This window comes from Dasypus novemcinctus, chromosome 23 (assembly GCF_030445035.2).
Source record: "Dasypus novemcinctus isolate mDasNov1 chromosome 23, mDasNov1.1.hap2, whole genome shotgun sequence".
Taxonomy (NCBI): Eukaryota; Metazoa; Chordata; class Mammalia; order Cingulata; family Dasypodidae; genus Dasypus; species Dasypus novemcinctus.
The window spans coordinates 7733558-7794505 of NC_080695.1; the positions used below are offsets into that span (position 1 = coordinate 7733558).

At 68.1% G+C, this 60948-nt stretch overlaps 2 protein-coding genes across 5 annotated transcripts; one reads left to right on the forward strand and one right to left on the reverse strand.

Annotated features, from left to right (window-relative positions):
- The first annotated feature begins 9475 nt into the window (after positions 1-9475).
- On the forward strand, positions 9476-21007 carry LFNG (LFNG O-fucosylpeptide 3-beta-N-acetylglucosaminyltransferase). Of its 3 annotated transcripts, none has more exons than XM_058285690.2 (8): positions 9476-9944; positions 13583-13631; positions 13936-14035; positions 14131-14284; positions 14360-14445; positions 14556-14721; positions 14968-15053; positions 20214-21007. In XM_058285690.2, the coding sequence occupies exons 1-8, from the start codon at positions 9522-9524 to the stop codon at positions 20422-20424; spliced, it is 1275 nt and encodes a 424-aa protein (XP_058141673.1). In that variant the 5' UTR covers positions 9476-9521; the 3' UTR covers positions 20425-21007. The 3 variants fall into 3 exon arrangements, with proteins under 3 accessions (XP_058141673.1, XP_058141674.1, XP_058141675.1); XM_058285691.2 differs by lacking the exon at positions 20214-21007 and adding an exon at positions 15215-16436 and having other exon boundaries at positions 9480-9944; XM_058285692.2 differs by lacking the exon at positions 9476-9944 and adding an exon at positions 10708-12246 and having other exon boundaries at positions 20214-21005.
- Positions 21008-25461: 4454 nt separating this feature from the next.
- On the reverse strand, positions 25462-50782 carry TTYH3 (tweety family member 3). Of its 2 annotated transcripts, XM_071211126.1 has the most exons (15): positions 50485-50782; positions 39285-39454; positions 38998-39109; positions 38701-38921; positions 38348-38443; positions 36761-36833; positions 36551-36626; positions 34732-34787; positions 34223-34315; positions 32777-32869; positions 31903-32039; positions 30436-30609; positions 30134-30209; positions 29316-29414; positions 28103-28191 (listed from the first exon to the last, which is right to left on the reverse strand). In XM_071211126.1, exons 1-14 carry the CDS (start codon positions 50605-50607, stop codon positions 29346-29348), a joined length of 1569 nt encoding a protein of 522 aa, XP_071067227.1. In that variant the 5' UTR covers positions 50608-50782; the 3' UTR covers positions 28103-28191; positions 29316-29345. The 2 variants fall into 2 exon arrangements, with proteins under 2 accessions (XP_058141676.1, XP_071067227.1); XM_058285693.1 differs by lacking the exon at positions 29316-29414 and having other exon boundaries at positions 25462-28191; positions 50485-50780.
- Between the last annotated feature and the right edge of the window lie 10166 nt (positions 50783-60948).

Below are 60948 nucleotides of genomic sequence, written 5' to 3' on the forward strand. Positions count from 1 at the left end.
GGAAGGAAGAGAGCCTTTCCTAAGAGCAGCCAGGGCAGGGGGCAGTGGGCAGGGGGCAGGGCAGGGGACAGCAGGCAGTGGGCAGCAGGCAGCAGGCAGGGGGCAGGGGACAGTGGGCAGGGAACAGTGGGCAGCAGACAGGGGCAGCAGGTAGCGGGCAGCAGGCAGTGGGTAGCAAGCAGCGGGCAAGGGCAGAGGGCAGCGGGCAGTGGGTAGCGGGCAGCAGACAGCGTGCAGGGGGCAGCGGGCAGCAGACAGCGGGCAGGGTGCAGGGGGCCGTGGGCAGCAGACAGCAGACAGCAGGCAGGGGGCAGCGAGCAGGGGCAGTGGGCAGCGGGCAATGGGCAGGGGCAGTGGGCAGGGGGAAGGGGCCAGGGGGCGGCGAGCAGAGGCAGCAGGCAGTGGGCAGCGGGCGGGAGCAGCAGGCAGGGCACAGGGGGCAGCGGGCAGGGGCAGCGGGCAGGGGGCAGGGGCCAGGGGCAGCAGGCAGCGGGCAGCAGCCCATCTGCACGGCCCGGGCCCGCTTGGGCGGGGGTCCCTGGCTCCTGCGGGACCCCGGGCTGAGTGTGCACACGTGTGTCTGCGTGGTCCCTTGCGCGCTCCTCCCTGGTGGGTGCCCAAAGCAGGCCTGGGGCTGCTGGGACCCCAGCCCCCAGGCAGGGGCTCCGGTGGGCAGGGAAGTGCATCCGCGACCTGCCAGGGGCGGCGGTTCCCACGGTCACAATGGCCACACAAGGGGCCCCTGGGGACGGAACCTAATCGCGGGCTATTGAACGCCTGAGCGTCGTGGCCGCTGGCCCCGCCCGGGACACCCGATCCACCGCCGCCCCCGCGCCAAGAGGACACTGTCCCCAGGGCCCTTCTGCCTTCCCCGCGCAGACCAGGAGCGGAACTGGGTCGCTGGGATAGAGTGACAGTGACGGCAGGGGGGCGAGACAGGGGGGGCTCCACGGGCACGGCCCGTTGCAGGGTGCTCCGGGCCTGCCCGAGGGACACCCAGCGCCCCGGCAGGGAGGGCAGGGCCCAAGGCGACGGGGCGGCCCGAGAGCCGTGGTGGCCAGGGCAGGGACGATGCTGGACCTCGGGGCTCCCGTCGGCCTCTGCAGTTGGGGGTGTCCCACCCCGGCTCACCCGGCTGGACCCCAGCCGGACCCCCGCCCTTGGCAGGGCTGCGGGCAGTTGTTCTGCCTGGGCCGGGGCTCTCCCCGGGGGGTCCCGCCGGGGCGGCTCCATGGCCACGCACTTGGGGGTGGGACGCCCAGGGGTGGGAGACGGGGCGAGCACGCAGACGCCTGGGCTCAGGGATGCTTGCAGTGGCCCTCGATTTACGGGGGACCCCGGGCAGCACCCTGCATCCATCTTCCTGCCTGCAAAATGAGCCTTCAGCTCAGAGGCTGGCTAAGGCCCCTTGGGCACCTCTCCATCCAGTGGGCTGCCCTGTGGGGCGCTTCCTGGGTGCCGTACTTCGCGCTGGGGGCTGGTGGGGGGGGATGAGCCCGGAGGGCTCCCCAAGGAGGGGACAGCTGAGCGGCAGAGGGACCAGCCAAGGCCCAGGGCTCTGGGGCAGGAAAGCGTGAGGGGCTGAGCCCAGGGGTGCGGGGCTGAGAGCAGCAGAGGAGGCTGGGAGGCGAGCGGGCACCGATCCTGGTGGCCGGAAGTGCTGGGAGCAGGGCCGGCCCTTCCAGGGAGCCAAGGTGAGTGTTAGAAGGAGCCTGTCGCAAGGAACGAGGAAGGGCCCTAGTGTCCAGCCAGGACCACCCGCTGGCCCCTGGAACTGTGCTCCCCACCCTCACCCCAGGGGGCCTGCGAGACTGGGCCCGGAGGGGCTGGCTGGGTCCCCCCAAACCAACCGCAGGGGGCAGATAAGGGTGGGTGGCCACTGCGGGCCCTGCCGCTGCACTCAGGCAGAGGGGCGACCCGGGGTGGCCCCAGAGGCTCCCGGGACCGCAGCCTGGCCGCCTCCGCGGCTTCCTCCGCCGTGGGTGGAGCTGTGGCATCAGCAACGTTCCCGGCAAACATTTTTGTCACTGCAGCCGGGTCCCCCCACCCCCACCCCCCCGAGGCGTTATGGGGAAGGGCCGCCCGGCAGGACACGATGGACAGAGCCTTGCCTCTGCCTGTCCAGGGGTGGTGGTCAAAAGCGCCGCACCCAGGAATGTTCTGGACCTGGAATGGGCCCGGGCAGACGCCCGCCTGCCCCCCTGCGGCCTGAGCCGGCTCACTTCCCTCCCCCAGCCTCAGCTTCCGCATCTGCCAAGAGGGGCCCCGGGGACACGCATCCCTAACCCCGGCCCCTGGCTCCACCCGCCCCGCAGGGGCAGAGCCCGCGCTGCCCCCCTCCCCGGCCCGGCGGCGCTGGGCACTGCGGCCTGGGCCCGCGGGAGGTGGCCCCGTCCTCGCCGGCCGCGGGCTCGACCTGGCGGGCGCGGGCCGCCCTGTCAACACGCGCCTTCCTGTTTTGGCGACTGAGGCTCGGCTGAGCAAACAGCTCTCCAGGGGGCCCTCCCCTCGGCCTCCACCCCGGCCTGAGGCTGGACCCACCTGGAGGTTGGGGGTGGGGGGGTGGGGGTAGGGCCCGACTCCCCTGCCCCCGCAGGGCCCAGACCCCTGCCCCAGCCCCTCCCTGCCCCCCTCCCCGGCCGCCACAGGAAGCCTCCGTGTCGTCCTTCCGCTGCCCCGGGGAGCGGACAGTCCCTGCCGGGGGCCCTGCCTGCCGCATCCTCTGCCCTGGCGTGACCCCTGAGGGACAGCGGCGCCCGCAGCTACCCGGGGCCCACGGCCGGGCGCTTGGCAGGAGAGACCCCCCCCCACGACGGCGTCCTCGGCCCCAGCACCTGCTGACGCCGGCCGGCGGGGTGTCCTGCGCTTGTGGGACGTGGTCCTGCATCCTGGCCTCTGTCCACTCCACGCCCCGGCCGGCTGGGACAACCACCCCTGCGCCAAACGGCCCATCGGGGGACCCCGAGCCGGGTGGACGCCCCACCTGAGGCTGGGAGCGGGGCGCGGGGTTCAGACCCCCCCCCCAGGGGGCTGCCGGAGGCCCTGTCCTCCCCCCCTCCCCAGGCTCCGACCCCTGACCTCTGCATGGCCTGGCCCTGCAGATCCTGCCAGAGTAAGCCGCGGTATTGGCACAGCTTCCAAGGAAGGGCCGGGGGACAAAGGCCCAGCCCCTCCCCGCTTCCTCCCTCCCGGCCACAAGGACACGGGGCCCGCGGGGACAGGCCGGCGGGGCTCAGGACATTGTCCCGGCCACTTCCCCCTCGTGCGCCTCCCGTGGCCCCCGCCGGCCTGCTCACCCCCCAGCCCCGCTCGGTCCGCGCCCGGCCCACCCGCGCAGCCTCCCTGAGCACCCCCGGGGCCGTGCCGCGCCCCCCCCCCCCACCCGGCCCCACCTTCCAAATCCCTGCAGGCCCCTACCACCCCCCACCGTTCAGGGGGCCTTTGGGGGACCCCTGAATCTGCCCCATTTGACTGTGAGCGCCCCGGGGCCAGGGGCCGTGCCCGGTTCAGAGCGTGGGGTGCCGGGCAAGCTCCGGGCTGCTGCTGGCTGGGTGGGTGGGTGGACAGATGGGCAGACAAGTGGATGGGTGGGGGGAGGCGGGGGGAGGCCTCGAGCCCCGGGCGGCCTGCCTCTTCGTGGGTGGGATGTGCCACTAGAACCTCCCCCCTACCCCAGAGCAGCTCCCCAAATCGCTGCCAGATCCACCGAGGAGGGTGGTCTTGCGTGCCGGCGCCGCTGAAACAAAGCCCCGCGCCCTGGGGGGCTCCAGGCGCCAGGAACTGCTTCTCCCACCCCTCCGGAGGGGGAGTCCTCAGTCCAGGTGTCTGCTGGCACGCCCCCACCGGCAGCCCCGGGAAGACCTGTCCCCCTCTGGCTTCTGTCCTCCGCGCCCCTTGGTCCGTGGCCACACCGCGCCCCTCCTGCCCGTGGGGCCCGGCAGCCTCCTCCCCTGCGTCCGCCTGCGCCTGGGGCCACTTCCTCTTCTCGCCGGGACACCCGTCATTCGGATCGGCGCCACCCCAGTCCAGTCTGACCCCGTCATAACGCGCCACATCTGCAAAGACCCTATTTCCAAATGAGGTCACGCAGGGGACACGACTTGGTCGTGACTTTTTGGGGTTCACGATGCAACCCGTAAGGAAGAGGAAGGCAGCAACGTCAGGCTGTGTTTGAGGAAGAGCCTGAGGTCAGAGAGAAGCGGAGACAAGTCCGGGATCACGCAAGAAGCAGGGGCCCCTTTGAGCCTCGGTCCAGCCCGAGCCCCTCCTCCCGCCATGCCCGGCCTCTGGCTCCAGTGACACGGGCATGGGGTCGTGGCTGGGGCAGGGGGTCGTGCTTGGGCCTGGCAGGAACCGGCCCGGCCATGCCCCATTGCTCTACCCGCTTGCGGCCGCGGCACAAACTACCCATTCTCGGCAGGACAAAGGGCAGCTGCGGCAGGGCGGCTCCGGGTCTCCTGGTGGGTGTCTGGTCTCCCCAGGCTCGTCGCGGAGGGGGTCTGGCTGGCCGGGGCTCTGCCGCTGGGGACTGCAAATCCAATTAGCCCCCCTCGCCAGCGGCCCCAGCGCCGGGGCACCAGTGAGAGACGCAGCTGCCAGGCAGAGGCCCCAGCCCCGTGGTGGGGACAAAGGCCTGGCCCCAAGGCCAGGAGACCCTCCCCGCGGCCGCGCGGCCCGGCTGTGCCCCCGCTCCTCACTGGCTACGACCAGCGGTTTTTCAGGCGGAGGCAGATTTTGGAAATGCTCCCCCCATTTCGAGGTGGCCCCTGGGACGCCACAGGCTTCAGCCTCTGCCAACTCCCCCCAGTCCTGCCACCCCCCAGCCCTGCCTGAGGCCTACCCCCGGTGCCAGCCCAGATTTCAGGAGCGGCCCTCCCCGGTCTCCATACCCTGAGACCCATATTCTCCTGAGGTGGGCATTTGGGCAATGCTCCTTTGAACCCCTTTGTGTGCCTGTATATCCATCCCCATTTGTCTACCCATCCAGCCATACACGCATCTACTCAGCTACCCAGCCACCCTCCCACCCACTCATCCACCCATCCACCCATCATTCCATCCATCCATCCTTCCATCCATCCACTCATCCACTCATCCACCCACCCTCCCATCCATCCATCCACTCATCCATCCATTCATCCACTCATCCACCCACCCTCCCATCCATCCATCCATCCATTCATCCACTTATCTACCCATCCACCCACCCTCTCATCCATGTGCACATCCATCCATCCACTCATTCACTCATCCACCCACCCTCTCATCCACCTACACATCCATCCATCCACTCATCCACTCATCCACTCATCCATCCATTCATCCACTTATCCACCCACCCTCTCATCCATGTACACATCCATCCATCTACTCATCCATCCGTCCATCCGTTCGTCTACCCTTCCACCCTTCCACCCTTCTACCCGCACATTCAGCAAATGCCTGGCAGGCACCTGACACGTGCCAGGCGCTGCTCTGGGCTTTGGGGCACAGCCGTGACTAGTAGTGCTTCTGCCCTCATGGAGCTGACACCCGGCCACCCTCCCAGCCATCCACATGCCATCTCTCTGCCCACCTGTCCATCTGCCCATACATCCTCTTAATAATCCGTTTGACCAGTGTTCACTGAGCAGCTACTTTGGGCGGTGCCCTGGTGAGGAACGACGCGTGGCCCCTGCACCTTTGGGGTTCTCAGGCTAGTTGGGAAGGTAGACAGACAAACGGGCAGTTTCTGCCAGTGAGGGGTGGGAAAAGACTTCCTAGGAGAGGCAGCCCCTGAGCGGCCTCGAAGGGGTGCCTGTGGAGCACCAGCTCCAAGCCGGCCTGGCTGTGGGTGGGAAGGGCCGAGAGGCGCCCGCTGTGCCCTGATTTTACAGTGGAGTGAAAACCTGACGCCCGCAGGAAGGGAGCTAGGCCAGGCCACACAGCGTGCGGCGGGCAGCCCAGGCCGGGCAGGAGCTGTCCCAGCTGGGGGCTGCCTGCTCTTCTCACGGGGGTGGCAGTAATCAGCCTCAGCTGCTGCCCGCTCTAGCCGCCGTCCTGCCTGGGAGGGCCTGGCCGCGCCGAGCTCGGGCGCCACCTCCTTTCCACCCCCAGGGGCCACGGAGGGGGACCGGACTCCCCAGGCCGGGACCCAACCTGAGCCGCTTCGTGCCCGCCACTGGTAGGGGCCCCCCAGCCGTTTAGGAGCCCCCACCCCCGCCGCCCTTTCGGGGAAGGCCTCCTTCTGCACCTCAGGCCGGAAAGGTGTGCTTCCAGCGCCGTGTCCGCGGCCTGCCCGGGCCATGGCCTCCGCTGCTGGTTCCCAGGCCACCAAGGGACGGGCCGTCTCGGATGACTTCGTGCCGAGTTAATGGGTCACCCTTTATGTCTCCACAGATCTTCCCAGGACCTTGAAGGAGGGCAGTGGCCGCAAGAAACTGCCCAGGGGAGGGCGGGCAGGTGGCTGCCGGCTGGGACTGGCCCCGCCGGTGGGGGCCCAGGCTGGCACCCCGGCAGCGGACATGAGCGTGAAAGGAAACGGGGCAAGGAGGTCCCGAGGGGCGGCCAGGGCTGTGGGGCGAGCCACCCTGTGGTCCAGCCTCCAGCCAACCTCCACGAAGAGGGGGCTCCCGCCGTCAGGGCTCCAGCTGCCTAGGAGCCCCCCGGAGGGGCTGGGCGGAGGTCAGAGGCCAGAGGCAGCTGCCCCCCAGCCCTGGGCAGAGGGGCAAGGCCGCACCCCTTCGGCCTGCCCTGCTGCCGTGAGTGCGGGCGAGACCGAGGGAAGGGCTAGCCTCGCCTTCCGGGTGAGGAGCCGGGGGCCGGGGGGCAACCTCGCCGCAGGGCTGAAGCTGGAGGGGACCCCTCCGGGTGGGAAGGCGAGTGGCTCCGGGAGTCCTTCACCCCCAGGCTGCGGCCCCCAGGGGCTTCCCGGGCCCCGGGCGAGCCCCTCCTCGGCTCGCCGTTTTCCACCCGGGCTGAGTGCCCCCTCACCCTCTGAGAGGGCTGCTCGGCCCAGTGGGTCCCTGGAGGGAGCCTTTAGGCTTGGAGGGGGCGGGGGCTCTGGCTGGGGCTGGGGGGAGGGGGCCGGGGCTCAGGCTGGGGCTGGGGGGAGGGGGCCGGGGCCCAGGCTGGGGCTGGGGGGAGGGGGCCATGGCAGCTGGGCCGCCGCCCCCTATGGTTTTCAGACCTCGGGGAGTCACCACGAAATTCCAATCTCCTGACAGCAAAGACACTGAATCACGCCTGCCAAAGCCTGCAGTGGCCGGAAGAACGCCGCCAGGCTCTGTCCCGCGGTTCCCAGGCGAGGCGGCCGCGACCGGCCCATCGCTAATGCGGAAGCCGGGCTGCGGCCGGTGCCCACGTCCCCCCCACCAGGCTGCGGCCCGGGCACCCCGCGGCGGGACCCGCAGCCTCAGCTTGCCTTTGGTGCAAAGGGCGGGAGCAGCCGGGGCCCGGGCAGGGCTGGGCCCACGGAGGGCTGGCGTCCAGGGCCCGGGCAGGAGGGCCGAGGGTCAGCACAGTCACCCGCTGCTCTCTCCCGCCCCTGCGGGTGCCCACGAACCACGCACGCCATCGACAGCTCCGGCTGCCGGGCACGGCCCGCGCGGGCTTGGGGGCTGATGGCGCGCGGGCTGCTCGGGGCAGGCCGAGGGGTAGCCGGGGCGGCCAGAATGGGGCTGGGCCACCGCCCGAGGTGCCACGGCCGTCCAGCCAAACCCGGAGGCACCGGGAGCCACATGGGACTCCGGGGAGGGCGCTGTGACCAGTGCCGCCTGCACGCCGGGTCGAGAGCACACGGGGCGGGCAGGCCCGGGGCAGGGAGCCCAGGAAGCCCGTGCGTCCAGGGCAGGGGGGACGGTCGTGCCACAGGCTCAGCTGGGAAGCGGCTCAGATATGTGAGTCAGGACTTGGCAACGGGGCAAGGGCCTCGGTCGCACGGGCAGCGCTCGGACCTGGAGCTGAGCCCCGGGTCGGGGCTGCCCGTCCAGCTGTCGGGTCCTTTCCCCCGTCACCCCCACCCTCTGCAGCTGCCCGGACGCTCCAGGCCCGGCTCTGGCCGACGGGGGAGGGGTTTATGGCAGGAGGTGACGCCATGGGAGACTTGTCACTTGGGCACAGGCAGCACCATCTGCTCTGGCATCTGCCTGCCTGAGGTGGTGCCTGCTAATTACCTGGGGGCGGGAGAAGCCTGGGAACCCGAGCCCCAGCCCACCCCGTCGCCGCGGGGCTGGGGTCCACATGTCTCCAAGTCCCCCGGGTGTACTAAGCTGCACCGGCAGGGTCAGCGGGGGGGGGGGTCTGATCAGTGGCCAGGCCTCCCTGTTTGCTCCTTCAGCCTTTCTTGAGCACCTACTGTGTGCCAGCCTCCATTCTCGGGGATGAATGAGCTCTGGTGGAGGGGGCTTGGGATGCAGTAACTGAACTCAGCCCCCAGGTGCAGTGGGCAGGGGCCACCAGTGTAGTGGTCTCAAGGGCCTCCTGGGAGGGGGGGCGGGGCTGGCGGGAGGGGGAGGAGGACGTGCAGCCAGGCGAAGAGCCGCCCCCCACCACGTTTCCGGAAGACGCCGCAGGCAGGGGCTGGGACCCTGCTCAAACAGGGGTGGGCGAGGGGCAGCCCTAGGCCACTTCCAGGCCCCTCGCGCCTCAGACCCAACCCCGGCTGCGAGCGCGCATTCCTGCCGCCCCCGCTCGTGCAGGGGGCCCGGGCCCGTGGGAAGGGCCGGGGATGGGGGCCGCCGTGTGCCGCGGAGGCGGGGCGGGAGTCCAGCTGGGCCACATCTGGCCAGAGCGTGGAGAGACCAAACGGGACAGAAGGCGGCCTTTCATCCCCGGCGGGGCGGGGCCGCCAGTGTCTCTGCGCCCCGGGGCGCCTGGAGGATTTCGGGGGGCCAGGGACGCCGTCTCCAAGCCGGCAGCGAGCCGACCCACCCCCCACCCCGCCCCAGGCCCCGCCGTAGGGCCGGGCAAGAGGAAAGGAGCCCGGGGACGAGGGTGGGGTTCCGTACAGGTGCTGTCCCGCTGGGACCTCGGTGCAGCCACCTGCGGCACAGGTGCCCGAGCTCCTCCAGAGTGACCCGGGCTGCCCGAGACCGAGCGCTCGGGAGAGCCAGGCCCGGCACCCAGCCGGCTGGCCCACGCCCTCCCCGGGGACCCCGCCGCGCCGAGAGGAAGCGGGCTCCGAGGGGGGGGGGGGAAGGCGCACAGCGGGGGAGCCCGAAGGCACAGGCCGACGCGCGGGGACAGCCCCGCCCGGGCCGGGGCTGGCGCGGGGAGCCCGCGGCGAGCGAGCCCGTGCGCAGAGGGAGGGGGGCCCGCCGCCCGCCCGGCGCTCCCCGGCCCCCAGGCGCGGCCCCACGTGGGCGGCGGCCGGGGGCGGGGCCGGGGCCGGGAGCCGCTGCGCTCGCGGCGGGGGCGGGACCGGGGCCGGGCACCGCCCCGGGGCGGGCCGGGGCGGGGCCGGCGCGCTATAAGGGCGGCGGGCGCGGGCGGCGCGCGGGCAGCGAGGGGCGCCGGCGGCGGGGCGCGCGCGGCCGCCCACCATGCTCAAGCGCTGCGGCCGCCGCCTGCTGCTGGCGCTGGCGGGCGCGCTGCTCGCCTGCCTGCTGGTGCTCACGGCCGACCCGCCGCCGCCGCCCGCGCCCGCCGAGCGCGCCCGCCGCGCGCTGCGCAGCCTGGCGGGCCCCGCGGGGGCGGCCCCGGCGCCGGCGGGGGCGGCCGGGGGCGCGGCGGCAGCGGCGGCGCGGGCCCGCGAGGTGCACAGCCTGTCGGAGTACTTCAGCCTGCTGGCGCGCGCGCGTCCCGAGGCGGGGCCCCCGCCCGGGGGCGCCCCCCGCCGCCCGCGGTCCCCCGTCGAGGCGCTCGGGCCCCGGGACGTCTTCATTGCGGTCAAGACCACCAAGAAGTTCCACCGCGCGCGCCTCGACCTGCTGCTCGAGACCTGGATCTCGCGCCACAAGGAGATGGTGAGCCCGGGGCGCGCGGCGGGCCCCTGTCCTGCCCCCCGGGGCGGCCCCGGGGTGGGGGGCGGCCGCGCCCCCCCTGCAGCGCAGCCTGCCTGGCGTCCCTGCCCCGAGCAGACGCGCCTGTGCCCGTGGGGCCCGGAGCCCCGGGTGGGGGGTCCCCTCCGCCAGCTCCCACGTCGGGGGCCTCTTGCCGCTGGACCTTCAGGCGCCCGGCGTCCTCGTCCTGGAGGGGGTGGCCCTGGGGCTCCTGGCTCACCGCGGCCGCCCTGGGCGCACACCTTCTTTCGGTTGGACGACCCTGACCTTAGAGGTGAGGTGGGGACCCCAGCCTTGCTGTGGGGCATAATCTGGGGGCTGCATCCCAGGCAAAGTGGGCGCCGCGCCTGGGGGTCGGCGCGGAGCCCGGAGCCCCCCGCTTGTGGCCCGGGGCACGCGGCGAGGCCACGCCCCACTTTGAAAACCTGGAGGCCGCCGGGGACGGACGGTTGGGATGGAGCAGGCGGGGCGGGTGCCGGCGGCGCCGGGGGCAGCGGGCAGCACCCTCTGGCTGAAGCCATTTGGCGCGCAGGCGGGGACGTGGGGGGGGGGGAGGGGGCGTTCCGACCCCAGGGGCGCGGGGGCCGCCTGGGTCCTGCGGCAGGGCTGGGACCCTCGTTGGGGGCAGGGTGCCCCCGGCCCTGGCCTCGGCGGGGGCCCGCGAAGGCGGGCGCCGCCTCCTGGGAAGGCAGGACCCTTTCCCAGGCGCCCGGCGCGCCCGCGGGCGGGGCGGCCGTTTTGTTCGGCCGCCCGTTAGGATTCCCCGCGCGGCGCTCCCGCGGCCCCTCGGGCAAGGTAACAAAGCCCCTTTCTCCGCGGAGAAAGGCGCCCGGCCCCTTGTGCGCGCTGCGCGCTCCATGGGAACCGGCGCGGCGCGCTGGCCACTCAGGTTGCCTGGCGATGAGGGGCGGGCAGGGCCCCCCACCTCCCTGACTGACAGCCCCCGGGCACCAGCCCGAGCCAGCCACCCTCCCCCGCGCCCCTCTCGCACTCTGCCTCTCCGCTGTGGGACAGCCTTCAGCCCCCTCTGCGCTCCCCGCAGCTCTGAGGATCTCATCTGGGACTTTTGGGGGTTTTCTCCCGCAGAGGGGATGTGGTCGGAGAGCCTCAGGTACCAGTCTCCGCAGTTCTAGGTGATCCCGGGTAATAAATATCTTGGGCTTCTCTGAACGTCAGTCTCCTCTTCTCGGAGACAGAGAAGATACTGCTCTTCCCGTAGGGTCTTGCAAACTGGGTCTGGCAAAGCCTGGAGGCAGGGGTGAGCCTAGAAGATGCTCAGGCTGGGGGGTCAGGGGACCATCAGTTCCCCTGGGCCCTGTGGCCCCTGCCGCAGGGTCCCCCGATGCTTCCTTCTCCGTGGCTTGCGTCCCCGAGCAGAGGCTGACTCTGCCCCCAGCCTCAGTTCACGTGTACGGAGCAAACAAGAGCCCCTCGCGCAGTGCATTGTGGGGGGCAGGGGCCTCGAAACGGGCACCGCGGAGGGTCCTCCTTCCCAGCTCTGCTCGGCTCAGGACGCCCCGGGTGCCTCTGACCCAACCTGATGAGAGAGGCCCCAGGAGGCCGGGACTGTGGGGGGAGGGCATGAGCTGAAAGTGGGCATCCGAGCAGACCAACGGTGGGGGAGGGAGGAGTGTACCGGGGAAGGCTTCCTGGAGGCGGTGCTGCTTAGGCTAGAACACGAGTAGAAAATGCCCAGAAAGGGATCCCAGCAAAGGGTGGTGCGAGGAACGCCCAGCGGTAGGGGGGGGCTCGGGGCACACCGGGGAGGCCCTCGAGGTCTGAGACAAGGACCCAGGCCTTCGGCCCCTGTGGGCCCCCACCCCCACGGGCGCGGGCCTGGCTGCAGCCCCTGCCACCACCGCAGCGGCCACAATTGGGGGGAGGGCTGGCATCCTGTGTTTCTTTGAATCGCGGCTCCAGGAACAATGCTGCTTCCTGTGGCCCCCCCCCTGCCCGCGCCAGCCCTGCTGCCCTCTGCTCTTCCTCCACCAGCCTCTGCAGGGAAGTGGGGGGAGCCCCGGGGGGTCCTTGTCCCTGGAAGGCCGGGGGCTGGGTGGGGCTGGCTGGTGCCTGCCCCGCTGGGCCTCAGTTTCCCCGCCCGTGCAGTGTAGGCCGCTGGTCGATGAAGGAGGGGCCCCTCCCGGGCGCTTTGCCCTCAGCCTGTCTTGCGGAGGAGGAACCCGGCTCCCTGGGGGCGCCCTGCCCCTCCCGGGCGGCGGGTGGGGGCCCCGCCCTCCGCCGCCTCCCGGGCCGCAGCGGAACAAAGGTGACTTTAATCTCCGCAGCGGCGGGCGGCTCGGCCGCAGTGGTGCAGCCCTGCTTGAGCTCATTAGGAAAGCATTTTCCTCCTAATCCAGCGCCCGCAGCGGCGTCTGCTCGGGCCGGCCCGCCTCCCACGGCATTCCGGGCCGAGCCGCTGGGCGAGGGGGGGCTGGGGGCGAGTCTGTGCGTGCGGGTGCCTCAGGGTGCCTGCTGGCATGGGGGGGGGGGGACAGGTGAGGGTGTGGCTGGGACGAGCCGTCCCCTGGACTTCAGGTCCACCAGCTGCACCTGGGGCCTCACCTGAGCACCAGCCAGGAGCTGCCCGGGGGAGGGTGGCACCCCTCCTGGGCTGGGGCGCATCCCGCATCCCGGGGGCCTGCCCCTCGCCACCCACACTGGAGCCTCCTTCAGGCCCATTTGTGCACGGGGGAAACTGAGGCCGGGCGGGCGGGGGTGGAGCTTTGCTCAGAGTTGTCCCCACCTGGCCCGCAGGCTTTGCACTCTGCCTCGCCGGGGTGCGCCAGGTGGCACGTGCTGGGCAGAGGAAGGAGTATTCCCTGAGCGCCAGCCCGCCCGGGCGGGCGCGGGCAGCTCCCCTTACCGCCTCCCCGCCCGGCCTCTTCCTTGGCGGGATCTGGCCCAGGTGGCTGCGGCGGGCTGGTCTGCGAGCCTGGGGGGCTGCGTGCCGGGGGCAGGGGTGGAGCCGGGCCCTGGCACCAGCCCCGGGGGCTTCAGACAGCAGCACAGGCCACTTTGGCCCTGGGAGGGTCACACAGCCGGGCAGGGACAGGGCCAACCGGAGGGTGGCAGCGGCGGTGGCCCTGTTAACCAGGCCAGCTGTATGGTAATGGGCAGCGGGGCCACTCCCGCTTAACTCGGCCGAGTTAAGGCCCGCGCGCCCCGCCCGGGACAAAGTGGGGGACAAGGCCGGCCCATTCATCCCCCCTCCGGGCCTTTGTCTGCCGGGGCTTGGCAGCCGCCCAGCGAAGGCCTTTGTCCCCGAGCGATTGAGACTCGGCTTCCCGAAGCCGGCCCTCCCCGCCTGTCCCGGGGCTGGGCGCTGTGTCAATAAGGGTGTGTGCCCGCCAGGTGCGCGGGCGGCCGGGAGCCGGTTACCTGGCCGGCGGGTGGAGGGCCCCACCTGGCTCGTGCCTGCACAGCTGCCTGGGTGACCTTGTTCCCCCGCTGCCGGCGAGGGGGAGGGGGACTTGGGGCCCACTCTGTGCACATGGGGAAACTGAGGCCCTGAGAAGGCTGGGGCGTGCCGCAGCCGCCAAAGCTCCAGGTGGCCGAGGGTGGGGACAGGAGCTGCCCGCTCAAGGCCGTGCTGCTTCTTCTAGACGTTCATCTTCACCGACGGGGAGGATGAAGTCCTGGCCAGGCACACAGGTGAGCCCGGGGGCGGGAGCAGGGGGGAACAGCTCTGCGGGGGGGGGGGGATGCTTGGGAGGGGGTTGCTCAAGTTCCGCCTCTTACCCCTGCCTCGATTCTCATGCAAATGAGGCCCTTTCAGCCCTGGGTCTCTGAACTGCGGCAGCAACAGGTGGCCTGTGCTGGGAAGAAGTCGGAATAGGAGGGCACCGGGTGGGGGGGCACTTTCGGTCCTCTGGGGCAGGCGGCCGCGCTCCCCCCCGGGCCCTGCCGAGCCCCCCCCCCATACAGACCCTCTCACACCCCCCCACACCCCGGGCAGGCAACGTGGTCAACACGAACTGCTCGGCCGCGCACAGCCGCCAGGCGCTGTCCTGCAAGATGGCCGTGGAGTACGACCGCTTCATCGAGTCGGGCAGGAAGTGAGTGCGGGGCTGCGGGGGTCCCCGGGAACCCCCGCCCCCACGCCGGCAGGGCCGCCCCGCGCGCCCGCCCTGACGCCCGCCCGGCCCCGTAGGTGGTTCTGCCACGTGGACGACGACAACTACGTCAACGTGCGGGCGCTGCTGCGGCTGCTGGCGCGCTTCCCGCACACGCGGGACGTGTACATCGGCAAGCCCAGCCTCGACCGGCCCATCCAGGCCACCGAGAGGGTGGGCGAGAACAGCGTGGTGAGTGCCCGCCGGGCGGGGCCGGGGCGGGGGGCCGAGCCGGGGGTCCCGGCCTCACGCCGCCTCCCCCCGCAGCGCCCCGTCCACTTCTGGTTTGCCACCGGTGGAGCCGGCTTCTGCGTCAGCCGCGGGCTCGCCCTCCGGATGAGCCCGTGGGCCAGGTGGGTGCCGCCCCCGGCGGAGGGGGGGGGCCCTGAGCGGGGACGGGGCCCGGCCGCTCCCCTCCGAGCCCGGGGCGGCCCCCGCTCACCGCGCCCGCCCCCCTCCGCAGCGGGGGCCACTTCGTGAGCACGGCCGAGCGCATCCGCCTGCCCGACGACTGCACGGTGGGCTACATCGTGGAGGCCCTGCTGGGCGTGCCCCTCCTGCGCAGCGGCCTCTTCCACTCCCACCTGGAGAACCTGCAGCAGGTGCCCGCCTCCGCGCTCCACGAGCAGGTGCGCCGGCAGCCGCCGGGGAGGCCGGGATGGACCACCAGGGAGAGAGGCTCCGCGAGGAGAAGCGCGCCCGGGGGGGGGGAGCTCTGCGCCCCAGCTCTCCCTGCGTGGGTGCCGGAGCCCGGGCCCGAGGGAGGGCCTGGTCCGCAGCCCCCTGCCAGCCGGGCCAGGGCTGGGGGCATCGGCCCGGCGCCTGCTGGCCGGGGCCCCGGGGCCCGTGGGCGTCACCCGCCCCTCTCCCCGCAGGTGACTCTGAGCTACGGCATGTTTGAGAACAGGCGGAACACCGTCCAGTTGAAAGGCGCCTTCTCCGTGGAAGCGGACCCCTCCAGGTGTGAGAGAGGCCCAGGGAGGGCGTGGGGGTCCCCCAGGGGTCCGGGATCGCTAGAGCTGGGGCTTCTCTGAGCAGTGGGGAGGACCACACGGCAGCCTCCTGGAAATGGGGGTCCACACCCCCGCCCCCCCAGACCAGCCCCCACCTCTGTCCCCGCAGGTTCCGCTCCATCCACTGCCTCCTGTACCCGGACACTCCCTGGTGTCCGCAAGCCGCCGTCTTCTAGCAGACACGGCCGAGACCCCGACCCCGGGCGCCCCTGGTATCCAAAGGGCTTGGGGATCCCCGTGGCGCTGCCCCGGCCTCGGCATTCGAGGCCCCTGCGGGCTGCGCCTGTGGGCGTGACTCGGGTGCTCACCCGTGGGGCAGGCTGCTGGGCAGCGCTGCTCCGTGGCGGCGCCGCGGATCTGCCCGCCTGTCTGCATTCCCGTCCTCGCAGCTCGTAGCCCGGGAGAAGGCTCTGCGTGTCCGAACCCGAGGGCAGGGCTGTTACTGTTTTTCAACCTTTTCACAAGAGGCAGGGGTCGGGCCAGGTGTACACAGGTACGTGCAGGTGCCTCTCTGCCTGCTCAGCGCCTGCATCCTGGAATCCGGGGCCCCCTGCCTCGGGACCCCCAGTTACAGCCGAGCCACGCCCAGTCCAGGGGAAGCTGGTTTTGGGGGTGAGTGGCCGAGCCCTCTGGTCCCACTGGGCTCGGGCGCAGGGTGACACACGGCAGCCGCTGCCAGCGTGCAGTGGCCCGGTCAGCCCCATGGCCAGCCAGCTGGGGTGAGTGGTGGGTCCTGCTGGCACTCCTGGCTGGAGGTCTCCCCCGAGCCCCTTGGAAGGCTTCCCTGGGTCTCCCCATGTTCGGGCGAGCAGAGCTGCGTGTTTTCTCTACTCTCCCAGGTAGAGAGAGAGTCGCCCACAGTGGGTGTCTGTAAATACTCTGACAGTAGTTTTTTACTGTGCTGGTTTTTTTTTCCTCAAAATGGGGTGGGTGAAAAAATAGGGTGTTTTTTTGTGCGTCTGTTCTGTTGTGTGTTTTTAAAATTTTTTTTTTTTTGTGGGAGGGTGTGTTATCTTTTCTGTGGATCAGAAAAAGCAGAAGCCAAATTTTGGGTAATCTTTGTTTTTAAAGCTGAGATGGAAATGTCTTAATGCTGTTATTTATATGTTCCAGTATCTGGAACCTTCCGAGCCCCCGTCCTCCTCCTGCATAGCTGTGTCTGTGCTGGGCCCAGCGGGGCCTGCCTGTCCTGTGATGTGTTTTGTGTTCCGTGTTTCTTTTCACAAAGACATAGCTAGGAAATCGAGTGACGAGGGACAAGCTCTCAGGGACCTGCAGTGTTGTTGCTATGGTGACGGCTTTGTTTTGAATAAAGGCGCTCTTTGCGGTCACCCTGGGGGTCCTGGTTTTGGCTGCACGTGGGGGCCTGAGCCTCGGGTTCTGGGTCTGGGGCCTCGGCCTGGTTTGCACCCACGTTTGGCGGGGCGGGTAGAAATCCCTCCGAGCAAGCTGTCTCGGAAGGGACTTGGGGTGAAATCGCCCCCCGCAGGTGCCTGCGCAGGTGCAGCCAGCCCCGGGGCCCGCCGGGTGCAGCAGGGTGGTCAGTGGTGGGGCTGCTGGGACCTGCAGGCCTGAGACACCCACGGCCCCAGCCCGTGGGGGGCCCCCACCCGGCCTTGGACCTCCTCACCTGGTTCACTCCTCATCAGAGACCCCCAGAGCTGTTGTGCCTGCCCCATTTAGCAGTCGGGGAAACTGAGGCTCAGAGGGGGGCCCAACACCCCAAGGCCGTGCAGCTGGACTGGAGGGCGGCGAAGAGCTTTGGCGTCGCTGCTGGGCTTTCCCTCCCTGCCTGTAAAACAGTGCAGCCCTCCCCCCCCCCCCCCCCCGTCCCGGGCCTGTGTCCTGCACCCCCCCAGCCACCTGGCCAAGCCCGGGAGGCCCCACGGGGTCCAGCCTGTTCATGTTTTCCGGAGAAAGCGGCTCCTTGGTGCTTTTTCTTCCGCAAAGAAAGCCCGTGGAGGCTGGCGGGCGTGGTGGAGGGGCTGCGGCAGCCTCCGGCTGGGGAATCCCCTCTGCACCCCACTTCCAGGCACCCCCCTTCCCGCCAGCGTCGGGGCAGCCCTCACTTCCTCTTGAGCCACTTGCACAGTCAGAAGGCGCTTCCGCAAACGGAGCCCCAGAAACCTCCCGGCAGCCTCCCCGCGGGCCAGCCCTGCTCCCGCCTCTGCCCTCAAGCTGTCCCCACAGATGCGCTCCCCCCACTCTGTACGGATGAGTCTTGGCCTCCGTGTCCTGCCTTGCTCCAAGCTTCTAGAGAAATAGCAGCGCTGGAGGAGCGCATCTCGCCGTGGCCCCGCCCCGTGCTGCCACCTTCAGTCCCTGCATCCTGCCCCACCCCTGCCTGCTGGGCACAGAGGCCAGACCCCTGACCCCTGACCCCTCAGCCCTGTCCCCAGCGTCCCTGCCCCTTGCCCTCCCCTGATCCCTGAACTCAGACCCCAGCCCCATACCTCCAGACCCCTGCCCCCAGCCCCATACCCCCAACCCTCTGCCCCTTGCCCTTCCCCCGACTCCTACTCCCTACCCCAGACCCTGCCCCCTGTCCCTTGCCCCCTGACCCCAGCCCCCTACCCTCAGCCCTGTCCATAGTGCCCCAGCCCCCATCCCCTGAACCCAGACCCCTGCCCTCAGCCCCCAGCTCCCAGCCCCAAAGGGGCACACACAGCCACACCTGCTGCCTGAGAGGCTGCTGGCCAGAGCCTGACCCCCCCTTGGCCTTGGCCACCCCCCGAGTCGGGGCATGGGCCTTGGGCCACAAGGGGCAGCGTGAGGGCAAGGAGGGCCCCAGTCCCACCCGTGTGCCGCCGGGGAGGCTGCATGGACGAGCACCCGAGCTCGCGGCGGGCAGGGGGGGGCGGGGGGGTAGTGGCTTCCACCTGTGGCCAGGCCCAGGTCCCGTCCTGCCGGCGCCGAGCCCGAGGGTCTGGGGCAGGCAGCGGCAGTGGCCCACGCTGGCCCAGGGGGGTGGGGGGTGGGGGGGACTGAGCCCACCCGAGGGGAAGGCAGTGCAGGGGCGGGGCCCGGGGCCTGCGGCCGCCCTCCTTCCCAGGGGCCCCGGCAGGGGGGAAGCAGGCTCAGGGGCCCCGGGACGCTGCAGGGAGGGGGCGGGCCTCCGGAAGGTGAGCCACGAGGCCGGAGGCGCCTCCTGCTCCCCGCAGCGAGGCCCGCGGCGCTCTCCTCCGGGCCCTGGGGCCCTGGCCGGCAGCCCCGGGGTCCCTCGCGGGCTTGTCCTGGCCCGCCAGTGGCCCCCTTCCAGCTGCTGATCAACGAGGGGGGAAGGTTTCTGACAACATGAGGCCACACCCCTGGGGCTCCCTGGCGCTCACCTCCAGGGCTGCCTGGGCGGAGCCAGGGCTGGGGAGGGCCAGGCCCCCTTCACGTGGGGCAGTCACGGAGGGCTTCCTGGGAGAGGGGCATCTGCGCGGGCGCAGGAAAGCTTTGCAGACCCAGCGCCAGGTGTCAGCACAGCCCGGCAGAGGGGCCTGGGGGCCTGGGAGGGGGCGCGTCTCCACGACCCTCCCCGCACCCAGCGCCAGCAGCAGCGGGAGCGCGCCCGCAGGCCCAGCTGCCCGTCCCTGCTCGCGCCTGGTGAAGGCCCGGGGGGGGGGGGGGGGGGGCGGCCCCATCCTCACCCGCTCAGCCCGGGCTCCACCCAGAGGGCTCCGGCGCAGCCTCAGGAGGGGACACAGGGTGGGGAGCCCTTTGCCATCCCTGCCGGGGTGACCCCGATGCCGCCGCCCCCCTGGGTCTGGGGGCTCCTGGTCTGGGGGCTCCGGGAGGAGCTGCTTCCCCGGGCCCAGGGCCCCGCCCCGCCCCGCATGGCCCCTGCCCCGCCCCGCACGGCCCACTGCGGCCCTCGGGCGCCGGCTGCTGGCAGCCCCAGGGGCTTCTCTCCGCGGGCTTCTCTCCCAAGCCCAGGGCGCTGACCCCGGCAGCGGGAGGAGGCGACGTGGCTTCGGTGCTGACCTTTCAGAGGCCACACCTGAGAGGCCACACCACGAGCGACACAGGAGCCGAGGTTAAGGGTGCGGCCGCAGGGGGCCGCGCGGGGCTGTCCCCCGCTCTCCAGCCCCAGCTCTGGGCACCACCCGGTTCGACGGGCCAGCGGTCCTGCCCCAGCCGGGGGCGTCGCAGGAGACGCCAGCCCAGCCGCCTCCGCCCCCGGGCACGTGCAGGAATGCAGGTTCTCGGGCCCACCGGCCCTGCCGCGCCAGGCCCCCCGGGAGCGGGACCCGCACTCTGTCATTTTTCAATCATGGAAAAATACAACGTAAAGGTTGCCATTTTGGGCGTTTTTAAAGTGTGCAATTGGACGGCTCCAGGGCCCCGTCACCCCCTTCCGGCGGGTTCTGGAACCAGCTCCCAGGAACCCAGCACCTCAAGGACCCCCGCCGGGCACTTCCTCTGCCCGCTCGCCCCTGTCGGCCTGGGACCTGTCCCTGCCACGCCCGCTGCCCCCAGGCCCCGCCACCCCCCGGGCCCCACTGTCGTCCTCGGGTCCCTGTGTGGTCCCGGCTGCCCCGTGGCTGTCGCTGTCCAGACCCCTTGAGCAGGTGCGTGGCTGCCGCAAACCCGTGTCCATCGAGGTGGCTCTCTGTCCGCGGAGAGGTCCCTCCCGCATGCCTGGCCCCTCCCCCACGCCCCAAGGTCGCACTGGAGACCTTGCCCCAAGCCACAGCGGCAGCCCCCGGGCCCCAGGTGCAGGTGGCACGGGGCCGTCTATGCCCCGGGCGCCCCCGTCCTGCGCCAGCAGCCCATCCCCCCTCCCTGCACTGACCAGCGCCCCCCTGCCCCTCGCCGCCCCTCCCCTGGCGGGCTTTTCCGCGCTGCCTACCCTGCTGAAATCCCGGCCGGGCATGGGCGTCGCCCCCTTGCGTCACCTTCACTTGCCCCTGGCACCCCCGCCCCACCTACCACTGCACCGACGCCCGGGCAGCCGGACGTGGCTGGAGCGGACGCTTTGCCAGCTGGCCGGCCTGGCTTCCAGTTCCAGACCCTGGGCTCCCACGCGGGGTCCCACCACTCCCAGGCCCAGGCCCCAGGCTCACCCTCCTCCCCCAGCCCCTCCCCCTGCTGACCTCGCTTCCTATTTCTTGGGGAGATAGAAGCTGCCAGAGACCTTCCCCGGAAGGCCCCCAAGTACCCGGCGGCGTGCGCAAGCCCAAGCAGATGCACGCAGGACCCACGTGCCTGTGTAGACCCCGTGCATGTGACCCGGACCCCAGCCCTTTGGCTCTTCAAGAACATCGCTCTGCCAGCGAATTCTCCCCTCTCCTCCCCTACGCCAATTTGCTCTCCGCTGGATCATTCCCATGAGCCTCAGCAAGCTGTCGGCTCCCCACCTTAAAACACACACACCTTCATAGCTGTAAATGCCCGTATTAAAAAAAGGTGAAATACCACAAACCAGTAACTTAACTTCACATCTTGAGGCACTAGAAAAAGAGCAAAGTAAACTCAACATTAGCAGAAGAAAAAATAATTAAGATTAGAATGGAAATAAAAGAAATAGAGAATAGAAAACGAAACTAAAAGTTGGTTCTTCCAAAAATTCAATGACATGGACAAATGTTTAGCAAGACTGACAAAAAAAGAGAAAAGACAGGAATCCTAAAATCAGAATTGAAAATGGTGATACTGCTACTGAACTTACATAAATAAAAACGATTATAAGAACAACCATATGCCAGTAAATTAGATTATGGAAAAATTCTTAGCAACACAAATAAGACCTGAACTGACTCATGAAGAAAAAACCTCAACAAACCTAGGACAGACATTGACTCAAGGATCAAAAGCCGGGAAGCGGCCTTGGCCCAGTGGTTAGGGCGTCGGTTTACCACATGGGAGGTACATGGTTCAAACCCCGGGCCTCCTTTGACCCGTGTGCAGCTGGCCCACGTGCAGTGCTGATGCGTGCGCAGTGCCGTGCCACGCAGGGGTGCCCCTGTGTAGGGGAGCCTCACGCGCAAGGAGTATGTCCCGTAAGGAGAGCCGCCCCACGTGAAAAAAGCGCAGCCTGCCCAGGAGTGGCACCACACACACGGAGAGCTGACGCAGCAAGATGACACAACAAAAAGACACACAGATTCCCGGTGCCGCTGATAAGGATAGAAGCGATCACAGAAGAACACACAGCGAATGGACACAGAGAGCAGACAACTGGGGGGAGGGGCAGGGGAGAGAAATAAATTTAAAAAAGGATCAAAAGCCACCTAACCAAGAAAAGTCCAGGACCAGACAGCTTCCCTGGTGAATTCTATCAAACATTTAAAGAGGAATTAACACCAATCCTTCTCAAACCCTTCCAAAGAATCCAAGAGAAGGGAAGCAGATTTGGCTCAACAGGTAGAGGGTCCACCTACCACATGGGAGGTCCAGGGTTCAAACCCAGGGCCTCCTGACCTGTGTGGCGAGCTGGCCTGTGTGGCGAGCTGGCCCATGTGCAGGGCTGATGTGCGCAAGGAGTGACGTACCACGCAGGGGTGTCCCCTCATAAGGACAGCCCCACGCGCAAGGAGCGCGCCCAGTAAGGGGAGCTGCCTCGCGCGAGATAAAAGTACAGCTCGCCCAGGAGTGGCGCCGCACACATGGAGAGCTGACACAGCAAGATGACGCAGCAAAAAGAAACACAGATTCCCAGGGCCACTGACAAGAATGCAGGCGGACACAGAAGAACACACAGTGAATGGACATAGAGAGCAGACAACTGGGGGAGGGAAGGGGAGAGAAATAAAAAATAAATCTGAAAAAAAAAAAAAGAATCCAAGAAGAAGGAACATGCCCCTAATTCATTCTTCAAGGCCAGCATTATTCTGATACAAAAGCCTTATAAAGACATCACATAAAAAAAATTACAGACCAATTTCTCTTTCAATATAGAGGCAAAAATCCCTAACAAAATACTAGGAAACCATATATAACAGCATATTGAAAATACTACACACTATGACCAAGTGGGATTTATCCCAGGAATGCAAGAATAGTTCAACATATGAAAACCAATCTAATACACCATGTAGCAGTTTGATATTATTGATGACTTCCAAAAAAGAAATGCTGGATTATGTTTGTAAACCAGTTTTTTCCTCTGGGTGTATTAGAGTGTATTGGATTCAGAGGTTTTACTTTTTCTTGATTACATAATGATTAAGGCTTTGATTGGGCCACGTCTTTAGGACGTTGAGTCCCCGCCCCTTGGTGGGAGAGTCTTACAGATAAACTGCACCGCAGAGAGGGGAGGTGGGAGCCTTGAGCTGGAGCCCCGGGAAGTAAGCACACAGAAGAGCTTGGTTGTGAGGAGTGAGAGAAGCCCGGGAAGAGAAACAAGCCGTCCATTTAAGAGTCTACAGCTGGCCTTGTGGAGATAGCAGAACAGCTGAGCCCGGAGAGAGGCAAGCCCCGGGAAGAGAGGAACCCAGGAAGACTGAGCCCTGCAGACGTGGGCAGCCATCTTGCTCCAACATGTGCAAGTAGACTTTGGTGAGGGAAGTAACTTATGCTTTATGGCCTGGTACCTGTAAGCTCCTACCCCAAATAAGTACTCTTTATAAAAGCCAACAGCTTTCTGGTATTTTGCATCAGCACCCTTTGGCTGACTAATACACACCACATAAATAGAATGAAGGAAAAGTTGATCGTCTCAATTGTTGCAGAAAAGGCATTTGACAAAACCCAGCACCATTTCTTGATAACAAACATCCAGAAAAGAAGGGACAGAGGGAACTTTCTCAATGTGATAAAAGCCATTAGTGAAAAACCTACAGCTAACATCAGGCTTAATGGAGAAAGACTTAAAAGCTTTCCCCTGAGGACCAGGAACCAGATATGGATGCCTGCCGCCGCCACTGCTATTCAACAGTGTACCAGAAGCGCTTGCCAGAGCAATTAGGCAAGAAAAAGAAAAGTTATCCAACTGGGAAGAAAGACATTAAACTCTATTTGCAAATGACGTGATTTTATATATAGAAAATCCAAAGGAATCCACAAGAAAACTATGAGAGTTAATAAACAAACTTAGCAATGTGGCAGGGTATAAGATCAATGTGTAAAATTTGGGTGGGTTCCTTTTACACTCGCAATGAACGATCCAGAGGACATTAAGAAAATAACAGAATCCCTGACCTTCCTCCCCCTCCAAACCTGCTCCATCCCTGGCCGCCCCATCTCATCCTCCCAATTGCTCAGGCCCCCAACCCCGAGTCGTCCCCTCCCTTAGACCACAGCCACCCCCAGCCTAAGCCGCCGTCGCCTCTTGTCTCTGTGAGTGCAGTTGTCCTGCTCCCCCTGCACCTGTCCTAGTCCCCTTTCCAACACAGCAGTCAGAGGGCCCCGTGAAAATGGTTCAGGTCATGACACTGTGCTCTGTCCCCCCGTGTGGCTCCCATCTCACTCAGGGCACAGGCCATGAGGCCCCTTAAAATTGCTGCTCCCCCACATACGCTTTACATCGTCTCCACCCACATCTTCCTGCTCCCGCCTCAGCCACCTGCACCTCCTCGCCTGAACACACCAGGCGAGGACCTGCCTCAGGGTCTCCGCATGACGGTTCCCTCTGCTCAGAACACTCTTTCCTGAGCTGCCCTCAAGAGTAACTTTCTGTGGCAGGCAGAACACTGGCCCCTAAAGCTATCCACACCCCAGTCCTGGGAGGCACCGTGACTATGTGGCAGAAGAGATTGTGCAGATGTGAGCAAAGTAAAGATGGCAAGGTGGGAGGTTAATCACCAGGGTCCTTGGAGGAAGGGGGCAAGTGTCAGAGTCAGAGAAGAGATGGAGATGCTCTGGTTTTGCCTTGAGGGTGCAGAGGGGGCCTCGGGAAGCTGGAGAAGGGAGCGGGTTTGCCCTGCAGCCTGCAGATGGGGTGCAGGCCTGCCGACACCTTGCCAGGGAGGCCGAGTGTGGGCTTCGGATCCACAGGATTAGAAGATAACAAACCTGGGCTGCTTTAAGCCCCTAAGTGTGTGGTAATTTGCTACAGAAGCAACAGGAAACCAAGACACCACCTTGCCTCCTGTAGTTCTTTACTTGACCATTCTCTTTCCAAGGAGGTTTCCCTGACTGTAGAGAAACGCATCTGCCTCTCATCCCTGCAGTCAACTACCATCACCATCATCATCACCATCACTACCACCTCCACTATCACCAGTCACCAGTCATCACCCTCAGCACCACCTCCACCATCTCCCTCCTCACCATCATCCCCACCATGACCACCACCACCACCACCACCACCACCCTCATCACCACCATCACATCACCCTCATCTCCATCACCATCACCACCTCCACCACCTCCACCACCACCCTCATCACCCTCATCACCATCACCACCTCCACCACCACCCTCATCACCATCACCACCTCCACCACCACCCTCATCACCCTCATCTCCATCACCACCTCCACCACCACCCTCATCTCCATCACCACCTCCACCACCACCCTCATCACCACCATCACATCACCCTCATCTCCATCACCATCACCACCTCCACCACCTCCACCACCACCCTCATCACCCTCATCACCATCACCTCCTCCACCACCACCACCTCCACCACCACCCTCATCACCACCTCCACCACCTCCACCATCACCACCATCACATCACCCTCATCACCATCACCTCCTCCACCACCACCTCCACCACCACCATCACCACCACCACCACCACCACCACCACCCTCATCACCATCACATCACCCTCATCACCATCACCACCACCATCACATCACCCTCATCTCCATCACCACCTCCACCACCACCATCACCACCTCCACCATCACATCACCCTCGTCTCCACCATCACCACCACCACCCTATCACCATCACCACCATCACCTCCACCACCACCACCACCATCACCACCACCACCATCACCACCATCACAACCGTCACCACCACCTCCACTATCTCATCTTCTCTCACCAGGTGGCTGCCCCAAGCCACCCTCTCACAGCAATCCCATCATCTACTCGGACCCCTGCCAAGGCATTTACCTGACAGCACAGTGATGCTTCTAAAATGTCGGTCAGGCCACCACTCCCTCCTTCAAACCCTCCAACAATTCTTTGCAGACTAGACCCCTCGCCCTAACACAGGAGGCCCTGCCTGTCCAGCGCCCTCCCCGCCGACCTCGTTGCCCTCCACAGTAGACTGCCTGCCGGCTACCAGGACCCTTGCATCCCCAGACCCCAGGCCTCGTGCAGGGGCTAAGTGACCGAGTGCCTGACCCGAGGGCGAGCGACCCACGGCCCGTCTCCCTGAAAGCCGAGAGCAGCAGACGCCACTGCCGTCCACCCCTTCGGCGGTTCTCCCATCTCGGGCAGAAGCCAAACTCGGGAAAAGAGGCTTGTTTTCTAAAACTTGTTTATTTTAAAACATTGAACCCGAGCTGAATAGAAACCACAGAAATTACATAGACGAGGTTTTTAGTATTTGCCGAGAAAAATAAAGCCCCCAAAGAAATAAAAACCAACCCCCAAACCCAGGTTAAAAAAACAAAAGCAAAAACACGACGACAGTACACACGCCATGGCCTTACAAAGGTGAGGAGGGAAATGCAGAAATGCTTCGGCTCCAGCTCGACACTCACGATGAGAAAACACACGGGGCGAGATGCAGGGAGCAGGAGGGGAAAAAACCCCGCAGGACCAGTTTTAACAAAATTATATATATATATATATATATTATATAACAAATATAAAGTGGTGAGGTCCACAACCAGTATGGTTAAACACGAAGAGGAACTCCACACAGGAGGCCCCGGGCCCCGCCTGCCCCCGGCTGGACTCGGCGGGGTCCAGGGGCCCCCAGGCCCGCCCCCCCGCAGGGGCAGAGCCCGCCCAGGGCAGGGAGGGAAGCCGTGCTGGGGCTGGAATTGCATAGTGAGGGGGGGCGGGGCGGGCGTGGCAGGGGAGGAGTCTCAGCTGCCCCCCAAGGCCCTTCACTGCCAAGCCTGGCTACACAGGTGGGGGCTGCCCGCCTCCCGGCAGGAGCTGGTGGATGGGGCCTCGGGGCCCCTCTGGCCAGCTCGGCTGCGCCAGGAAGGCTCCCTCCCCACCCCCCACGAGGTCCACGGCCTGGGTGGAGTGGGGTGGGACGCCGGGGGGTCCTGGCCTGATACCCCAGCGGGTGGGGGTGGTCAGCCAAGGTCAGGGCTAAGCCCTTTTGTCTTGTTCAACCCCGAGAGTCAAGGGGATCCGGGGATCACGGCAGCGCGGGCCGGCCCAGAGGACGCCACGCCCGGCCACGCCCGCCTCGCTATGGACATTCACGATGCGGTGGCCGCGCGGCTCCAGGTGGCCACTTGTGCTTCTGACGGTGGCAGTGCATTTGGCGGGTGCCCTGGGCAGGGGCGCCAGTGCCCTGCCTCCGGCCTGCAGCTGGGGTGAGGCCCCGGGCTGCGGGGACGCTGCGCCCACAGGAGAGAGGGGACAGGCCGGCTGCGGCCCGGCTGCCGCGGCCCTGTGGGGCCCAGAGCCGCGGCCAGGCCAGGCCTGGAGCACCGAGTCCACTCTGGCCAGATGGGGCCATGCCCGGGGAGCTCAGAAGGCCCAGCCCACCCGGCACCCATTTGCCTCCTTTCCCCTTGATGGCCCCGGGACAAAGGCTGCCCGGGGTCTGTGGCGAGGTGCCCGCCCCGTTTGTGGCCCCCACACAGAGTGGGGAGGGTCTCGGAGAACAGGAGGGGAGGGGCCGCCTCCCTGGCTCAGCTGCAGAGTGGGGGGGCCGGGACGTTCTGGCGTGGGCGGCAGCCTGCTGCCCAGGACGAAGGCCCGCGTTGGAGCAGGGCACCTGCGGCCCAGGGACTGGTCCTGATTCGGGATCCCACCCCCAGGCAGGAATCAAACATCAGCCGTGAAAGCCAGAAGCACCTCGGGGAAGGCTGGTTCCCGCATCACGGGAGGGGAAACTGAGGCCGTCAGGGGCCTCAGGCCTATGGCCCGTGGACATTCGTTCCTGAGGAACACGGGCCCCAGAGGCAGCACCTGCCCGGGGAGGGGCCTCCAGGCCTGCCTGCTGCCGCTGACGGCGCTCTCCACGGTGGCACCCCACGGAGAAATGGGTCCTGCAGCCACAGCTCCCAGGAGCCTCTGCTCCAGCCTGAGTAGCCCCGGGCTGGACGGGGACGCCCACCGAGGCTGGGAGTGAGGTTAGTGGTTAGTAGGCAGAGGGGGCGGCGGGGACGTCCACAGCCAGCCCGGAGCCGGCCGCCAGCCACGCGCCCGGCCGCTGCACCTGCTCCTGGAAATGGAACCGGGAAGAGGGGAGGGCGGCCCCTCCCGTGCTGCCCGCTCGGCCTGCGGCCCGACTGCCCTAGAGATGACAAACGCCGTCAGTGCAAGAAACAAACCCACCCCGGCTGCCGCGGCTCTGGGGGCGGGGAAAAGGGATTTGGCACCAAGAGGGCGGCCCCGGGCCATCGGGGGCAGGAGCCGCAAGGTCAAGTGCTCTGCCAGGGTGGGCTGGGCGCCGCGGGCCACGGGGTGCTGAGGAGAAAGCGAGCCAGGACTGAGAGAGAGAGAGAGGGGCCCCTGGCGGGCGGGGTGGGCTCGTGCTCGGGCGAGTGCCTGGGGGGAGGAGAGACGAGGGGCTGGCCTGCTGGGCACGCGCCCGTGGTCAGCGCCGACCGTGGAAGCATCAGGCCTGGGGGGCGTTGGGGAGGCGTCGAGCAGGAGGGCGCACGGCTGGGGGCCGCAGACAGGGACCGTGGCGCGGAGGGCGCACCGGCTGGCAAGAGGGTCCCGGCGCTCACCCGGGAGGCTGTGGGAGCGAGTCAGGGGCGCGCAGGGCCGGTGGCTGTGGGGGACGGGCCGCTGGAGGCAGGGGTGGCCCCACGTTCCCGGCACCCGGGCCGCGCATCGCCGTCACCTGCAGGAAAGGGGAACAAGCGGCCCACAGACGTGCCGTGGACCCGGTGAGGCGTGCGGGGGTGAGCGGGCAGCGCCGGCACCGGGACGGCGGGAGCGATTGGCACGTGGGCAGCGCTGGTCGGCTCGGCGGTCTAGTGCGCGCTGCTGCTGGAGTCGGGGCGAGGCTGGCTGGTGGCGAGGTATTTGGCTCTCATGCTGGAGGTGTACTGGGGGGAGAAGGGGAGAAGGGGGGAAGGGGGGAGGATCAGCGGGGGTGCGCCCCTCGGCTGGCCCTCGCCAGGGAGGCAGCAGCCAGCCCCGGGAGGGGGCAGGCGCGGGGGCATGCTGAGAGCCCCGGGGACCGTCGTGGCCGGTGGGGTGGGGGCATCAGGGCTCCGGGAGGACCGGCCTGGGGGGAGGGCGAGGCAGAGCTCAGCTGCCGCCCGCGGCCCAGGCGCAGGGGGTCCCTACTGCACCCCCAGCCCAGGCCGCCTGCAGGGGCCCAGAGCCAGGCCGGCCCTTCACTGGAGGTGGGGGGGCAGCTGGCCCACGGCAGGCCCACCTGGGAGAGACCACGGGTGCGCATCACACAAAGGGGGCTCAGGGTGGCAGCCCAGCAGGGTCGGGTGTTCCCCCGCGGGCCCTCGACCCTGCGGGCGCAGGAGGCCACGGGCAGCCCCAGGCCCTGTGCCCAGGCAGGCGAGGTGCAGCCCACGTGGGGGTGCAGGCCGGGGCTTCCCCGAGGATGGGTGGGGAGCCCCACAAACAGCCCGGGTCTGACCTCGGGGACCCCCCCCAGACACCCCGTGCACACGTGGGGGTGTGCGTGCATGCGTGTGCACGTGTGCCCGCGGGTACCACGTGCAAAGGAGGCGTGTGCTGAAGGCCTCACACGCCCAGGCCACCAGAGCCGGCAGGGGCCCATGGCCCCGGGGGGTGGAGGGGACACGGTGGCCTCCCGTAGACATGCGGCGGGCGTGGGCGGGGCCATGCAGCCGCAGCCTGGGGTCAGGCGCCCGCTCGGCTGCATGGGGCAGGCGGGAGCGGCTGTGTGCACCAGCAGGCGACGCAGGCCCTGCGGACGTTCAGGGCTGCGGCCCGGGCCAGGCTGCACCCCGCTGTGCCTGCCCGAGCCCGGAGCGCACCCTCAGGGGTCAGGCGGGCAGCTTCCTAGCCGGGAGGGGGCCGAGGGAGGTCCGCGGACGGGGGCAGGGAGCCCTGCGGTGAGGGAGCCATGAGACGCAGGCGTGTGCCGAGGCCGGCCATGGCCAGCACTGGCCCCCGGGCCGCGGAGAGCAGGGCGGGAGGTGCAGGCGGCAGGCAGCGGGCACGGCGGGCCGGCGGGCAGTACCTGTCACTTGGGGCACGGCTACCACGGCGTTCAGGCACTGTCCAGGGGCCTGAACCGCCAGCCCACGTGGCTGCCAGAGTCCAGGGCAGCCAGGTAGCGCTAGGACAGCCCGGCAGGGGCGGGGAGAGAAAGAGAGAGGGCCTCAACTCCGGCCGGGGCGCCGGGGGCGGGGGACGTGGGGCAGGGCTGAGCGGGGCGGCCCCTGCACCCCTGCCACAGGCGAGGCACGGGGGCGGCGAGAGCCCCGCCCTCCCACCCTCCCCGGGGGCTCGCAGCCCCCCTCTCCTGCGAGCTCCTCCTCTTTGGCACCGAGTCACCCCGTCACCTTGTGCTTGTCCCCATGTCACCTGGGTCCCAACCCCAGAGGCCAGGTGGGAGCTGAGGAAAGAACCGAGGACGGAAGAGCAAGGAGAGACCTGGGTGCTTGGAGGTTGCGCCCCGAGGCCAGGCGCGGGCCGGAAGGGGTGGGCCGAGGAGCCGGCCGGTCACAGGGCACCCGGCTGTGCCGCGCCACCCAGAGCTGGGGGCATGGCTGCCTCCCCAGGAGAAAGGGATCCGAGCCCGGGTGCGGACCCCGAGGCCGCCTGCTCAGGCCCAGGGCAAACCCGAGCCGCTGGGAGGAGCCCGGGGGGCCGGTCCAGAGAGCCTGGGGAGAGCCCCTGGGGCGAGGACCCCTGGGGGGAGAGGCCCTCCAGGCTCCCGGCCCCCAGCTGGCCACAGGGCCCCTGCTGCCCAAGCCCAATCCTCGGGCAGTGGGAGTGGCCCCCACTCCGGGGCCGCAGGCGCCCTCAGCCCACCCGCCTCGCCCCGAGACTTACTGAAGGTGGCGGGGACTCGCGCCCGATGAGCGGGGTGTTCTCACAGCGAGGATGCTGGAAGTTGGCGTTCTGGCTCCTGTGGGCGTGGGGCGGCGGTGAGTGCCCACGGCGGACCCCGAGGCTGCGCCCATCTGCCCACCCACCAGCGGCCGCCCGCGGCTCAGCCCACCCACGCCGGCCGGAGCCGTGCCCCCTGCTGCCCCCAGCCCGGCCAGGCCCTGGGCAAGGACCCCCACGTGGCCCGGGGCCGCCGCGCCTCCCCGCTGCGCCGGCCGGCCGGGTAGCCCGTGCCCGGCACCCACATGTACTCGGTGACCGGGGCGTTGCTGACGGTGTGCGCCGCGGCCGGGATGCTCGTCTCGCTGCCGTAGCTGCTCCCGCAGCTGTACAGGCTGGGCATGTGGACGCGGTACAGGCTGTCGTGCGCCTGCCGCGGCCCCGGGGCCGCCTCCTCCTCGCCGTCCTCCTCGGCGCCTCTGCGGGGGGAACCGGCCTGGGCTCAGCGGGGCAGGCCCGGGCCCGAGGCAGGCAGCCCCCAGGCCCCCGCGGCCACGCCGACTCCTGCCCTCTGAAGAGCGCAGCAGGGCCACCAGCAGGAAGGGCACAGCCGGGTGGGTGCTGGGCGCCCCCGGGGGGTGCATGAAACCTGCCCTTCCTCCGGGGACGCTGCCGCAGGGCGGGGCGACGGCGGCCGGGGCAGTGGGGCCCGTCCACACCTGACCGCGCGAGGCCTGCGCAGCAGCCCGGCTCCCCGCCCCCTTCCCACCACCGTGACCGCCCGCCGGGGCCGCCTCGCCGGGCCGCGCAGGGAGCGCCCGAGAAGGGGCCAGCGCCGCTAAGCACTGCCTAGCAGCCGAGCTGCGTAGCTTCTTGTCTGGTGCTCGCCCAAGCACCAGGTGCCTGCTAAAACCCACACGTTACAGTTGGGGAAACCGAGGCCCAGAGCACTGTAATGACTTGCCCAGAGTCACACAGTAGGCAAGATGGAGCCAGGATTCAAATCCAGGCTGTTCGGGTCAAGAGCTGTGTGCTTAGTAACTACCCTAGTGCTGCTACCTTTGTCACCATCACCACCAGGACTACCACCCCCCCACCCCCACCATCCCTACCCCACCCCCCCTCCACCACCATCCCTACCCCATCATCACCCCTTCACCAGCTCCTCCACCACCATAACCCCCAATCACCACCACCGTCACCGTCACAACAGGACACAGTGAAGTCCAGAAAAGGGAGGAAGACACCTGGGCTGAGCTGCCCGCCCCCGGTCAGGTAGTAACTGGGAGGGGAGGCGGGTGGGTGGGAGATGTGCAGTGGAGACCAACACAAGGGAAGGGGGTGACCCCGACTCCAGCTGTCCCTATCTTGGGCCTGGCACCCCCATTCACCACTTAATCCAGCACAGACCGGGGAGACTGAGGCAGGGCTGCCAGCACCCCCACTTTAAAGAGAAGGACAGAGGCTCTGCCAGGACTGGCTGCCCCTGGAGGAGGGGGTCCCTGCCCGGGAAGGGGGCTGCTGGGCAGCCAGAGCCGCGGCAGGCGGAGCCAGGCCTCAGGGCGAGGCCCGGGCAGCCCCGGCTGGGGCCCAGCCCCCCTCGCAGCCTGATGGCCTCCCGGCGGCCGCGGCCAGGGCCCTCCCGGGCTCAGGTCTCACCCGCGAACGGGGCCGCCTGCGTCCAGTTGCTGGAAGGCCTCCGCCGCTCGTCTCTCGGTCCAGGACGGCGTGTCCAAAGGCCACGCCCCTGACCCCCGCGCCGCCAGGCTCACCTCTTGTGCTGCCAGGTGTGCGGGACGCTGCAGACGATGGAGCTGAACATGAGCGCGGTGGCGAAGGAGAAGAGCGCCAGGTAGATGAGGCCCTCGACGCCGTCGTAGCAGAAGCCAGTCAGGGCCTGCACGTAGTCCTGTGGGCGCGGGGCGGCCGTGAGGCGGCGGGTGGGCCGGGGTGCCTGCCGCTCGAGGGTCCTGCGGGGCGGCCCGCACCCCCCATACGCCCCCTGCAGGGTGCCCGGGGCCCTCGCCAGGCGCAGGCCCCCGTCCCCAGTGCACCCGGGCCCTCGCCAGGCGCAGGCCCCCGTCCCCAGTGCACCCGGGCCCTCGCCAGGCGCAGGCCCCCGTCCCCAGTGCACCCGGGCCCTCGCCAGGCGCAGGCCCCCGTCCCCAGTGCACCCGGGCCCTCGCCAGGCGCAGGCCCCCGTCCCCAGTGCACCCGGGCCCTCGCCAGGCGCAGGCCCCCGTCCCCAGTGCACCCGGGCCCTCGCCAGGCGCAGGCCCCCGTCCCCAGTGCACCCGGGCCCTCGCCAGGCGCAGGCCCCCGTCCCCAGTGCACCCAGGCCCTCGCCAGGCGCAGGCCCCCGTCCCCAGTGCACCCGGGCCCTCGCCAGGCGCAGGCCCCCGTCCCCAGTGCACCCAGGCCCTCGCCAGGCGCAGGCCCCCGTCCCCAGTGCACCCGGGCCCTCGCCAGGCGCAGGCCCCCGTCCCCAGTGCACCCAGGCCCTCACCAGGTGCAGGCCCCACCCCCTGGCCCTCGCCAGGTGCAGGCCCCCATCCCCAGTGCACCCAGGCCCTCGCCAGGTGCAGGCCCCCATCCCCAGTGCACCCAGGCCCTCGCCAGGTGCAGGGCCCCCACCCCGGCCCTCACCAGGTGCAGACTGCGGCAGTCCACCAAGGCTGTGAGGTGCTGCAGGTTCACCTCCGTGCCGTTCAGCACCTCCTGGACACGGAGCAGGTGGTCCTGGGGGCACACGCGAGGTCAGCACCACATACTGGGGACCCCAAAGTCTCTGCCCGCACCCCGGACGTCAGTGTGTTCTCAGCGCAGGACCCAGGCAGAGAGCAGAGGGGCAGGCCTGAGAACGCAGGGGTCATGGTGAAAACGGGGGCCCCTGAGGGCTGGGGAACTGAGGGGGCCAGGGGGCCAGGTCCAGTGTGGCCACTGCCGCACAGACAGACGGCCCCGCCGTGGTGACAGGAGACGGCCATCAGCCCGGGGGGCCTACACGGGACGTTAAGCGTCTAAAAATCACCTTCCAAGAAACACTGGGAGAGAAGGGACCATCCTAGGCTGCAGCGAGGGCAAGGGCAGAGGGAGCCTGTTCCAGAGCGTGCGGTGTGTGTGCATGAGCGTGTGCATGAGCATGCGCATGTGTGTGCATGTGGTATGTGTGGGGTGCACGAGTATGTGGTGTGTGTGGTACACATGTGCACAGTATACATATGCACGTGTGTGATGTGCAGGCACAGTGTCATTTGTGTGTGGCACGTGTGATGTGTGTGTGCATGTGGTGTGCATGGAGTGCATGTGCATGAGTGTGCACAGGATGTGTGTGCACGAGTGTGTGTGTGCACAAGTATGCACACCTGAGCGTGCGCATGAGTGTGTGCATGTGGTATGTGTGGGGTGCATGTGCATGTGGTATGTGTGGTACACGTGTGCACGGTGCACATATGAACGTGTGTGATGTGCAGGCACAGTGTCATTTGTGTGTGGTATGTATGTGGTGTGCGTGTAGTGCATGCAGTGTGTGCGTGGTATATGGGGTACATGTGTGCACAGCGTATATATGTACGTGCGTGTGGCACGCAGGCACAGCATGTCACGTGTGTGGGGTGCGTGTGTGGGGTGTGCATGGCATGTGCGTGTGTGTGGTGAGTGGTGTGCACAGCTGGCCTTGCTGGCGTCTCCAGTGTCCTGAAGGGCCGCGAGGCAGCGCACGGGGCTGACGGGCTCCAGGTCGGCCCCTGGCTGTGCTGACACGTGTCCCAAGACCCGAGGGTCTTGGAGGAAGTTGGGGACACCGTAGCCCGCCCGCCCACCCAGCTCGACCAGCGGGGCCCTCCTCGCCACAGGAAGATCAAGGAAGTGGCACCCATCTCCCTGCGAATGTGGCACGGGCGAGCCCCTGACTCCCAGCGCACCCGGGTGGGGAGATATTTGTTCTTTAACCGTTGTCCCCTCTTCTCCCCTGAACGCCAAGAGCTTGTGCAGCCTCAGCAACGACAGCAGCATGGACGAAGAACCCACCGGGGCTGGGGCCGGGGGCGAGGGGCGGGCAGGGGGACCCGGGGAGGCCGTGCCGGCACCCACCTTGGCGGCGGGGTACTCCCGCGGGGCGGCCCTCAGGAGCTCGGCCACCAGGTCCTGCATCTCCAGCAGCGCCTTGTGGCTGCCCGACAGCTTCTGCTCGACAGAGGGCCCAGCTGACGCGGTGGGTGTCCTCGCCGTGCCCCCACCCGATGGGCCCCTGAGGAGCCGACTGAGGGGCCGGGGGGGGCGCAGGGCCTGTACCATAGGGCCCGGCCAGCAGTGCCAGGCGGCCTCTCATGCCCCAGGCCGCCCCCAGCCCCAAAAGCACAGAGCAGGGGGTGCCACCAGCGGTGGCCAGGGAGCAGCGGGCAAACAGTGTGACGAGGGACCCCTGCCCTGTTCGACAGAGCTGGACCAGGGCCCCCTCCCTGGGCGGAGCCCTGAAGCCCCCGTGTGCGGGGCAGAAAGGGCTGGGGGACGCTCAGCCAGGGACCCCAAGGGCCTGGGCCCAGGCCACCGGGTGACTGAGGGGGCCTGCCGGCTCAGGAGGGCGCAGCCCCAGCTCTCACCTGCTGGAAGGGGTTGGTGGCGCGGGGAGAGCAGGCCAGGTAGTACTGCAGGACGTCTGCAGGGAGAGGCGCTGCGTCTGCGCGTGTGCCGGAGCGTGCGCACACCCGACGGCCCCCGGGAGGCCCGGAGCGCCAGGCCCCCAGGCCGCCTGCTCGCCGGGTACCCGGGGCACTGAGCGTCGCCCCAAAGGGGTGTGGACAGGCTGCGGGCCTCACGCCGACCTCCCCGGCCTGCGCTGAAGTGGGGGACGTCGCTGCAGCTCCCCCCCCAGCCTCCCTGGCTTCCCCGTGGCGGGGGCTGCCGGCCCGAGGCCCACCCTGGCCCAGTGCGGCGAGGCCCCGCTCAGCGCCCACGTCCCGGCGGCCCCCAGCCTCGCCCAGGAGCTGACACCCAGCCCCGCCTCGGCTCCACCTCCCAAGCCCCAGCGCTTAGGGTTTTCTATTGCAAGCTTTCTAAAGGCTACGGAAATTACCCAAAGTCCTCACCGCCACAAAGTGGCCCCTGGGCGTGGCGCGTGGGCGCCCCACACGGGCCGGCCTGGGGTCCCAGAGCCCCGACTAAAGGACCAGGGCACTGGCGGGAACAAGGGACCGGAGCCCCGGCCAGTGGAGGGGCCCTCACGGGCGGGGGGCGGGGGGCAGGGTTTGGAGGTCATCACTGGGCCCCGATGCTGGAATATTCCCGTCTGCTCTGAGGGGACGGTTCACTTTGATGCCGGCCAGCTTTGCTCCCCCAGCCCTGACTGCAGCCTGAACCCCACACTCCATGCCCACCTGCCTCCCCAGGTGTCCAACATGCACCCCAAAGCTGGCCAAGACCGCGACCCCCAACCCTCCCAGCTCAGACCTGCTCCCCTCTTTCTCCAACCCAGAGAATGGCGCCTCCAACACGAGCCGCCAGGCCAGGCACGCAGAGCCACCGTCAACTCCTCTCCCGGCAGCCACTCGGTGCCAAGCCCGGGCAGCGCCACCTGCCAAGCCTGTCCCTGCCCAGTGCCCACGGCCCTGCTCGCCCGCTCTGCCAGCCAGCGCCGCCTTGTGCCTGTGCTCACACGACGGCCACCCGTCTTCCCGGCCGCCCCCCAAGCACCCCAGCAGCCTGAAGGGAGCTCGGGTCCCGGTTCAGGTCTCCCCATTGCCCCCGAGGGGAAAGCCTGCTCTCAGCGTGCCCCGGCCCCTCTCCTCTCCAGGAAGCAGCATTTCCTGCTGCTCGAGCGTGTCGAGTTTGTTGCTGCCTCAGGGCCTTGGCTCTAGACGGCCTGCCTGCACCCAGCTAGCATCCCTACTTGCCACGGAGGCCTTGGCTTTCAGGTGCCCTCTGCGAGGCTGCCCTGACCCCGTTCTGAAGATGCCCAGTGTCACCGGCTGCATCACCTGCTGCCGTCACCCACTGCCCCAGCATCACCCACTGCCCAGCATCACCCACTGCCCAGCATCACCCACTGCCCCAGCATCACCTGCTGCTCTGTCACCCGCTGCCCCATCACCCGCTGCTCTGTCACCTGCTGCCCCATCACCCGCTGCTCCACCACCTCCCCACCCCTGGTGTCACCCACTGCCCCACCGCTGCCCACTGCTCGGTCACCTGCTGCATCACCCACTGCCCCAGCATCACCTGCTGTCCCAGCGTCACCGGCTGCCCATTACCCGCTGCCCCATCACCCGCTGCTCCACCATCCTCACTACCCTGGTGTCACCCTCTGCCCTGCTGCCATCTGCTGCGCACACGCCTGCTGTTCTGCTCAGAGCCTGCCGCGTGTGCAGGGCCCCTCGTGGCTCGGTGGCCTCCTGTCCGGGCCTGAGGGCAGCGCCCACTCACCCGCGCTCAGCACCGAGTGCTCCTCCACCACCTTGATCACGTAGGTGTCGGGGTCCACGCAGAAGTCGCTGGAGCCCTGGGGAGCGTGCGGGCAGGGAGGGGTGACGGGGCTGCCCCCGGGCCGTGTGGCTCAGGGAGGCGGGCTGTGGACGTGCTGGTGCCCAGGATGGGCCCCGGGCGCCCCTTCCCTCCCGGCCCTCCGCCACTCACCACAGCCACGGCCAGCTCCAAGCCCAGCGTACCCCAGCTCACGACCAGGGCCAGCACCCCCAGCAGGCAGACCCTGCGGGCAGAGAGGCTGTCACGCTCCTCGACGGCTGCGCCCGCGCCTGCCGCCGCGGAGGAGAGCTCAGCCCCGGGCACGCCCGACCTGGGCACGGCCGCTTCCTCTGCTCTGGCCACCTCCGGCAGGGTCGGCGTGAGGCTATGTGACGGCCCCGCAGCCGGCCCCAGCCCCGGCCCCTCACCCCATTAGAGGACAGGGCAGCTTTCCACCACCGCCCACTTCTTGACCACCTGCTCCGCCCCTCGGCTTGGACGACAGGCCCTCCTGCCGAGGCCCGGCCCCCCACCTCAGGGCCCTGCCAAGCCTCGGTCCCCGGGCCAAGGGGCCACCCCCCCCAGATGAGGCCACGGGGCCCGGCGACAGTGGCCTCCAGCCTGATGTCCTCCACCCAGGCGGCAGGGCTGGGACTGAGCCCAGTCAGCCCCGAGCAGAGGCCGGGGGGCTGGGGCAGCGGGGGGCTGGGGCGGCCGGGGACTGTGGCGGGGCTGGAGTGGCCGGGGGGCTGTGGCGGGGCTGGAGCGGCCGGGGGGCTGGGGCAGCGGGGGGCTGGGGCGGCCGGGGGGCTGGAGTGGCCGGGGGGCTGTGGCGGGGCTGGAGCGGCCAGGGGGCTGGGGCGGCCGGGGGGCTGGAGTGGCCGGGGGGCTGGAGTGGCCGGGGGGCTGGGGTGGCCGGGGGGCTGGGACAGCGGGGGGCTGGAGTGGCCAGGGGGCTGGGGTGGCCAGGGGGCTGTGGCGGGGCTGGAGTGGCCGGGGGGCTGGGGTGGCCAGGGGGCTGTGGCGGGGCTGGAGCGGCCGGGGGGCTGGGACAGCGGGGGGCTGGAGTGGCCGGGGGGCTGGGGTGGCCGGGGGGCTGGGGTGGCCGGGGGGCTGTGGCGGGGCTGGAGCGGCCGGGGGGCTGGGACAGCGGGGGGCTGGAGTGGCCGGGGGGCTGGGGTGGCCGGGGGGCTGTGGCGGGGCTGGAGTGGCCGGGGGGCTGGGGCGGCCGGGGGGCTGGGGCGGCCGGTGGCTGGGGCAGCGGGTGCTGGGGCGGCCGGGGGCTGGGGCGGCTGGGGCGGCTGGGGGGCTGGGGCGGCCGGGGGACTGGGGCGGCCGGTGGCTGGGGCAGCGGGTGCTGGGGCGGCCGGGGGGCTGGGGCGGCCGGGGGGCTGTGGCAGGGCTGGAATGGCCGGGGGGCTGGGGCGGCCGGGGGACTGGGGCGGCCGGGGGGCTGGGGCGGCCGGGGGACTGGGGCGGCCGGGGGGCTGGGGCGGCCGGGGGACTGGGGCGGCTGGTGGCTGGGGCAGCGGGTGCTGGGGCGGCCGGGGGACTGGGGCGGCCGGTGGCTGGGGCAGCGGGTGCTGGGGCGGCCGGGGGACTGGGGCGGCCGGTGGCTGGGGCAGCGGGTGCTGGGGCGGCCGGGGGGCTGTGGCGGGGCTGGAATGGCCGGGGGGCTGGGGCGGCCGGGGGACTGGGGCGGCCGGGGACTGGGGCGGCGGGCGCTGGGGCGGCAGGGCCTGCTGCCGGTGCACTCACCCCACCAGGACGCCCTTGGAGCTGCGGATGAGGCCCACAAGCACCAGGAGGCAGATGGCGACGTCCAGCAGCAGCACACCCAGGTAGCCCAGCCACCTGCGGGCACAGCGAGGGCGTCGGGCAAGCCGGGCACCGAGGTCCGCAGTGGAGCCGGGGGCGGCTCGGAGCGCGTGGACACGCGTCGGTGCTGGGAAAGACGTCTGCGCAGGGGCCCCTGCCCCGGGGACCATGGGGGCCTGCCCGCTCCCAGCCCAGGAGACCCCGAGTCCTAGCGGGGGGCGCCCAGCTGGCCCCCGGGACCGGCGCTCAGGCCGGGGCGGGCAGAGCGGGGGTACCCAGGCCCCGAGCCGCACCTGTACCAGTCGTAGCGGTCGGCGTGCTCGGCCAGCGCCTCCAGGGACACGGCCGGGTTCCTCCAGAAGGGGATGGCGCCCGTGCAGCTCAGCAGCGTCCCCAGCAGCCCTTGCAGCCGCTGCACGGCGCGCAGGGGCTCCGGCCGCCCGGCCAGCTGCCGCTCCAGGCTCCGCAGGCTCGGCTCCGCCGTGCGGTTGAGGGCCACCGCCGTGTCCCACACCTGCCGCGAGGCCACCGTCACCCCGCGGGCCGGCTCTTCCCGGGCACGCACCCGCCCCGCCTGTCCCCCCACTCACGCGGTCCTGGGCCCCGGCCACCGTGCGGTTGGCATGGCGCAGCGAGTAGGTGGCCCGGTGGACGCCGTCGCTGGTCTCCCCGTTGCCGTAGAAGCCCACGGCGATGCCGGCGCTGGGGAGGCAGGGCCGCGTGAGGGCGCCGCCCCGGCCCACCCGGGCCCCGGGAGCCAGGGAGGAAGGCACCTGCGCAGCGGCACTCCCCAGGGGCGCCCGGACCCCCTGACTCCCGGGCACGCCGGCCGGGGTGGGGAGGGGTGTGAGGGGCGCCGCGGGCAGGGCGGGCGCACCTGCAGACGAGCGTGGCGATGATGACGCACCAGGCGGTGCAGCAGCAGTCGGCGTCCGCGTGCTCCCGGCTCTGGCGGCGGCGGCAGCACAGCCAGAAGGAGTAGCCGAGCAGGAAGGCGAGGTCCAGCGCCAGGCCGGCCAGGGCGGCGGCGCCCAGCAGCAGCAGCGCCTGGGGACGCGGGGGGCTGAGGGGCTCTCCCAGGATGCGCCACCCGCCCCCCACCCCAGCCTCGGGCGGAAGGCAGGGGCAGCCCGCCAGCCGTGCCTCGGGGCACGGCACCCCCTCCTCAGGAACACCTGGGGGCTCGCACAAGCAAAGGCCGGGAGCCCACGGCCGGGTGCCCCCCCAGCAGATGGCTGCAGGGGCTACCTGGGCAGCGGGCAGGACGCCCTGGCAGTCGGCTGCCTTGGGCCCCGGCCTGAGCCGTGGGGACAGGACGCTGCGGCGAGGGGCTGAGCGGGCCCTGGGAACACCAGTGCCCGGTGGGTGTCTCCCGGGAGACGGTTGCCAGGCAGCGGAGGAGGGGGGCTGCTGCCTCCTGAAGCCCTCCCCTGGGCCGGCTGCGGTCGGGGGCCGCGCGGGAGTCCATCTGTCCAGGGCCCCAAAAGCCCATCCCCCGCCCGGCTGCAGTGGCCCCCAGGGCCCCACTATCTGCCCCCCACCCCGTTCTCTCCCCGAGGTCCCAGCTCAAACACGAACCCCAGGAGGCGGGACCGAGTCCAAAGGGGAGGCCCCCGGCCCCCAAAGTGCACCACACCCAGCAGGGGCAGCGGGACACCCGGAAGGATGCCTAGGCCCGAGAAGGCCGCAGCGCAGGGCTGCCCACCCCCCAGAGAAGCCAGCGCGGATCCACCAGGGGAACCGGGCCGCCCACGAGGACACGGGGTACACGGAGACGACGGGGTGGGGGCGGTGGGAGGTGGCCGGCTGGGCGCTGGGCCCAGAGACGAGACGCCAACAGCACGGGGCTCAGGGGCACGAGGACGGGGCAGGGTCCAGCCACCCGGGGCACGGGACGCGGCATCCGCCCCCACCGGGCCCGTCCGCCCTGGCCCAGCCGTGGCCCACAGAGCCCTCGCTGGCTGTGAGGACAGCCCTGCCTCCGCCATCCGCGTGCCCAGTGCCCAGGCTTCCGGCACCTTCCCCCGAGAGTCCTCCGTTTAGCAAGGCCCCTCCGGCTAAACGTTCACAAATGGGGCCTGACACAGCCCCCGACAGCACCGCGACGGGGCCGGGGCACACCTGGGGCTCAGAAGCAAGAGGCCCCACGCCTGTGCCCCCTCAGCAGGCCGGGGCAGCCCCGAGGGGGGCTGAGGGTCCACACCCCGCACAGCCTCCTTCAGAGGGGACCCCAAACCCGCCGGGCGAGGTCAGCACCGGGGACCGGGTCCTGGCCCACTGGACAGGCGTCGGTCTCCGTCCCCATGCACGACCCCGGCGGGCGTCCCTGCACTGCGCCTGGCGCCCTTTAGAAAGAGAAGGGGAATTGTGGTCGGCGGCTGGGCCCTGACCCAATGGAATTTTCCACCTGCCGGCACCCGGTCAGGCGAGGTGAGAGGCTCGGCCACAGCGCTGGCCGCCGGCCAGGCCCGGGCCCGGGCACCCGCGGGGAGGCTCCTGGGGGCCACACACCCCGTGCCCTGGCCGCTCCCAAGGCTCCCACTCCGCCCGAGGCCCCGGGGCCCCTCGCTGTGTGCGCTGGTGTACCCCGGCCGTGCCCGCCGCCCCCGTGTCGTGGCCCCTCATGGCTCTGGAAACCCCAAGCGGCCGGCAGGCGCTGCAGCCTCACCCCCACCCCGAGCCCTGGGCCAGCTCTGCGGCCGTCAGGGCCATGCCCAGCCCCTGAGCAGGGCCGCTGCGCAGGAAGCGAGGCTCCCCCTCACAGGTACGAGACAGGTGGGGACGGAGGGCACGAGGGCGGGGCCAGGCTGGAAGCCAGGCCTGGCAGAGGGAGCCCAGGAGCCCCGGGCCTGCGCGTGCCTGCACCCCCACACCTGTACGTGCACCCCCACATGCCAGCCTCAATGCCCCCCAGGTCACATGGAAATGCCCCAGGTGCCTCCAGGGCTGGAGAGCCACGCCCGAGCGGGACCCGGCCATCCCCGCCCTCGCAGCAGCGCTAGCTCCTGGCGTCACCAGGGACGGCAGCCTGCAGGGTGCACACGCCACAGCAGCCCCCCAACCCCCGGCCCACCCCGGGCTTGCGCCTCCCGGGCAGCACGGCAGCCTCTTCCTGCACCGCGGCCACCAGCCCTGTGGTCTGCCCGGCAGGGGCCGGGCACTCCTGTGGCTCTGGGACCCTCACCAGCCAGGCGGCCCTCTGAGGGCTCTGAGGGGAGGCCTGGGTCCGGGGCAGCCCAAGGGGCAGTGCCCGCCAGCCCTGAGGCCATGTCCCCTGGCAGCTGCCCGCCCGGGTTGCACAGGGCCGCAGCTGGAGGGGCCAACGAGGCCCTTGGAGGGGAACCCTGTGCCGGCTGCCCCATGGCCCCAGCTTGGCTCCCCACCTGAGAGGGGTGCAGCCGGAGCCCCCCCCACCTCACCTCGTGCCTCGGCATCCTTGTTTGCAAATGGGCGATGGGAGCGTGGGTCCCACAGAGTAGGGCGGGGCTCGGGGGGCACGCAAGAAACACCGCCTGCCATCACCCCTTTCCACGACAGGTGGCAGAGGGGCCCTGGGGGCACAGGCTGGCACGGCAGGCAGGGCCTCTGCTGGAGGGCAGGGCCCAGGGGGCCTGGGACCCCAGGGGCCGGGCCTGGGAAGCTCGGAGGCCGTGGGGCAGGAAGAGGAACTGGGGCAGGGCTCCTCGGGGGTGTCCAGAACACGCCTTGAGGTACTGGAGACCCCCTCCTGGTCCAGAGAACACCCGGACAAGGCAGAGGAGGGGTGGGGCCGGGAGGGGGGGCCCTCATCTGCCTCAAGGGTCCCTCCTGCCCCGCCGGGGGAGGCTGGAGAGGGGTGTGCCTGGGCTGGGGTTGCGGCAGGTCCAGGAGAGGCCTTGGCCTTGCCTGCTCTGTCGGGGGCCCCTGCTGGGAAGGCCCCGGCCCATCCCCACCTCACTTCTGCACCCCGGGGCCCTTGCCAGGGAAGAAAGGAGAATGAAGGCAGTGGGCGGGCGCCGCACTGCACTGACCCCGGCGGGAGGGCAGCCAGGCCACAGGTGCAGGGGTGGAGGCAGGGCCACAGCTCCCGAGCAAAGTCCTAGGAAAGGCCCTCGCGCCGGGCCAGGCTGAGGGGTGCCCGGGCCGCCTCGGGGGATCCGGTGGGTGCCCCGCCCCCTCCCGGCACACCAGGCAGAAATTGAAAACAGACTTTGCACCGGGCCAAACTTGGGTGTCATGAATTCCATTGCGCTGAGCTCGTGGCCGTCCTGGGAAAGCGCAGTGGGACCAGCCAAGCAGGTGCAGGAAGGGGTTGCCGGCTTGTCCACGGGCCCCCGGCCCCAAGGAGTGGGCGACGGGACGGCCCACGCCGGCGTGCGGCACCCTCCGGTGCTCACATGGCCCTCGGCCTCCAGGAGCCACCTGGAGAGAGGTCCAGCGAGGCAGGACTGGACCCTGGACAGGCCTCCAGCTTCCCACCGCCCTCCCCTGCCCACTGCCGGCACGGAGTGACCACGGCGCGAAAGGCCACAGCACAGGGCCCCGTGCTGCAGCCAGCCACCGGGCCGGGGTCCCCACAGGGCCCCGTGGAGCAGTTTCATATAATCGATGAATTCCAAAAAGAAGTATTGGATTATGTTTGTAATCTGATCTGTACCTGGGCATGACTGAGTTATGATTAGGGCTTTGACTGGGCCAAGTCATTAGGGTGTTGAGTCCCTGCCCCTTGGTGGGTGGGGCTCACAGATAAAAGGCATGGCAGAGGACAGAGTGGAGGGGTTCTTAATGTTGGAGTTTGATGCTGAAGCCTTAAGCTGGAGCCCAGGAAGTCAGCCCCAGGAAGGAAGGAACCTTGAACCGAGCGAGAAGCAAGCCCCAGGAGTGTAGGAACCCAGGAAGCCTGAACCCTAGCAGATGTCAGAAGCCATCTTGCTCCAAGTAGACTTTGGTGAGGGAAGTATCTTATGCTTTATGGCCTGGTGTCTGTAAGCTCCTATCCCAAATAAATACCCTTTATAAAAACCAACCAATTTACGGTATTTTGCATCAGCACCCCTTTGGCTGACTCATACAGAATTTGGTACCAAGGAATGGGGAAGTGCTTTTGCAATTACTGAATTGCTGGAGCGGTTTTATAAATGGGTGAAGGGTATTTTTTTGGAAGAATTGTGAGAAGCTTGATGGAAAAGGCCTAGAACGCTTTGAAGAGACTATTGATAGCAATATGGATGCTAAAGAGACTTGTTATGATGCCTTAGAAGTAAATGATGAAACTATTATTGGAAACCGTGTTTTAAAGTTGCAGAGAACTTAGCAAGATTAACTCCTGGTGTTTTATGGAAGGCAGAATTTGAAAATGGCGAGCCTGGGCATTTAGCTGAAGAACTTTCCAAAGTAAATGTGGAGAATGGGGGCTTGGCTTCTGCTTGCAACTTATAGCAAAATGCTAGATGAGTGAGATAAGCTGAGAACTGAATTGTCGGGCACAAAGAAAACAGAAACCGATTCTGGAAATCCCAAGCCTCTGGATATCAGGCTCCCAGATGGAAGTGCCCCATTGGAGGACTTGACTAAACTTGGACCTGGTAAATCAAGATTGAAGATGCAGTTATCTAGGAAAGACTTGGGGAAAGTCTTACTGTCTGATGGCTTGGACCCCTGCTTCCTGCATGCTAAACCAACTGACTATTTGAGAGAGCTGCATGAACAAAACCACTGTCAGCCTGGAATGAAAAGGACATGGAAAGGAGAGATTGAAGGAGAAACAGCTTTAAGAAGAAAGCCATGGAAGCTGAGACCTGGATTTAGGACTTCACCTTGGGCCAAGAGAGGAACCCCACCATGTGTAGAGAGAGGGTGAGTTTGCCCAGCAGCTGAAGAGGGTGGACGTACCTGTCCCATGTTCTGGGAGAGTTTTGCTGCCCCAGGGTGCAGCGAGGGTGGAGACATTCCCCAAGGATTATGGCCCCACAGGTCTGAGAGGGGTGGACCTGTCCCCCGTGGATTAGGGAAGGCCAGGTGGTCAGTTCGCTGCTCTGAGAGGGTTGAGCCTGTGTACAAAGGTTAGGGGGAGTGTTGTCTCACGTCACTGCACTAGGGGGGTCAAGACTCTAACCCAAAGATCGGGTGAGGTGTGGCAATCACCCCAACGCTGTTGGAGGGAGAGGTCCGGAGCTTGGTCAACACCCAGATGACTGAAGAGGGTAGAACCATGAAAATGGCCACTGGGCAAGCATGGGGAAAGGGTGGGTTCCCGTAAGGCCCCAAGGAGAAGAAACCATCATCTCAAGAATGACTCTCAGGCTGAAATCAATGGAGGATGCCCTGCAGGTTCACTGACCTGCAGAGGACCCGTGACTCATGTTTCCCTCCCAATTTCTCCTTATTGTAATGAAAGTGTTTACTCTATGTCTGTCCATTTGTGTATTGGTAATAGATAAATTGTTCTGTAAGTTTCAGAGGTCTATAGCAGACAGGGCTTTGTCCCAAGACAAACTATATTTCTTTAAATTGATCGTGATATGATTTATTACTTGCACTGTTACTGATATAAGGTGAGTTGTTTTTTTTTTAATATTGTGCAATGTCTTTTGGGAATTCAGAGGGTGGAGTGTAGGAGTTTGATATTATTGATGAATTCCAAAAAGAAATATTGGATTATGCTTGTAATCTGATCTGTACCTGGGCGTGACTGAGTTATGAGTAGGTTGTTGGGGTGGGGTCTCACAGATAAAAGGCATGGCACAGAACAGAGTTGAGGGTTTCTGATGTTGGAGTTTGATGCTGAAGACTTTAGCTGGAGCCCTGGGAAGTCAGCTCACAGAGGAAAGAGAAGCCAGCCCCAGAAAGGAAGGAACCCTGAACCCAGAGAAAAGCAAACCCCAGGAACGTAGGAACCCAGGGAGCCTGAGCCCTCGCAAACGTCTGCAGCCATCTAGCTCCAAGTAGACTTTGGTGAGGGAAGTAACTTATGCTTTATGGCCTGGTATCTGTAAGCTCCTACCCCAAATAAACACACTTTATAAAAACCAACCAATTTCTGGTATTTTGCACCAGCACCCCTTTGGCTGACTCATATACCCCAGAAGGCCCTATGCCCTGCCCGCAGCAGCCTGGGAGCACCTGTCTACTGGCCACGGGGGCGGGGGGAGCACGGCCAGCCCCAGCTTTGGGTCAGAGCTGGATGCTCCTGACTCTTGTGGGTGCCCCTGATGGAGGCGGGAGCCCAGGCCGGCGGGCACTTGCCAGCACATGGCACAGTGGGCAGGGCCGTGGCTCCCTCCTCAGAGGCAGAAGGAAGGGCCGCTAGGGCTCTGGGCCGGCCTGGTCTGGGCCCCGCAGGTGCCAGCAGGACCGCCTGCAGCACCCCAGTGGGGACAGGGCCCAGCCAGCCTCCTCTGGGGAGGGGGAGCTGCCCGCCAACCCTGGGACTGAAGGCGGCACGCACGTGTGCATGGGTGCACGCGTGCAGGCATGAGCAAGTGCAGGCATGCACAGGTGCCAAGTGTATGAGGGAGCAGGTGTGCAGGTGTGGAGAGGTGCAGCTGTGCATGTGTGCACGGGTGCAGGTGTAAGTGTGTGCCTGTGTGCAGAGGTGCATGTGTGCAGGTGTGTGCAGGTGTGCACCAGCCCACCAGGGAACCCAGGGGCCCGGGCCTCAGGCAGAGGGGCCAGGGGACAGGGAGGCCCCAAGGGCAGACCCCAGCCACAGAGCCTGGCACCAAGGTGGGGCCCCACCTGGCCGGTTCTGACCTGGCCGCCCCCAGCCCTGCTCCCCAAGGGCAGGCCCTGCACCTGAGCGCCTGCCCTCCACTCCGCATGAGCCATGGCAACCTCCCTCACGGCCGCTGGCACGGCAGACGGCCCGGCCTGTGTCTAGCCGAGGACACCACGGCCTCGGGCACAGCCACTGGGCCCAGGCCACTCGGCAGCGCCGGGAGCTGCAGCAGGTGGCAGGGCAGCTCGTGTCCCCGGCCCGGCACGCCAGGCCCCTCCACCCTGAGCTCTGCAAAGCCAGACCCCAGGCAGAGGAGTGGGTGGGCTTTGGACCCAACACCCACCCACCTAGGCAGTCCCCGGCCCTGGAGGAGGCAAGGACTCAGGCCCAGCCAATCAGCTCCTTCCCTGGGACACTTGTGGGGCAGGATAAAAGACGGCCAGAGCCAAGTGGCCCGGCAGGGGCTCCTGCCAGCCTGCCCACCTGCCTACCTCGTGCTCGTTAGCGCCTGAGCACAAGGGGGTGCTCTGGAAGCTTCTACCCAGCCCCCCGTGTGCGCTGTCCTGCTTGCCGTGTTTCTGGCACTTGCAGCCCCTGAGTCCTGGCTGGGTCTGCAGGACTCTGGGCAACCAGCAAGACCACGGGCCGAGGGACATGGCTTAGAAAGCAGGTGACGAACGGGGCCCCAGCAGGAGTGACACCCACCCCACAAGTGCATGGACAAAGCCGAGCCGGAGCAGTTACTTTGTCTCGCGCTGCCCGAGCGCACGTGCCTATAAGCTGGGAGGCGGCTTTTCACCAGATTGGATTCCCATTGGCTGAGCGGGAGGGTGGCACCGAGGCCAGCCCCACCCAGAGGGCGCACCTCTCTGCCCCCCAGCACGCAGCCGTACCCCAAGGTGCGGTGGGCGCATGAGCCAGCCCCAGCTCTGTGGGGGGACCCCTGGAGCCAAGGGTTCAAATCCCCTCTAAGCAGCGGTGGCAGTTTGCTTACAAATTCCAAACGCAGACAGTGGACGGCACGTGTAAACCCGCCTGCTCCTGTGCGTGCCTTAGATGGTTTTAGACTTGATAAAATCAAGATTAGGGCTTTTATTTGACCGTGGCATTAGGGGAACTGGGTTTGAGTCCTGCCTACAGCCATGGGCGATCTACACGAGCGCTCGATCAGACAGGGGAGTAAGTATTCGGAGGACACAGAGCTGAGCTGTGGACACTGGAGCCCGGGGAGGGCGCTGAGCCGCTCCCTGATAGGCTGCTGGGAAGGGGCCCGGGCCCTGACAGCTGAGAAAGCCTGGAGAGAAACGAGTCCTGGGGAGAGAGCAGAGCCTGTGCCAGCCGACAGCTGAGGGCCGTGGGGCCCACGGAGGCTTGGGAGGGAGGGGAAGGCGGCCCTGAGGGGGGCAGCCATCCTGCTCCGACACGAGGCTGCAGACTTTGGTGAGCGAAGTAACTTACGCTTTAGGGCCTTAGGACTGGAAGCTGTTGCCCCAAATACCCTTTCTAAAAGCCAGCAGAGCTCTGGTGCGTGCATCAGCACCCCTCGGGCTGACTCACACAGTCGCCAGCTGGCCTTGGCTTGCCCACCTCCAGGCACAGGGAGCTCCCCCCTCCTAGGGAGCCGCGCTCAGACTGGAAGGACTCCTCCCTCGTTTGGAAGCGCCCTGGAGCCTCTCTCTGCCCCAGGCCCTTTGCAGGCACACTCCCCTTGCCTGGAGCACGCCTCCCCAGGTCTCAGCAGGGCTACCCCAGCTTTCCGCGAGGGTTGCGGCCAGAACATCGCGCCCTCGGGGCTCTAATGGGAAAGGGGCCCATGTGCAGGGCACGCCCCCTCAGCCAGAGCCGAGGCGAGGAGCGGCGATCTGCCTGGGACGCGCGGCGTGCCCGAGCACCCCTGCGGCCGGGGTCCAGGCCGGCCCGCAGCCAGGTCAGGAAGGAGGAAGGGGGTCCAGCCCTCCGGGCGGCCACTGCCTGCTCCCAGCCTCCCCAGCAGGTCTGACAACACCCGGTCCAGGAAGCCTCTCCCGCCTCCAGCTCCCCAGTTTGTCCACCCCACCCATATCGCAGTCCAAGGAAAGTCCTGCTGGGCTCCTGGAGTCCACGCCTCCGCCCACGCCCAGTCCACGCCCCCACCCACACCCACCCACGCCCTCATCCACTCCCCAGTCCACACCCACACCCATGCCTCCACCCACACCCAGTCCATGCTCTCATCCACGCCCCAGTCCACACCCACGTCCACGCCTCTACCCACGCCCTCATCCACGCCCCAGTTCACACCCATGGCCCCAGTCCACACCCACACCCACGCCCCTGTCCACACCCGTCCATGTCCTCAACCCCACCCCCACCCATGTCCACATCCTCGTCCACGCCTCCACCCACACCCGTTCATACCCCATCGACACCCCTGTCCATACCCCCGTCCACACCCCATCCACGCCAGTCCACACCCTCATCCACGCCCGTCCACACCCTCATCCACGCCTGTCCACATCCTTGTCCACGCCCCGTCCATGCCTCCACCCACACCCCCATCCATGCCCCATCCACGCCCCCGCCCACATCGCGGTCCCAAGCCCCGTCCATGCCCCTGTCCACGCCTCCACCCATGCCCCTGTCCACACCCCATCCACATCCTCATCCACACTCCTGTCCACGCCTCCACCCACGTCTGCACCACTGGTCCTGCCTGGGGACCCTGCCCCGCGGGCCCCTGGTGCCCTCAGGACAACCCCGTGGCTCCTAGTCCCCAAAGCCAGGCCCCTGCAGCGGTCTCCTTGCTTGCGTTGGGGGTGCCCCAGGGCAGGGTGGGTAAGGGGCCAGGCGAGATGCGGGCAGGGGCGGGGGCCACCCCTCCGCAGCCAGGATGCTCACCCTGGAGGCCGGCTTCCGGCAGCCCAGGAGGGCCCCCGCCCCGGCCCCGCCAGCGGCGTCCCGCCTGCTGGGGAGGGCGCCGCGCACACAGCTCTGAGCGGACGCCCCGGCCCTGGGCCCGCCGGGTGGCCCTGCAGGCAGGACGCCAGGCCCACTGAAGGCCTGGAGGTGGGGAGCCCACCCACAAGCCCAGTGGGTGGCTGGGGCAGGATGCAAAGCCGGGCCCACGCCGCGCACACAGGGACCCACGCCGCGCAACGCAGGAGCGGCCGGTTTCCACCCCGTGAATTATTCAGGGGCTAACGCTGCCGGGAGGGGCAGCAGAGGAGACTGAGTCAGAGCCTCCCACGATGGAGCGAGGGTGGGGAGGGGGCAGGGCGGGAGGACACCGGGGTCCCCTCACGCAGGCGGCAAGGGGCTGCCGGGGCGGGCCGAGTGGGGCGCGGACAGGCCTGCGAGCCCCCTGCGGCCCCGCTCCCCCGGGCCAGAGCCAGCCTGGGCAGGACGGCGCCCCACAAAGCAGATGGCAGTGCAGGCAGTGGGGCCCGAGCAGCCTGCGGCCCCCAGCTTCAGAGAAGCTCCTGCCGGCCTCCCCCGAGGGTCCCCACATACCAGCTCTGGGGGGCCCCCAAGGGCCGCGCCTGCAGACGGGGCGTTAGGGCCAGGCTCGGGCGTGCCCGGGCGGCTCCCGCACCCCCTTCCCTCGACTGCTCGCAGCCAGGGGCGCGGGGCACGGGCACCCAGGTGAGGGGGCGGGCACCCAGGTGAGGGGCGAGCCCCTGCCGCGCCACCCCCCTCCTCCTCCGAGGCTGCGGGGAGCAGGGTTCCGGGTCAACCCTCGGCCCGCGAGGGGACCCCGGCGCCCAGGAGGAAGCCACGGCCGGACCCCTGGCCTGGGCACCCTCAGGGCCAGGCCCTGAATCCCATGGGCCCCTCCCCGGGGGTCCCCGCCAGGCAGGCGGGTGAGGGCTCAGGTCACCCGCCCTCGCGGCGCCCAGGGACACCCCTGGCAGGGCTGGGGGGACACAGGGAGCCCCTCGTGGCTGCAGCCCCAGGGTACTTTGGGGTGGGGGCTCTGCCAGTCACCCCAGGAGGTGGAGGGGCCGAGGGGGCTCTATGGAGGGAGGGAGGCGGCTCCACATAAACCCGGGGCTGGGAGGGGGGAGAGGGGACCGTGGGGACCCCAGGGAAGAGACTGCAACCCAGAGGGGGCCGTGGGCTTGGATGGGGGGTCTTTAAACCCTCAGGGGTGAGGGGAGACCTAGACACCCCTCCCAGGAAGAGGCACCATGATCCCCAAGAAGGGGGGACCGTGGCCCTCGGGAAGGGGGACCGGGGTCTCGGGGTTCTTGCAGAGGGGGATCAGTACATGGGGGGGGTCCGGAAGGGGTCCGTGGCCCTCTGGGAGAGAGGCTGCGATTTGGGGGGGGGGGCCGGGACCCGGGGACCCCGGGAGGAGCCGGGACCCGAGGGGGGGGCGCAGGCCGCGTGGCCGTCGCCTCACCTGCTGGTAGTCGGGGTCCCCGGGCCGGAACTGGCTGCTGGTGGCCTCCCACTGCAGGTCCAGGTGGGGCAGCCGGTGCAGCAGGCTCGCCCACCAGGGCGCCGCGTAGCCCACCGCGGCCATGGCGGCCCGGGCCTGGCGGCGCCGGCGTGCGGGGCTGCCTCGGGGGCCCGGGCGCGCGGCTTCAAGGGCCCGCGGACCCCAGCCTGGCCGCCCGCATCGCGCGCCCGCTCCTGGGCCCGGCTCGGCCCGGCTCGGCCCGGCTCGGCCCCGCTCGGCCCCGCTCGGCTCCGCTCGGCCGCCCGCGCCCGCCGCCTCTTTGTTCGCCGCCGCCGCCGCCTCCCGCGCGCCGGCCCCGCCCCGCCCGCGCCGGCCCCGCCCCCGGCCCCCATTGGCCCGCGCCGTGGCCCCGCCCCCGCCGGGCCCCGTCCTCGCCCCGCCTCCCGGGCCCCCCTTCCGGCTTCGCGGGTGGGGACGGGGCTGGAGTTCCTGCACGTGCGGGCCCCGTGGGCCCCGGCGGTCCGCTGCGCTTCTACCGGCTCGAGTTTGGGGGGCGCCCCGCCCACGCTTTCTGAAAAAATGGGGGCCGTCTGGACTCAGAGCCCGCCTCCGCGCCCCGTAGCTGGGCGTCCTTAGGCGAGTTCCTTGCCCTCTCTGCGCAGGCGCCCCTCGTCTGCAGAAGGGGGGGACAGGTCAATGGGCAAAGTCCTCGGAACAGGGCCCGGCCCCTGTCCACGCAAGTGCTCCGAACCCGAGTTAGCCACGGGGTCAGGGGAGGCCTGGGACCCCCATGCGGCCCCCTAGGGAAGGCCAGGTCGGGGACCCCCCTCCTCCCATCCGAGTCAGGCCGCCTGCAAGGCCCGGGGTGCACTTGGCCCAGCCCCTTGCTGAGGGCGCCTCCCGCCTTCCTAGAGGGCACACCTGAGGCCAGCCCTGCCCCACCGACAGGCCCCTCCTGCCGGCAGCGGTCTATCCCTGCGGGCTTGTTTCCTGTGATGAGGAGCTGCGGGCCCAGGCCGGGAGAGAAGGTGCAGGCCGGGAGCCCAGGGCAGGGGCCAGCCACCCCCTCCGCACAAGGCCAAGGCAGCCTCCAGGGCTGGGCTGGGCCCAGCATCAGGGGCGGGTGGTGTCCCCAGGACGCCCCTCCTGGCCTGACAGTGGACTCTGGACTGACCGGAACGGAGGGGCAGCCGCCCTCGTAGACGCAAACAGCCCGTGGACCCTGGGCCCCCAGCCCCAGCTGGGCAGCCCTGGCAGGAGCCCAGATGAAATCCATGTTTCTGGAAGCTTCTGAAAACCCACGACCTGCAGCCAGAGCCTCTGCGGATGGAAACAGCCCTCCGGGCGTACAGCGGCTTGGGGTCTCAGGTCGGAGGGAAAATCCCCATAGCGCTGGAAGATCCTGGAAGCTGCGCTTTTCCGACCAGCAAGTGGGGTTCAGGGGCGCCGGAGCCTGGACAGACCTCTTCTCCGTCCCTGACCTGTCAAATGGGGCCAAGGCAGGGGCAGGGGCGGAGCAGGGAGTGCCAGCTGGAGCTCCTCGTGGGGACAGGGACTGGCAGCCTTGGCTGGCGCTTGCCAGGCAGGGACGCTGCTTGTCCTTCCTGTCGCCGTGGGACTACCGGCCAAGGCGGACTTCAGCCCCATTCTGCAGATGAAGCAACCGAGCCCGCATCCTGCTGCTCCTCGTGAGGTGGCGGGACTCACCCTCCAAGGTCCAGCCGCAACTAAGGGCCATCGGCTGTAACCTGGGGCCATCAGCCCCAGGCCGGGTCGCCTGGCAGGGCGCCCGTGGCCAGAGAGGTCGGAGCAGCTCTGGCCCCGCCCACGCCGCTGAACGGCCCCCCACGGGAAATGCCTGGGATGACTCAGCGGTGGGCGGCGCGCGCCCCCTCCATCACCACCCTCCTGCGCGCCCCCCACCGTGCCCCCCATTATCCTTTCTGCCCCCCTTCAAGGCTCCCACATCACAGCGGACGCCCAGAAATTAGAAACTTGCCCCAGCGCGCACACTGCAGCAGGGATGGGTCTCTGTTCTGTTTAAAATGGGCCCAGGCGAGTGGTTGCAGGCGGGTGGGCGGAGGCCCCGAGGTGGGCGGCCGGCTCCCGGGCACCCTGGGCTGGCCACTGCCATCCTGTCTTGCACTGCCGCAGCAGAGGGCCCCAGGTGGGGCCTTAAGACATGGCCTCCCAGCTGCCAATGTGGGGGGTCAGGCCGGGGGACCCTCCCACTCCAGCCTCTGCCCCCCCCCCCCCGCCTCTGTCTTGCTGCCTCTCCCTGGGTCTCTTCTCTTACTGGGAACCCAGTCATTGGATTTAGGGTCCCCCGCCCCGGCGTGGCCTTGTTGATTTCATCAGAAAAGACCCTGCGTCCAAGTAAGGGCTCCTCTGCCCTTCTGGGGGGCGGGGGATGGCAGCGGGCTTTTTAGGAGACACAGCTGAACCCACAACAGGCCAGATCTCTTTATTTTAATTTAAAAAAATGTTAACCTGTATTCCTCTTTAAGTCTCAGTTCTTCAACCATGATTAAAATGGGTACAGTCACTCTAAGCTCTAGGGGTGTGACAAGCATATAAATAAGCATGACAACTGGTGACAGCGCAGGGCTGGGCTCCCCCGCCCCCGGCTCCCCACTCCCTCCCCCCACTCTGTCTCCCTCCCTCCACCTCCCCCCCTACTGGGCCTCCTCCCCTCCTCCCCTCCCTCCCCAGTCAAGTCTGGGGGTGGAGGGATGAGCAAGTCTCTGGAGAGCCCGCCGGCGGCTGAACCTCTTGGAAACATCTGGTAGGAGCATCTGGAGTGAGGAAGGGGGCAGGCCATCACTGGTGCCCGTCCCCCAGGCCGAGGGGTGCTGGACGAGGCCCTGGATGGCTGCGGGAGCAGGGCCGGGATGGGCGCTGCTAGGGCCCCCAGCTGCGGGCCGGTAGCTGGAAGAGCGGGCTTCCCCTGCCGTGCCAGTGCCTGGAAGGCCTGCGCCCCCCCCCCCCCCCCCCCCCCCGTGGAGGGGGGAGCTGCCAGGAGGGGAGGGAGCTCGGGGCCCAGCCGCCCACACTGGCCTCGCTCTGGCCCCTCAGGCAGCTGGTGTCCAGCTCACCCAGACCCCTGGGTGCTGGGCGCAGCCACGCAGGGTCCACCCGGGAGCTGCTTCCAGGGGCAGGGGCTGCAGGAGCGCCGCCCACCTGCTGCAGCCCTGGAGCGGCTGTGGCCGGGGAGCACCCCGGCGGCTCAGGGCAGCGGAGGAGTCCAGGCTCACAGCTCGGGGGGCCGGGCCTGAAGTCGGGGTGTGGGGGGGCGCCCGCTCCCCTGAGGCCCTGCGGAGGACCCTGCCTGGCCTCCACCAGCTTCTGGGGCCAGGAGCAGGGGCCCCTCGGCTCTCCTCAGCTCGTGGCTGCAGCGCTGCCTCGTGCCTTGGTGTCCCCGCGGCCGTCTGCCCCGTCCCTGTGTCACAATCCCCCTCTCCGTATAAGGCCCCCGGCCTCTTGGCTCGGGGCCTCATCTTAACTCATCACATCTGCAAAAACCCGGCTTCCAAGCTACGTGGCCGTCACGGGCCCCAGGGCAGGGGCTCCCACGTATCAGCTCAGCACAGCCACAGCCAGCTGCTGCCACGAACGCAGCATGGTGTTGGCTTAGGTCGCGGCGTTTTTCGGCTCACGGTTTTGAGGCTCAAAGAAGACCAAAATGGAGCTGCCAGCCGGGCTCGCCTCCCCCGCGGCCCCATGTCGCCCACCGTCCTGTCCTCGGGCTTCCGTGACTTTCAGGCTCCCCTGCCCCCTGGCTGGGTCCAGAGGGCCACACCGCCAGCAGGTGCTGCTTCCAAGGGGCTCCCACCCCGGGGGACGTGGGTTACACTGAAGAGCAGGTGTTTGCTGGCTGCGCGAGCCAACGCCCTTGCAAGCACTCGCGCCGTGTCTCCCGCGCGGAGCACCTGGGACACACCTCCAACACGGCGAGGAGCTGAGGCCCAAGCCCAGGGCAGGTGAAAAGCCACCCAGAGGGGTGCAGCTCCAGGCCTGACCTCCGGGCTGGCACGTGGGTAAAGGCGTCACAGCCCAGGCCCCTGTCCCTGCCGTCACCCAACCCAGCAGTCGGATTTCACACCGAGTCAGGAGATGGGGGTCTCTTTCAGGTGCGGCCCACCCACTGTGACCCCTTTGGAAATCTTAGTGCTCATGAAGGCCAACTCCCCCATTTTACAGAGGGGAAAACTGAGCCTCTGGAGGGGCGGGGCTCATCCCAAACCACTTCTCGTCGTCGGGGACAGCAGGTGCGGTGGCTTTTCTGAGTGAAGGGAGAGCATGCACATGAGCAGGACTCCTGCTTCCACACCGTCTCTGGCCCCGACGGAGGACCCCGCGGCCCTGTTTTACAGACGAGGAGAAGGAGCTGAGCGGGCTCGTCCCGGAACCCCAAGCCAGAAGGCAGCCACCCCGCCCTCCGTGGCCGGCACCCGTGGGCCCCTCCAGACAGAGGTCCCCACCCCATTCTACAGAGGAGGGGACAGGCCCAGAGGCCAGGCTGAGGCACCTGCTCTTTAAACTTCTGGTCCAGTTCTCTCTCCAGCCAGCCCCACTGCGTGACGTCCTTTTGTATTTTTCGGAGGCAGCTTTACTGAGATAAAATCCACCTTCCGTGCAATTCACCCATTTGAAGTGCACAACGCCATGGTTGTTCACACATTCAGAGCCGTGCAGCCGTTGTCACCGTCACTGCCAAAGCATTTTCATTACCCCAAGAGAGTGACGTGTTTAAAAGGCTGATGTAATGGTTACCCATTGCTGTGTAACAAACCACCCCAAGGTAAGGTGGTTTAAAACAGTTGTTTCATTTGCTCATGATTCAGTCATCTGGGCTCGGGTGGGTGGTCCCCAGGCACCCCTGCGCCTGCACACCTGGCCACCCCGGGGGGCTGGATGGGCCAAGGTGGCCTGGTGCGCACCAGGAGGCTGGGCCGCGAGCCTCCAGTGGGCGAGTTGGCCTCTTGCACCCGCAGGAGCGCCCAGCACACAAGCACTCCTTACGCCTCTGCCTGGGTCTCGGAGGCGATGTGGGAGGGGCTTCAGGATGGGGTCCCTGGTCCCAGGTCTGGCCTCCTGGTACAGCGGACACCCACAGGCTCAGGATCCTCAGGTGCTGGTGCCCGAAGGCCAGCCAGCGGGCTCCCTCCCAGCACCCGTCAAGGACAGGGGATAAGGACAAGGGACGAGGTACACTTCCGGGGGCCCCAACAGCCCGTGTCTGCGGAGCGCCCCGGGCACCCTGGTCTGGAATCGCCGTGGGTGGCGCTGGCCGAGTGGCCGCTGGGAGGCTGGGCTGCCGCCTCTGTGTCCCGTGCTCAGCTTACGCTTTCAGAAGCAGACCAGCAGTCGCGGGGGGCCGGGTGCAGCCCCCCCGGCACTGGGAGGAGGAAGGGCTGGGGGGGGACAGACACTCGCATCCCTCTTCTGAGCCTGGTGCCAGGCCCTGTCGGAGCTGGGCTGCCTGGTGACGTTAGATCAGTGCCCAGCACTGCCGCAATGGACAGCATGGGTGGGGCGGCTCAGGACGACGGGCGCGCGCTCCCCAGTCCCGGGTCAGGAGCCTGGACCCCGGGGTTTGGGGGTCACGCCCTCCGCAGGCGCAGGGGAGGCTCCTTCCGGCCTCCTCCAGCCTCAGGCTTGCCGGGGACCTGTGGCCCTCCCCGTCGTGGCCGCGGCCTCGTCCCCGTGTGCCTGACGGGCCTCTTCCCTGGTCAGGACCCCAGCCCCATCGGCGCCCCTCCCCTCCCCCCCACAGCATGCCCTTGTCTCACCTGACCGCGCCTGCAAAGGCCCGACTTCCAAATAACGGCCCGATCCTGGGTGCCGGGTGGCCGTGAATCTTGGGGGGCACGATTGAAGCCAGCCCACCGTCCAGAGCTGAGACCATTGGCCTCCCAGCTGTAGGACGACAGCCGTGCTGCCCGCCCCCCGACGCTGCCGGGGTGACGCTGGAGGAGGGTGTCCACTGCCCTGGGCCCCTGAGCGCCCCCAGGCCCCAGGGCCCTGCCCCGTCCCCCAGCTGCTATGTCTGTCTGACCCGCCTTGCCCGCGGGGTCTGACAAAACCCCTTTCCCGCACAGCCGGGGAAGGTCTGGCTCGGTGGCCTCTGGCCTCCCCGTCGGGGCGCCCCTTCCGGCCACGCAGCTTCCTTCCGCAGGCGTGCCGGCCGCCTCGAAGACCCCCACCGAGCCCGGGAGAAGGAGCTCTGTTTTCCCCGATTGCCCGCCCTGCGCCCGGCCCCCCATCTGCCTTGCCCACCCCCTGAGAGCATGAGGGAAGGTTCTGGAAGCTGCTCCAAGGCAGGCACTCTTGCTTGGTGGGGGCTCGTCTCAGCTTGGCAAAAGCTTGGGAAGCAGGAGGATGTAGGGGCCCACCCAGGGATTCCCTCTGGGGGCACCCCCCCACCCCCAGGCAGGCATGCTGGGCTGGGTGAGGAGAGGGACCCCGCGCCTGCCCTGCGCCAGGCCCACGGCCAGGCCCCTGCTCCCCCGATCTTGTTTCACCCCAAGGTCTAGAGGGAAATACTGCTCAGGAGAGGAAGTGCCCCTCGGGCACTCACAGGGCGCGTGGCGGGGCCTGGTGGCTCACCCCAAGCTGCTGGGATCCCGGGGCTGCCCCCCGCTAGCCCTCCCAAGTCCCTGCGCAATGGCAAAGCCTCCACGTTGGCGCCCCGGGCTTGCCAGCAGGTGCAGGGGCAGGCGGGCCAGGAGGGCAGCAGGGCAGGTGCTTCTCGAGACAAGGCCAGCTGCGATGGGGCACGGTGCCCGTGCCGGGGACAGAGGCCACCGCGGCTTCCAGCCAGGCCTGCCCGGCGCCGGCCCTCAGCCGCCGTGTTCACCGGCGAGGAACCCGAGGCCTCCCCCAGGCCTCAGGCCGGCGTGGGGGCCGTGGACCCCCGGATCCTCCTGCCTGGTGGGCGTCCGGCTGCTCTATGCAGGGGGCACGTGGGGCGGCGGGGGCCCTTCTGGAGCCCACCCGGCTGATTCCGACTTCGGCAGGCGCTGCGGGAGACGTGTCCCCACCGGCGGCTCTGAGCCTCCGCCACCCCCTCCCCTGGCCGGAGGCCTGACCCCCCCACCCCGGAGGCCCCGGGGGCGCCCCGGCTTTGCTGGGCCTTCCGGGGCCCTTTGTTCGCCCTCGCTGCCCTGCGCCTGCGGAAATGCAAATCCGGCGCTGTCCTTCTCGCTCCCACAGCCCCGTCTGTTCCCACGGCCCTCGGGCTCAAGTCCAAGGGCGCCTGGGGCTCCCTGGCCCCCCGCCCGGTCTTGTCTGTCCTGGGGGGGGGGGGTCCCTGGCTCCACAGTCCCTCTGCTTGGAAGATCCCCTCCCCCCCTTCACGGCCGCTCCTCCTGAGGGCAGCGCGCAGTCAGGGGTCACCCCCACCCCCTGCTGCCAGCACCCAGGCACCCAGGCCGGCAGGCGGCTGGTGAGGAAACGAACGATCCCTTGGTCTCAAAGTTCCAGGTCTTGGGGAGCCCACGACCCCAACAGCGTCTGGGGACGTGTGCACACGCAGCTCGACAGAGGCTGGGGCATGCGTGCGCGCACCCCACGCGCAGCTCGGCGGGACCCGGGGTGCTGCCCGCGCCTGGCAAGCGCAGGGGCCGCCTGGGCCTCCGCGGCTGCTGGGCACACACGGGGGGAGGGGGCGCCCCTGGGGGCGGTGTGACAGCTCTGCACAGGGGCTCCGGCGGCGGAGCAAGGGGGACGCACGTGTGCCGGGCCGCGGCTGGCTGGACTCGGGGCGTCGAGCGAGGGTCCCGGCCAGCTCCTCACCTCCGCTCTTAGAGGCGGCGCGGGGGCCGTGTGGGGGCAGGCGAAGGGGCACTGGAGTCGGGGCGGCCGGGGCGGAGGTGGGGAGCGTCCCGGTGAGCAGGCACAGGGGAGCGTAGCAGAGGCCGCCGTCCGGCCTGTGGTGGCCATCGTTTTCTTCTTCCTCAGTAACAGAACCCCCCATTTTAAATTGAGTCTCTGGCCACCCAAAATAAATACTGTCCAGCCTCCCTAAGTGGTGACCAACAGGGTGTAAGTGGGGGTGTCCTCACGTGGGGGGGACACCCCTTCCTCCTTCCTGCTGGCAAAATGTGTTATGGCTGGAGCTGAAGCAGCCATCTGGGGCCACGAGGCCTTGCGTTAGGGAGAGTGAAGGAACAGCAAGAGTGGATCTCTATAAACCATGGAGCCGCCAGCCCACAGCTAAGCTGCTTACCTCGGGGCGATGTCAGTGCCCCTTGTTTGGCTTACTGGCATTTGGGGTGCTCTCATCCTAACTGACGCCAGGGTGCTGCTGCGCATTGTGGCTCCCCAAAGGCCCGCTCGGTCCTCCCAGGCCTGTGAATGGGACCTTCCTTGGAAGCAGGCCCTTTGCAGACCTGACTCGTTACTGGAGTAGGTGGCGCAAAACCCCTGTGCCGTGTCCTGAGGGGAAGGGAGATGCGGCTGCAGGCGCAGGGGCCGCGGCACACAGGGACGGCGTGGGCCGCTGGCGGCCACCGGAGCCGCGGGAGGCAGGGCAGGGCCTCCCTCCAGCTTTGAGCAGGGGCCCGGGGCGCGTGGCGGGAGCCGCAGCCTAAGGCGGGGGTGCGGCAGCTCCGGGAGAGAGAATGGAGGGGCTCGAGCTGGTGAGGGAGCCCGCGGGAGCCAGAGCCGCCCGCCCGGGACCCCCGGGACCCGCGCGAGTCCTGCGATCGCGTCCTACAAGCTTGCGGGCAGGTGGCAGCGTCCGCAAGCCATTCATTCATTTCGCAGCCATTGAGTGCCTCCGGTGTACGGTGCCAGGCGGGGGTCATCGTGAGTGACAGCCTGACGGGTCGGGCGCTCAAACCATCTTGCCAGCACCTGTGATTTCTCACTGCCAAGGGCTGCCACGGCGGGCGCTCTCAGCACGGAGGGGACTTGCACTCCCAGCAGGGCAGAGGGCGCGCTCCCGGCCTGTCTGCCCCGACAGCGTTGGCTGCCCTTGACCGCGGGCGTCAGCGTGGAGACCAGCGGGCGTCAGCGTGGAGACCAGCGGGGGCCTGGCCTGGCAGCCCAGTGGAGAGCGCCTGGGGCCGCTGGGACGACACTGAGCTGGTGACAGGTGCAGCTGAGCGCGCGGGGGCATGTCCAAGGGCTGGAGATGGCGCTGAGGGGGTCACATGCGACAGCCCCAGCTGCCGACCTGTGCGCAGGACGGCCGGGCGGACGAGGGGCCGCTGACGGCGAGCCTGCCGGGGGAGGAAAGGTGCGCGGAGCCCGGGCGAGCAGAGGTCCAGAAGACATGCCCAGGCGGTCGGCAGGCGGGTGGGCATCCGGGCCTGGGTCCCCAAGGCCTTCTGGGCTGGGGGCTGCGCCCCCAATCGCCCGCTTGCCGCTGCCACCTGAAGCCGCGGCGTGCAAGCCTTCGGGCAGGGGGCAGCCTCGAGCCTGCGGCTTGGGAGAGTGGGCAGAGGGGCTCTGCAGCAGCTGCAGGAAGGGGGGCCAGCGCGGTCAACGCGGCTGAGAGGTTGGGGAGACGGGTCCCCGGGGCCTGCGGTCGGGGCTGGCAAAGGGGGACGATGTGGCCAAGAGCCAGACAAGCGTGGGCCGAGTGGGCAGGAAGTGAGAAGGGACCAAGACAGGCCTGGACGTGGTGGGAAAAGGAGCGCGGCAGGCTGAGGGGCCGGGGCGGCACGAGGGGCCATCTCCCCCCATAGCCCCTTCTCCACTTTCCAGCTCCGCAGAGCTGCTACTGCGGTCAGCTCTTCTCGGGGGCTGCACACGGCTTCTGCCCTGATCTTGCTCACTTCACTGAGCATCTTGTTCTCAAGGCCCCTGCCTGCAGGTCGCCTCGTCACCGCCTTCCTCGATGGCCAAGTCACACTGCACGGGGCACAGCCCGTTTGCCAACCCAGTCCTCCGCCACGGGCGCGAGGCGGCTGTGAAGTGCTGCTCGCGACGCTGGCGTGCAAGGATCTGCCTGCGACCCTGTTTTCACTCTTTGGGTACAGACCTAGAAGTGGGGTTGCTGGGCCAAATGCTGTTTCTCTTAATTTTTTGAGAAACTGCAACTCTCCAGGGTGGCTGCACTGTCTCATATCGCCTCCAAAGCACTAGAGGTTTTTCTCTGCAGCCTCTCCAGCACTTGCTGGTTTCCATTTTTAAGTAACAGCCACTCTCGGCTATGTCAAGTGGTAGTTCACTGTGGTTTTGATTTGCATTTCCCTCATGGATACTGATGTTGATTATCTTTTCACAGTTATTGACCATATATCTTCTTTGGAGAAGTGTCTATTTAAGTCTTTGCTCATTTTTTAATTGAGTTGTCTTTTTGTTGTTGCATTATAAAAGTTCTTCATATATTCTGGATATTAAGCTTTAATTCAGTATATGGTTTGAAACTATTTTCTTTCATTCCATAGGTTGTCTTTTTTTTTTTTTTTTAAGATTTATGTTTTTTAAAATTTATTTCTCTTCCCACCCCCA

Bases quoted from the DNA above. Each gene is read 5' to 3' on its own strand.
- TTYH3 (XM_058285693.1), bottom strand. From the start codon at position 50,607: ATGGCCGCGGTGGGCTACGCGGCGCCCTGGTGGGCGAGCCTGCTGCAC. The intron at 38,922-38,997 runs GTGAGTGGGGGG...GCCTCGCGGCAG, and splicing joins TGGCCGGGGCCCAGGACCGC to GTGTGGGACACGGCGGTGGC. The intron at 36,627-36,760 runs GTGAGTGGCGGA...CACGCTCCCCAG, and splicing joins TGGAGCTGGCCGTGGCTGTG to GGCTCCAGCGACTTCTGCGT.
- LFNG (XM_058285690.2), top strand. From the start codon at position 9,522: ATGCTCAAGCGCTGCGGCCGCCGCCTGCTGCTGGCGCTGGCGGGCGCG. The intron at 14,036-14,130 runs GTGAGTGCGGGG...CCGGCCCCGTAG, and splicing joins TTCATCGAGTCGGGCAGGAA to GTGGTTCTGCCACGTGGACG. The intron at 15,054-20,213 runs GTGTGAGAGAGG...TTGGGGAGATAG, and splicing joins GTGGAAGCGGACCCCTCCAG to AAGCTGCCAGAGACCTTCCC.